The sequence below is a fragment of the Humulus lupulus genome, chromosome 8 (assembly GCF_963169125.1).
Source record: "Humulus lupulus chromosome 8, drHumLupu1.1, whole genome shotgun sequence".
NCBI lineage: Eukaryota > Viridiplantae > Streptophyta > Magnoliopsida > Rosales > Cannabaceae > Humulus > Humulus lupulus.
In genome coordinates, this window is record NC_084800.1 from 16,503,114 (window position 1) to 16,575,202 (window position 72,089).

The 72,089-nt window shown below is 36.9% G+C and overlaps 5 protein-coding genes across 5 annotated transcripts in view; 3 read left to right on the plus strand and 2 right to left on the minus strand.

Annotated features, from left to right (window-relative positions):
• Positions 1-22,583: 22,583 nt before the first annotated feature.
• On the plus strand, positions 22,584-24,704 carry LOC133794815 (uncharacterized). The gene is made up of 5 exons (XM_062232241.1): positions 22,584-23,198; positions 23,296-23,407; positions 23,494-23,575; positions 23,669-23,720; positions 23,841-24,704. Exons 1-5 carry the CDS (start codon positions 22,716-22,718, stop codon positions 23,985-23,987), a joined length of 876 nt encoding a protein of 291 aa, XP_062088225.1. The 5' UTR covers positions 22,584-22,715; the 3' UTR covers positions 23,988-24,704.
• LOC133794814 (uncharacterized) lies at positions 24,347-28,045 on the minus strand. Its single transcript, XM_062232239.1, has 6 exons — positions 27,173-28,045; positions 25,970-26,081; positions 25,688-25,859; positions 25,409-25,596; positions 25,021-25,166; positions 24,347-24,760 (listed from the first exon to the last, which is right to left on the minus strand). Exons 1-5 carry the CDS (start codon positions 27,643-27,645, stop codon positions 25,041-25,043), a joined length of 1,071 nt encoding a protein of 356 aa, XP_062088223.1. The 5' UTR covers positions 27,646-28,045; the 3' UTR covers positions 24,347-24,760; positions 25,021-25,040.
• A 23,350-nt stretch (positions 28,046-51,395) lies between these two features.
• LOC133795077 (uncharacterized) lies at positions 51,396-52,763 on the minus strand. Its single transcript, XM_062232527.1, has one exon. The coding sequence runs from the start codon at positions 52,761-52,763 to the stop codon at positions 51,396-51,398; it is 1,368 nt and encodes a 455-aa protein (XP_062088511.1).
• Positions 52,764-67,940: 15,177 nt separating this feature from the next.
• Positions 67,941-70,422, plus strand: LOC133794816 (uncharacterized). Its single transcript, XM_062232242.1, has 3 exons — positions 67,941-68,191; positions 69,735-69,956; positions 70,052-70,422. Exons 1-3 carry the CDS (start codon positions 67,991-67,993, stop codon positions 70,265-70,267), a joined length of 639 nt encoding a protein of 212 aa, XP_062088226.1. The 5' UTR covers positions 67,941-67,990; the 3' UTR covers positions 70,268-70,422.
• A 1,302-nt stretch (positions 70,423-71,724) lies between these two features.
• LOC133794817 (rho GDP-dissociation inhibitor 1-like) overlaps positions 71,725-72,089 on the plus strand; it is a 3,063-nt gene continuing 2,698 nt past the window's right edge. Inside the window, exon 1 of the mRNA XM_062232243.1 lies at positions 71,725-72,089. This exon is cut by the window's right edge and continues 598 nt beyond it. The gene's annotated coding sequence lies outside the window, so the exon portion shown is untranslated.

Genomic DNA, 72,089 nt, shown 5'->3' on the forward strand with positions numbered 1-72,089 from the left:
AAAAACTCAACAATTCACAAAGTCCAATTCAAAGCTAAGAAACTCTAAAAACTCAAAACTTTAAACTTAGATTACCTTCGATTGGGTTGTTTCTCATCAAATCCTTCGTTCAAGAAGCTTCTAATATTTCCTAGGATCGCTATGCCTCGACTCTCGCTTGATTCCAGCTCCTAGAACTCGAGATTCCTTCAAAAAGGCTTTGAACGGTAAAAATGAACTACGGGAAGAGAACAGAAGGTTTTCTAACGTACGTTCTATCTGACAAGCTACTTCAAGCTTAAGTAACCTCAAATAAAACCTAGTGCTCAGGGTCCCAAAAACACCTCCGGGGAAAATATAGTCAAAACTTCCAGAATTTCATCATGATCTCAATAACTCCCGATTTATCATCAAATTAACATTCTTACTACCCAATAATTGACCCCGTTATGACAAAACCGCTAATCCATTATATGGGACCGTCTCATGCCGAATAGCTCGAATATATCTCCATAATAATGGGATCTCATTCACAAATCACAATATGCACCCAAATACACAAATATGCCATCAACGGGCCAAATTACCAGAATATCATAATATTCAAATGTGGACCCACATGCATGCATATAACATCATATTATAATATAATTCACATAAACATGCATACTATCATTTAATGGCATAATTAAACAGTTATGGCCCTCTCGGCCTACTAATCCAGCCATTAAACTGCATTAGGGATTCGGAGCATTACATTTTGTAGCCCTGAACAGATGAATGAATATCACTTTGAGGTTATGTTAACCATACTGAGTGACTGACAAGCAAGTCACTATGGGGCTCGGTGCCCATAGCCGTGTAACGAAACCGTTACCTGGGCTTTCCTGCAATGGCTCTAATCAGATGAGTGACTGATGGGTAGTCACTAGCTTAAACAGATGAGTGATTGCTGGGTAAGTCACTAGCTTAAATAGATGAGTGACTGTTAGGTAAGTCACACAAGCGCTTTTAGTTTTCATCGAACTTGAGGTCGGTCTGGCATTAACGCTCTTCTGAGTCATTTAATGCAGATATTGATTAGATCTAATCTTTGTTGGCTTGCGTTGAACACGCTAAGGCCGTTCCTAACTTAAGAGTCAGCACTGTGTGACCAGTGCCCAGTACCACTGCCGAACTTGACTAATGAGTCACAGCTTCACAGTTGATACTGGCACCTTTGCCAATTCTGACTAATTAGTCAGTGCCTTGCACAAGTAAGCAATGTTACTAAGCATATGTCATATGTCAAATATTCAAACGTAGGGCATTCAGCAAGCTTACTTAACAGTTGCTATCACAATTATGATCATGTACAAACACAGAGACTCAAGCTCTGATCAGTCTCAAAGTCAATATTCATGGCATGCCCTAATCACATGTTTCTCGTGCATCACATGCATCACACTTAATCATCCAGCATGCCTCAATAATAACCATATGCAAATGAGCAAGATTGCTAAGCATTCAATATGCTATCAATATTCACACTTAAACATCCAACATGCATTAAGAATAACCATGCATGTCACATATGGGGTACAGTTTTCTTACCTTTGGTCCAAGCCCCAACTTCCTTAGAGTCGTTACTAAGTGAGTTTTAAACATGCATTAACTCGCTAATCGAGGTTTTATATCAACAGTGTAACTAAGCCATAAACAGAGGAAAAACTTTAGAAATGAATTCATTTCATTGAAAATCATAAAAGTTTAACACTTGGGATCCCCAAAATACAATTTAGAAGCATTTACAACATATAAACTGAACCCAGTCGACTAAACGACAAAATCTAGGTTTATTTACAAACATCTCCCAAATTCCACTGGCTGAGCCAGGCTGGCCAAACATGTACACGCCGCCTCACGCCCGCTGTACTCATGGTTGGTTGATCTTCTCTTACCCTTACATGCACCACAGAGCATCTGTGAGCCGAAGCCCAGCAAGAGAACCCACAAACAGATAACATATGCAACACATATATCAAGCATATAAAGAGGCCACCAATGGATAAACATATACGGCCTAGCCGTCCCAGGCGTTTACCATGCCCTGGGTTTGCGGACCATGCCGTGAGGATATCCCAGGTATCCTTCTAGGGACTCGCCCTGGCAACTCGCACTCCACGTGCTCAACGCTGCTCCTGGCCCCTTGTCGTTCCCGGCCTTGCACTCAACGTGCCCAATGCCATTCCTGGCCCTTTCCCGTTCTCGGTCTACACCGTTCCCAGCTCAAGCCGACCATTCACATCATAATATACATAGCATAACAAGCAAGTATAGAATTCTAGCATAATCAGATAAAGGGCTGCGCCCCGCAGTTCTAACATATTGGGCTCGGCCCTGCATATCAATTCTATTCAAACTCATTGGGCTCAGCCCTGCACACAAGCTCTATGGGAACAAGGGTTCTCTTACCTGAGTTCCGAGCTTTCTCAGCACCGATGCCCCAAGCATAGTCTTCTAACGTGAGCCTCGCCGAAACCCTAGTCACAACACATTAACAATGTCCATCCATCAAATTTCTAATCCAATAAATAACTTAGAGCCATAACCCTAACCTCCGTGTCCTTGAATTCTATCAATCTGGGTGATAAAATCCATCTCGAGCCTTACCCCTTGAGTTCCCAAGCCTAAAATGCTCTTAAAACTCAAACTGGCACAAAGGGCCGCGGCCCCACCCACAAGAGCCGCGGCTAGCCTCAAAACAGAGACTAGCACCTCACTGACCCCCACACGGGCCGCGGCGCGCATGAGCTTCTCGGCCTCCCATGGCCGCGCGCGCACACAGGCCGCGCGCGCACCCCTCCTAGGGCCGCAGCTCTCACCACCGAACCCAGATTTTCCACCATTTTTCTACACCTTTCCTTAAGCCAATTCACTCAAAACTCACCTATCTAACCCAGATATTTAACACATAAACTCCAGCTCAATAATAACTCAGTAACAACATCAAAACCCATTAGAATCCACCCCAAAACTCAACTAAACCACACAAGAACAATTCAAACTTGCTAGCATGCATACTCTAATAACCAGCTGCAACTCTAGACTTATCCACCATAATTGTAATGCCCCAAATTTCCTAATAAGGTTTAGGACCTTGATCAGGAGGCCGGGAGGGCCATAATTGCTTTATTATGCTATTTAATGATAATATGCATGCTTAGGTGTATTAAATATGCATGTGAACCCATTTGTGATTAATTGGGTGATTTTCATATTTTGGCCATTTCGGGCATTTTTGGCATATATGTGAAATGGGCGTGGTGCTTTGTTATTATTTGGTTATGCCAGGGTTACCCAGCACAAGACGATCCTAGGAGGTAAGCTAGTGGGAAAGTCACAATGGGATTTAAGCTTGACTTGGAGTAAGTCAAGGGGTATTTAGAGCATTACCGGGTTATTGGGTAATGGGAATTAATATTTAGTGATAAATTGGGAGTTAGTGAGATCAGGGGAAAATTCTGGAAGTTTTAACTGTAATATCCCGGGGGTGTTTTCGGGACCCCAAGCATTAGGTTTTATTGGAAGCTACTTAAGCTTGAAGTAACCTTTTAAGAAATAAAAAGAACATTCTGTACATTCTCTCTCCTTAAAAGTTTCCTTTTCGTCTCCCGATCGTGTTTTCAAAGATAACTTGAGTTCTAGGACTCGGATTCAAGCGAGGATCGAGGCATAGCAATCCTAACCAAAAATTAGAAGCTTATTAGCCGGAGGATTTAGTTGGAACCAACTCAATCAGAGGTAATTCAAATTTTAAGTTCTAAGTTTTTAAAGTTTTTAAGCTTGAATTAGACTTTGTGTTCTGATGAGTTTTTGGGTGATTTGAAACTTGGGTTTTGTTGGTTTTGGATGATGGGGATGTTTGGGAACTTTGATTTTTGAGTTTGGAGATGTTTGGATATGCTTTTGGGAGGTTTTAAAAGGTTGAAAACGAGGAAAAATGGCTGGTTCGAGGTACGGCCGCGGCCCTGTTCTTGGGCGCCGCGACCCAGGCTTGAAGAAACAGGTGGAGGTTCTGTTTTGCCTAAAGTTCGCGGTGCTTGTTGTCATTTTTGGGCAAATTAATGTTTTGAGCATGGGAACTTAACTCTAAGGGCCTGGGATCGATCCCACTACCTAGTTGAGTGGGATTTGTTGTCCTGGAGGCTTGGGTTGGGCTTGGAAGTATTTATTTACTCATTTTGATGAGGTTTTATATTATGGTTGTGACTAGGTTATCACTAAGGGCTTGGAATTGGGATCGTGCTTATGGCTCATTTGTTGGTAACCTGTGCTTGGACTGGAGGTAAGAAAACTGCACCCTGTGTAAATGTGACATGCATGGCTATTGTTGATGCATGTTGGTTGATTATTATATGTGACATGCATGACTATTATTGATGCATGTTGGTTGATTATTATATGTGGCATGCATGGCTATTATTGATGCATGTTGGTTTATTATTATATGTGACATGCATGGCTATTCTTGATGCATGTTGGTTTATTATTAAACGTGACATGCATGGCTATTATTGGTGCATGTTGGATTGCTGAATATTATGCATATGATGCATGAGAAACATGTGATTAGGGCATGCTTTGTATACTGAGTATGATATCATTCAGAGCTTGAGCCTCTGTGTTTATGCATGATCCTAATTGTACTAGTACCTATTTAGTAAGCATGCTGAATACCTTGTTTATGGATATTGAACATGTGATATATGTTTGGTGGCGTGGCTTACTTGTGTATGGCACTGATTAGTCAGGGATTCTGACCTAAGAGTCAGAAATGGCATGGCGTCATGAACGCCGGGCCAAATGAAGATTAGATCTAATCGATATCAGCATTGAATGGCTCTACGGCATTAATGCTGGACCAACCGGAAGGTCAATGAAAATTATAAGCGCTTGCGTGGTCTAAGACCAGATGTTCATAGCCAGGGCATATGGCCCCGGTGACTGTTTGTCACATGGCTAGGGGACGCTGTCCATAGTTACGACTCTAGAGTCGGGAGGAAGGTTATGTTGGTGACCATTCACCATGCACCTATCCTGATCGAACTTATGAGAGGACAACCTATCAGTTAAGCCCTGGTGACCCTATCGTCACATGGCTAAAGGGTGCTGTCCCCACATTTGTGACTCTTGTGTTAGTCACCTATTTGTTTGGACTGTTGGTCCTGAATAATCAATACAATTACTGTTGATATTATATCATGTTATATTTTTTTTTCTTGCTGGGCTTCGGCTCACGGGTGCTATGTGGTGCAGGTAAAGGCAAAAGAAGGCTGGTCCATCTTTAAGTTGGAGAGCTTAGGTGATGATGTGTACATATACAGCTGCTCGTCCGCCACGGCCGAGGTTTAAAGAGGAACTAGGGCTAAACCCTGTTTTGCCGCTTAGATTGGCATATTATAAATAGTTTTCTGTAATAGACTCTGAAATTATATTTTTGGGATCCCAGTGTATATATTAAACGTTCTAGTGAAACATTACATCTTATCCAAAGTTTTTAATCCCTAAATCGCTAATCATACTTAGTGACACGATTTTGGCCAAAAGACTCGATTAGCGAGTTTAGCACTGTTTACAAGGCACACCATAACGGTCCCTAGAGTTGGGGTGTTACAATAATCAAAGCTTACCTCTTGCTGAATTGAGCCATAGAACCAGCCCCCTTATTGTAACGACCCAAATTTCCTAATAAGGTTTAGGACCTTGATTAGGAGGCCGGGAGGGCCATAATTTATTTATTGTATTATTATATGATTATATGCATGATTGTGTGGGTCATATCATTATATGATGATAAAGGCATGCATGGGACTATATACTCTGCTGTGAGGGTATTATGGTAATTTGGCTCATTGAGAGCGTAATTGTGTATTTGTGTGTATATTGGTAGGCTAATGTTGAGACCACATTATTATGTGGATATATATTGTGATCTGTGACTCGAGACGATCCTAGTGAGCAAAGTGGCGAAAAGTCATGGCGGGGATTTATACCTGGCTCGGGGTGAGCTTAGGGGTATAAATGGGAATTTAGCGAATATACTGGAGTCTATTATGACATTGAGGAATAATATTGATAACTAATTAGGTATTGGGAATTAAGCGGGAAATATTAGAGACACTCGGGGAATTAGCGGGAATTGGGTAAAATGACTAAAATGCCCCTAAGTGGATTAAAGGGTTTGGATTTAATGGGGAGGGCATACTAGTCATTTGGCTTACAGAAGTTAAATAATACCAGGGCTTTATGTTAGTGGGATTTGTAGAATATTGGAGAAGTCTGAAAAAAAAGAAAGAAAAGGAAGGGAAAAGAAAGAAGGGAAAACATAGAGAGTTCTCTAAGTCGGTTTATGTTTTCTTCACCAATTTCTTGTGGATTTCTGGAGTAAAACTCAGAGGGAAGTTAGTCCAATTAAGCCACAAGGCTACTGAGCAAAGATTGAGGATTTGGCAAGGGTTAGCAGGATTAGGCCATTAATTGAGGTAAGGTTCTGTAATCTCTTCAGTTGCTGGTTTGGTTTTGTTTCTGGTTTTTAAGCTATGGTGCTTAAGTTGAATTGGATGGAACTTTAGGAATTCAGGCTTAAGACTGAGGAGAGGCAAGCCAAGAAGGTTTAGAGACAGCTTGTGTTCGAAATTCTATCAAAGGTATAAAGCCTAAACTCTAACTTTGTTGTTCAGCTGGTTTTGATTGAGTTTTGGAGCTTAGGAGTGGCTATGGTGAATTCTGAGTTTGTGGATGCATGTGCTTGAGTTCTAGATGTTTAGGGTGCTTGGGATGAGTGGAATATGGTCATGAGGTTGTTTTTGAGATTGGGAAAGAGTTGGAAGAGTTTTGGTTCGAGTTGGTTCGAGAAAATCGCAGAGGAGGAAAATTGGTGTAAATCTGTCTGTGACTAGCGCTACAGCGCTAGCCTTTGGGCGCTGTAGCGCTAGGCCAAGTTTGCTGAGGGATTTTGGCTTCTGTTTGTAGCGCTGTAGCGCCCTCCCATGAGCGCTGTAGCGCTACCCTGCCTCCTGAAGTGGATTTTAGGGTTGTTTGCAAGGGTTTTTGACCTAAGGTTTGGGGTTTGGTTCCACCACCTTATTTGGTGGAACTAGGACTTCCCGGGGGCTCGGGATTGGCCCCGGGGCTAGGTTTTGAACTTGGGGATTTATAATGACTTTGGCCATGATTGTGATTAGGTAAGCGCTAGGGCTCGAGGGAGAACGTGCTCAAGGAGTCAAGTGATCAAAGCTAGTGAATTAAAAGGTAAGAAAGCTGCACCTGATTATGTGGTTAGGTTGGGACTAAGTGTTCCCTATGCTTGTATACATTGTTATGTGAATGTGATTAACCATGTGAACATGATGGGACTAAGAGTTCCCTCCATTTGTATATCATGTCGTGTGATGGTGTTATTATGCCATGGGACATGCGATTACCGGCCTAAGGGTGTCGGAATCAATATTTGCGCACTGGGGCGCGGCTCGGCCACTGGTAGCTGAGGCAGCTTATTTATCACTGAGCTCGGTTAAGCTGGCCGGAGTCAGTGAGTATTACACTGGGGGCGGCCCTAATGAGCCGAAGACAGTGTGTTAAATAGAGGGTGCGACTAAGGGCGCCAACCCTGAATGTTATTTGATGGTTGTGACAATCTATTGGCTATGAATGTGAATATTGTGCTATGAATATAGTTGGTTGACTGTTTGGATGACAAACTGTTATTACTGATTGGATAAATGTTATGAAATATCGAATTCTTAGTTGAGCATTGTAAAATATTAGATAAGTGTTACTGATCTTGCTATGTTATTATGCTTTCTTGCTGGGCCTTGGCTCACGGGTGCTACGTGGTGCAGGTTAAGGCAAGGGTAGGCTGAATCAACCATGAGTTGGAGAGCTCTGGGGGCGAGGTGTACATCGTCAGCTGCTCGGCCGCCACGGTCGAGAGATTGTACAGGAACGGAAACCTAAAATGTATATTTTGCCATTAGAGTGGCTTGAGTTATTTGTAACTTCTAGAATTTGTTGTATCTAAGACACCTAAACCCTGTTTTGAGTCTCCATGTATTAAACCGTCATTTTTAATGAAAATAGCCTGTTTGTGACCGAAATCTTTTTATTCTTACTCTGATAATGGTATAGAGTTTACACTTTGTCTGAATGACTTGGTTAGCAAGTCTTGCACTATTTTAAAAACACAGTGTAACGGTCTTGGTTATCCAGGGCGTTACACTTATGCTCCAAGCTCCCTAAATCCCAGCTGAACTCCTTAGATCCTCAAGTTGATTCCCAAAGTTTTCCCTTTGATTTTGCCTTAAAGAGTGAAAGAGAGAGAAGAATAAAAGTTAACCTTGGCTGAGAAGAGAAGTGCAAGTCGGTTTCTCCAAGTTTCTAATTAATTCCTCTCTTTTTTTTTTTTTTTATTTGACTTAAGTCTAAAGGGTTACCTCAAGGCTCAGGGTACCAAAACGTCCCCGAGGGCAAAATGGTAAATTTCCCCAATATTCCCGCCTAGACATTCTATCCTCAAATATATCTCCAAATATTTATTTTCATGTCCCGATAATCCCATAACACCTAGTACCCAAATTACCCCTCGACTCGTCCCGAGTCGGAATCTCAACTCTGTTGCGACTCTCTGGCTAACCGTTCCCCAGGACTGTCTCGGATCGTGCTGCACAGACATTTCACATATATATAACATATATCACATTCATGCCCCTAATATCCAGACGGGGCCCACATGCACATTTAACTCACTAAACATGCATCACTATCATATATTTACGTTAATTCACCCATTAACATATTAAAGCATATTAAATCATTTATTGCCCTCCAGGCACACCAATCAAGGCCCTAAGCCCGATTAGCAAATTCAGGTCGTTACAGAGCCACAAGCACGATCCTGATTCCAAGCCTCTAGTGATAACCTAGTCACAACCACAAATGGTGATCCAATGAGTTCAAGTTCTACAAACAATCCCTTAACTAAGACCTAGCCTCCGAGACAACAAACCCCACCAATCTGGGTAGTAGGAATGATCCTGAGGCCTAAGGTTTGAGTTCCCAAGCTTAAAACATCATTTTGCCCATAAATACCCTCAAGCGCCGCGGCCTGCCTCCAAACAGAGGCAGAACCCTTCTCTGCCTGAGCCTAGCGTCGCAGCGCTCCATCTTGCGCCGCGGCCCTAATAGCCCACTAGCAACCTTCACCTACTTCATCGAGCTTAGGCCGCGACGCCCTAGAACATAGCCGTGGCCCTACCACGAACCCAGCCAAAAACCTCATTTTCTCCCTTTAAAAACCTTCCACAAACCTATCCAAACATCCCCAAATCCCAAAATCAAAGTTCCAAAACATCCCCATGATCCAAAACCAACAAAACCCAAGTCTCAAATCTATCAAAAACTCATCAAAACACAAAATCCAATTCAAGCTTAAAAGCTTTAAAAACTTAGAACTTAAAACTTGAGTTACCTCCAATTGAGCTGCTTCCAACTAAATCCTTCAACTAATAAGCTTCTAATCTTTCCTAGGATCGCTATGCCTCGATCCTCGCTTGATTTCGACTCCTAGAACTCAAGTTACCTTCAAAAATGCGATCGGGAGACGAAAATGGAACTTTGAGGCAGAGAGAACGTACAGAACGTTCTTTTCATTTCTTAAAAGGTTACTTCAAGCTTAAGTAGCCTCAAACAATTCCTAACGCTCGGGGTCCCGAAAACACTCCTGGGGGTAAAATGGTCAAAACCTCCAGAATTTACCCCTGATTTTACTAATTCCCAATTTATCACCAAATATTGATTCCCATTACCCAATAACCTGGTAATGCTCTAAATACCCCTTGACTTACTCCAAGTCAAGAATAAATCCCGTTGTGACTTTCCCACTAGCTTACCTCCTAGGATCATCTCGTGCTGAGTAACCCTAGCATAACCAAACAATAATATAGCACCACACACATATCACATATATGCCAAATATGCCCGAAATGGCCAAAATATGAAAATCACTCAATTACTCATAAATGAGTTCACATGCATATTTAATACACCTAAACATGCATATTATCATTTAATAGCATAATAAATCAATTATGGCCCTCCTGGCCTCCTAATCAAGGTCCTAAACCTTATTAGGAAATTTGGGGCATTACATTTCTTTTGCCTTTACCTGCACCACATAACACCCATGAGCCGAAGCCCAGCAAGAAAACTTAATATGCTCATGAACAAGTAATAACATGTTACTAAGTCTCAACAGGCATGCCTAGCAGTAATAACCCTACTCATGCATGCAAGAAGGTACAAATACATGTTTGTGAAGTCCTGCGCTCTGAGTAGATGACTAATAAGTCTCCCGCTCTGAGGTAGATGACTAATAAGTCATTCCTTGATCAGTTGACTAATAAGTCACTCTCTAAATAGATGATTGATAAGTCCATCTTGATCAAATGACTGATAAGTCTATCTCGGTCAGATGACTGATAAATCTATCCTGATCAGATGACTGATAAGTCCATCCCGGTCAGATGACTGATAAGCCCATCCCGGTCAGATGACTGATTAGTCTATCTCGATCAGATGACTCATAAGTCTATCTCAGTCAGATGACTAATAAGTTTATCTCATCCAGATGACTAATAAGTTTATCTCGTCCAGATGACTAATAAGTCTATCCCGGTCAGATGACTGATAAGTCTATCCCGGTTAGATGACTGATAAGTCCATCTCGTCCAGATGACTAATAAGTCTATCCCGGAGGTCCCATACCCTCCTAGCCATGTGACGTGTAGGTAACCTTAGCCTTTTGGCTCTAGCTCTAAATAACTAGCCTTTAGACTAAATAAGCACTTTTAGTTTTCATCGAACTTGAGGTCGGTCCGGCATTAATGCTCATGATGAGTCATTCAATGCAGATGTCGATTAGATCTAATCTTTTCGGCTTGCGTTAAACACGATAAAATCGTCCTTGACTCATAAGTCAATGCCATACAACCAGTGCTCAGTACTACTGCCGAACTTGACTAATGAGTCACAACTTCACAGTTAATACTGACACCATTGCTGATTCTGACTGATAAATCAGTGCCATTCACAAGTGAGCAAGATTTGCTAAGAATTTGATATGCAATCAATGTCCACATTTAACACTCAACAAGCCTCAATAGTAACCATGCATGTCACATATGGGGTGCAATTTTCTTACCATTGGTCCAAGCAAAGGTTACCAATAAATGAGCCACAAGCACAATCTTGATTCCAATCCCCTAGCGATAACCTAGTCACAACCATAATATAAAACCTCATAAAAATGTGTAATAAAAGGTTCTCGGACCAAGACCTAGCCTTTGGGACATTGAATCCTACTAAACCGGGTAGTAGGAACGATCATGAGGCCTAAGGTTTAAGTTCCCATGACCAAAACACCACTTTGGCCACAAATTCCCTCAAGCGCCGCGGCCCCACCTTCCAAGCGTCGCGGCCCTCAAGCCCATCAGCACCACCGCCCACCTATACCAAGCTCGGGCCGCAACCCCACCTCGAAACCCAGCCATAACCTCAATTTTCCTCTCTTAAAACCTTCCAAAAACCTATCCAAACATCTCTAAATCCAAAAATCAAAGTTTCCAAACATCCCCATGATCCAAAACCAACAAAACTCAAGCTTCAATTCATTCAAAAACTCATAAAAACACAAAATCCAATTCAAGCTTAAAAACTTTAAAAACTTAGAACTTAAAACTTGGATTACCTCCGATTGAGTTGTTTCCCAACTAAATCCTCCAGCTAATAAGCTTTTAATCTTCCCTAGAATCGCTATGCCTCGATCCTTGCTTGAATCTGAGTCCTAGAACTCAAGTTTCCTTCGAAAATGTGATCGGGTGTCGAAAATGGAACTTTGAGGGAGAGAGAACGTTCTGAATGTTCTTTTTATTTCTTAACATGTTACTTCAAGCTTAAGTAACCTCAAAAAAATCCTAATGCTCGGGGTCCCGAAAATGCCCCCGGGGGTAAAATAATCAAAACTCCCAGAATTTTCCCCTGATCTTACTAACTCATCAAATACTTATTTCCATTACCCAATATCCCGGTAATGTGCTAAATATCCCTTGACTTACTTCGAGTCAAGAATAAATACCGTTGTGAATTTCCCACTAGCTTACCTCCTAGGATCGTCTCGTGCTGAGTAACCCTAGCATAACCAACTAATAATGAAGCACCAAACACATATCACACATATCCCAAATATGCCCGAAATGGCCAAAATATGAAAATCACCCAATTAATCAAAAATGGGTTCACATGCATATTTAATACACCTAAACATGCATATAATCATTTAATAGCATAATAAATCAATTATGGCCCTCCCGGCCTCCTAATCAAGGTCTTAAACCTTATTAGGAAAGTTGGGTCATTACAATGGACACACTCATAAATGCTTGAGAGCGTGACTTAGTGAGAGTTATTCGAGAGACAGGAGTGTGCAGAGACACGGTCGCGTGAAAAATGTGTCCATTATTATCCAAATGGTTGGAAGGCTGACCTTGACTCAGAGGAGTCAAGGTGCCGCACAGACATTTCCACTGTCAAAATGTGAGGCAGTGACATTGAGCACCCAAATCCAATAACCAAGACCCCAGGACCATCATTCTCATGTCAAACGAATACATCAAGGTATTTCTCTTATTCTTGTAATTGAATGTTTCTGAATCCTTTAGGGTCTCGTTTAGGTCCCCAAGCAGGAGGACTAGTTCAATGGAAGTCTCAATGAATGAGCATACTTGATTCCAAAATTGCTCCCTAGCCCGTAAATCGCCATAATGGACCAATTACTTCCCGAGGGTCAGAAGCTATTCTCCCCATTATTAGATTTTGATCTTCATGATTAATGGTGACCTCAACTCCTTTCCAGCACAAGGGTAGACCGCACGATAAACCTCTACGATCAATAATTTCAGTATAGATGAAATGAAATCTGTTTGCAATTTGCTATACCTTATCGGGTTGGTTCTTTGTCTCCGATAGAAATAGTATATCTGGCTTGTAGGTTTTGATATCCGCTTGAAGTTGACGAACTGCCAGACTGCGGCCAAGTCCTCAATAGTTCAATGAGAAGATCCCCATGGCCCCTATGGAGACTTTTCTGGGCAAGTCTCCATAGCCCCAAACTGAAAAATTGGCTTAGTCGGCGTTGATAGGGTGCTTCCGTTATCTGATACTGGGTCCTCATCTTCTGCGATTGTCTCATTCCCTTCTTAACCGAGATCAAAATCCTCGCCAACCTCTACCTCTTCATTTTGTCTTTCCTTTCTCAATTCTTTGACAAGTTCTTTAAATTCCCTAGCTTTAATATCATCTGTAGTGTCTAATGTAACATGCACCTTAGGATCACAGTCCTCAAAATCTGGTTTAGCTATTGACCCTTCGAGAATCTTACGGGGCCTACCACGCGGCCTACCAATAGAAGCGGTGGAGAGTCGTTTGTGGAATCCCTTCAAGCTTGGAGTGTTAGTTTGTAAACACAATATGAGCATCATTAATGCTCAGAACAAATTCTACATAATCAATTATTGCTCACAATCAATCCAAGAACACATTTTATTTAAGGCATTAATTAAGCAATGAAGAGAACATACCTCCCATATTGGGCATCCCATCTTGAGCTGTTTCCACACTTAGAAATCTGTAAAAGTCACACACAAGATCAAGTGCAAAATGCAAGAGGAAGCTTATGGATAGCCAACCCTTACCACAATACCACTATGCACCCATTTGCCACTCCATACACCATATATATTATGCTCTCATACCTTAAGAGGTATTAGTGGGCTAATTGGGGCTCATTATAATATGAGGTGGTGAACTATAGTTTAATGGGCCAACACATAGTCATTAAGGTGCCACCATGTGCCTCTAATGCAATTAGTAAGTGTGAACCATCCCATTATGGTTATTTGTAATTAATAGGAACTTTAGTTAATGGTTGTGATTATGGAATAATGTTTATGGTTATATTAGTCCATAATGATAATTCTAACATTCTCCCACTTGGACAATATAATCAAACCACCACAATATTGTCTAACACACAGATGTCAATCAAATAAATCATACATAATATCATACTGATAGGATACAAATATTACACCTGACTTGGCCCCTCTAGATATTTAAATATCACAACAACCATTAACTATCAAACCAAACATGCATGAGGTACGACAAATTGAGACTATGCGCATTCATCTCCTTTTTGTAACTGTCACTTCGATGAACAATAATATATATAAGCATATATACGTAATAACAACAATAAGAAATGACTTCAATTATCATTATGCATGTTCAGAACAAAACACAAGCTATAAGTAATCCATACAAAATACTAGCATGTCCAATACATAAATAACAAAACTCCCACTGAGCTCAACAAGCTAGGCTCCTAACAATCCCATTCGGGCAACGTGCTCTAAAAACACACATACAGGTAAGCCTTTCGTTAGTGGGTCTACTAACATGCTAGTGGTAGGTGTGAACTCAATAGAAATGAGGGACTCCGCGACTTTCTCTTTAACAAAATAGTACTTTATATCAATATGCTTTGAGCGAGAAGTACTTCTAATGTTCTTAGAGAAAGCTACTGCTACGGAGTTGTCACAATACAATTTCAGCGGCCTCGAAATAGAGTCTACAACACTCAATGCTGAAATAAAATTCTGCAGCCATATTGCTTGACAAATAGCCTCATAACATGCCATATACTCTGCCTCCATTGTAGAGGAAGCTGTGAGCGTCTGCTTGACACTTTTCCATGAAATAGCTCCTCCAGCCATCATATAAATGTAGCCTGAATTAGATTTTTTATCATCTACTCATCCTGCATAATCGGCATCACTGAACCCAACAATATCAAGAGTGTCAGCTCATCGGTAAGTAAACATATGATCCCTAGTACCCTGAAGATACATCATGACTTTCTTAGCCGCCTTCCAATGGCTAAGTCCAGAATTACTCAAGTATCTACCTAACACGCCAACAACAAAAGCAATATCAGGGCGTGTGCATAATTGAGCATAAATTAAGCTACCAACCAGTGACGCATAAGGAACGACTTTCATTTCATCTCTCTCTTTAACATTTTGTGGACTTGGAACCTTTGAGAACTTGTCACGCTTCACTATTGGTGCCTTCCTAGGAGAACAAGCGTGCATATTGAATCTTTTCAAGATCCGATCAATGTAAGTCTTCTGAGACAAATGAAGAATACCATTAGCCCTCTCCCAAAGAATCTGAATCCCAAGAACATAGGAAGCTTCACCAAGATCCTTCATATCAAAATGGCTAAACAAAAGTTGTTTTGTCTCAAACAACATGTCAGAATTATTAGATGCAAGCTGGATGTCGACAACATACAATACTAGAAAAATAAAGTTGCTCCCACTGACCTTCATGTATATACATTGATCTACTACATTCTCCTTGAAGCCATTTGCAGTGACAATCATGTCAAACTTGAGATACCACTTCCTTGATGCTTGTTTAAGCCCATAGATAGACTTCTCGAGCTTGCAAACCATGTGTTCTTTGCCAGACATCTCAAAATTAACAGGTTGAGTCATGTAGACATCTTCAGACAAATCTCCATTCAAGAATGCAGTCCTCACATCCATTTGATTGAGTTCTAGATCAAAATGAGCCACTATTGCCATAATGATTCGCAATGAATCTTTGGTAGAAATAGGTGAAAAAGTTTCTTTGAAATCAATACCTTCTCTCTGGCTATAGCCTTTAGCTACAAGCCTAGCCTTATACCTTTCCACTTGCCCATTTGAGTCACGTTTGATCTTATACACCGATTTGCAACTAATGGGTCTGCAACCTTTGGGTAGCTCAACCAACTCCCAACTTCATTTTGTGATATAGAACTCGATTCTTCTTTCATTGCATCCATCCACATCACAAATTTAGGACTACTCATGGCTTCTTGATAAGTGACTGGCTCAGAAGTATCTCCCACATCAAACTCATGTTCCTGCAAATATATAAGGTAGTCATCAAGAATAGCAGGCCTGTGGGTTCTCTGTGATCTTTTCACCATAATTTCACCATCCCCAACATCAAGATTTTCACCTTGTTCTTGATTCTGAGGTTCATCATGAGTTTCCACTTGAATCTGTTCAATCATAGGGTCATCAATAAGAGCGGAAGCGACAGGTACAAGGATAAAAAAGCGTTCTTCCCTGAAAAAAATTTCTCTTGACCCTTAACTTGAACCAAATTCATCTTCAAAATAGACAGCTCTATCTAATTCTATAACTCTGGTGGTGTGGGATGGGCAGTAAAATCTAGAATCCCTTAATCCAATGGTGTAGCCTACAAAATAGCCACTAATGGTCTTTGGATCAAGTTTCTTAGATTGTGGATTGTAGGGCCTCACTTCTTATTTGCAACCCCAAACATGAAAATGATGCAAGCTTGGTTTCTTACTTGACCATAGCTCATAAGGCGTCTTTGGGACAGACTTGCTACGCACTTGATTCAAGATATAAGCTACAGTCTTAAATGCTTCACCCCATAAAAACTCTGGCAAACTAGAATGGATCAACATACATCGCACCATGTCAAGAAGAGTGCGATTTCTCTTTTCAGCAATTCCATTATGTTGGGGTGTTCCTGGCATTGTATATCTTGCATCAATGCCACATTCCTGTAAGTACCTAGCAAAAGGCCTGGGGTTCCTTCCATTTTCATCATAACACCCATAATACTCTCCACCTCTATCGAAATTAACTGCCTTGATCTTCTTCCCATTTTGAAGCTCAACCTTCGTCTTAAAAATCTTAAACGCATCCAAAGATTCAGATTTTCCACGAATGAGCTCTACATGGCCATACCGGGAAAAATCATCAATAAAGGTGATGAAGTATCTATAACCACCCATGGCAGGTGGAACAAATGGTCCACATATATCAGTGTGAATCAACTCCAACAATCCTGTGCACCTTTCTATTTTACTCGTTCTAATCTTGGCAGTTAATTTCTCTTTAATACAATCAACACAGGCAGTGAAATCTGAAAAATCCAGATCTTGAAGTACCCCATCTTTGATCAACCTTTCCATTCTGTCTCTAGAGATATGGCCTAAACGTTTGTGCCACAACATAGAAGATTTCAAATCTAATCTTGCACATTTAGAACCAACAACAGTATTAAGACAAGAAGTATAAGAAACAGAAACAACATCATGCAAATAAATTTTATATAAATTTCCACATAAAGTTCCATTTCCAACCAAAAGAGAGTCACGATACAAAGTAGGTTTTCCAGTTCCAAAAAGAAGACTATAAACTAGTCTATCCAAAATAGATACATAAATCAAATTCCTCCTAATAGAGGGTATGTAAGCAACGTCCTGTAACACCAAAAAATGTCATGTATTCAACTGTAATATAACTGTCCCCAAAAATTCAACTTAGACTTTTGTATCGTCTCCCATGTACACATGCAACTCCAAACTACTCGGTCTTCTTTGACTTATCACTTCCTGCAAGGAATTCGTAACATGAATTGTGGCTCCAGTATCTAACCACCAAGAATTTGAGGGCACATCAATAATATTGGATTCTAAACAAACCATCACAAGACAGTTACATTTCTTCTCTAGGTGAGCTTTGAGCTTTCGACAATCAACTTTCTTGTGCCCAAAATTCTAGCAAAAGTTGCACTTCCCTTTGAAAAACTCATTCTTATGACCATTAGAGGATGAGCCTGACTGTGCATTCCCTTTAGGACTAAGTGCTTTTTTCTTGGGAGGTTTTTGGTTACCAGAGTTATTGGAAGTGAACTTTCTCTTGTGAGGATTGTTTGGATTGTTAGGATTTGTCACCATAGAGATGCTTCTTACCCTACCTTTTCTCATGTCCTCCTCTTCCTTGGCAAGAATAGCAGACATCTCCCCAACAGTCCATTGCTCTTTCTGAGCATTGTAGCTTGATCCGATTGCATCAAACTGGGATGGAATGGTCTCCATCACCAACCATACCATGTAATCCTCACTAAGGTCCATACCCATGGCCTTAAGTTTGTGATAATAGCCCATGAACTTGTCAATATGAGCTGTGATGTCACTTGAACCATCATAAAGGGTGTGATGGAGCATGTTCAAGTGTTCGTTTTTCTTATTCTTTGAGAATTTCTTGTACTTTTCCTTAATGGCAGCAAGAAAGTCCTTTGCATTCTCGGACTTAGGAATACTATCACGAATAGATACATCCATGTGATATCTCATGAGCATCAAGCAACAACAATTGGAGTGTTCCCAGTCCTCATAGAATTTCTTATCCTTCTCAGTAGCATCATCAGCAGGCTTAGATGGTGCATCAATTCTCAAGGCCAAGTCCACTTTCATGAAAGTCAAGTTCATCATGATAGACTCAACCCACTGCTTGTGGTTGGTTGCATTCAGTGTCAAGACGGCGAAGGTTCTAGGATACCTTATTGCTAAATGAGAAACAAAAGCAATAACTATTAAATGCAGGTTATAACAAAATCATGTCATTTGTGTTGTTTTCTCATAAATGATCATAAAAAATAACAAATGATCATTATGTATGCTAGAGTTCTTAAATAAACAAAAGATAGAACTCATTCACAAGTAAGAAAAATCCATTAAGCATTACAACCAAATACTTGAATTTACTATCTAGAGGATAGAAAAATTGTGGTTCATAAAATTCAATAGACTTTCTTCACCATATTAAGCATCATTACCAAATAATTATTATCGATAAGATAATCAATTACTCATATGGACCTTAATGTAACTTTGGAGGAAAAACACAAAATTTAAATAAATAATTATTTAAATGTTGCTCATCACTAAACAATTTGCATGTTTATTCTTACGACAAGCAAGAAAATAAGCAATAATTGTTGTCAATATATAATTAGATTTATGCCACAAAAGATTGAATACAAATACAATTATGAAATAAAATTCATGGTTTAATCTTGTGCATAAACATATGAAAATATTAGGATATTAAAAATAGAGTGAAATGGTGAAAAAATGGCCCAAAATGGACCTCCCACGTGTGGCGTGCTGCCCCTTTGGCACACCCACATGGGGCCATTTTGTAATGAGCATGCCTTGGTGCTTGATCATTAGTCAAGTCTTGCACCAAGCAACCTCATGGGATAGGGTAGTGGCAGTTTTGTAATATTGCATATGTCTCCCAGACAAAAATCATATATGTTCCTGGGAAGACTTTATTTCCCTAGAAGGCTCCTTAGGGGGAGGTGACCTGGTGACTTAGGGAAGCACCATGGCCATCAGCAGATAGGGGTCAAAGCTGTGTACTCCCTTGCCCTATCAAGGCTATATATTAATGAAATAACATTTATCCATACTTGCCCCTGTGTGCTTCCTTGTTGCTTATGTGTTACTTGTTTGTTACCTTCGTTGGGCCATTGTGTGCCACTTGCCTTGTTGTGTGCTTTGTGTTGTGTGGATGTTCCTAAGAATGACTTGCTTTGTGCTTGCTCATACTTCGTTATCGCCCGTTGCATGTCCGAGATGTGTATGTGGCTAACCGCTGAGTTTGTTTGCCTGTAGGTGTGTGTTGTAGGCTGACTAACTAGCTTGAAGAGTCTGCAAGTGCCGCACGTTCCGTCTAGTTGGAATACCCAAATAGCCGGCCCGTGACACCACGCACCCCCACGCACCTAAAAAACAAGTCTGGTTTTTTTTTAATATATGTGTCCGTACAACATATCGTTCTCTCAAACACGACAACCTCTATACCCTTGGAAAACGATGTGTCGTTTTGCCTAACAGAGGCAAAAATGACTTGTCGTTTTCCGTCGTCCCTGAGCTCTTTCCAAGCGCACGAGTCGCCTTCGACCCGGTTCATTCCGTGGGTCTGACTCAACTGAAACCAGCAGCTCCGGCCACCATTTTGGCCACCGTCACTTGGGTTTTTTCCTCTCACCATTGCCGACCACCCTAGCATATCCATTCTCCTCATCTCCAAACAAAAGTGTCAAAGCAACATAAAACCCGAAATGGGTCCTCTCCATTTTGAGCTCCAACAAAAGCTCGGTTTCATAGTAATACACATGAAAGTTTTGTCTAAAACATTGTTAAACCCATCACACATTATCAAACACGATTTCCCACATTAACATAGCATTATTTCGAAAATTTTATGCAAAAATCAGATTTGAAAAAAAATGGGTTTAAGTCAAAATATTAAGCCCTAAAATCAAATGAACTAGCTCTTGATACTAATTGTTAGTTTGTAAATACAATATGAGCATCATTAATGCTCAGAACAAATTCTACACAATCAATTATTGCTCACAATCAATCCAAGAACATATTTTATTTAGGGCATTAATTAAGCAATGAAGAAAACATATCTCCCATATTGGCCACCCCATCTTGAGCCATTTCCACACTTAGAAATCTGCAAAAGTCACACAAGATCAAGTGCAAAATGCAAGAGGAAGCTTATGGATAGTCAACCCTTACCACAATACCACTATGCACCCATTTGCCACTCCATACACCATATATATTATGCTCACATACCTTAAGAGGTATTAGTGGGCTAATTGAGGCTCATTATAATATGAGGTGGTGAACTATAGTTTAATGGGTCAACACATAGTCATTAGGGTGCCACCATGTGCCTCTAATATAATTAGTAAGTGTGAACCATCCCATTATGGTTATTAGTAATTAGTAGACACTTTAGTTAATGGTTGTGATTATGGAATAATGTTTGTGATTATATTAGTCCATAATGATAATTCTAGCATGGAGTAGAGCAGTTCTTTTTCTTTGATGCCTGGCGCTGGGTCCTACGGTTCAACCCTTTGAAACGGGGTCACTTGCTCCCACCACAATAGTTTGAGCTGGAGTGTGACGGGGAACCGTTGCCTCTATGGCAGTTTCTGTTGGGTTGCTCTGAGACACTTTCAGGGGAATTGATGGCTATGGGATTAGAGAATTTTGTTTCAGGGGTGGAAGCGCGGGGAAAACAACTCCTGTGAATTTCCTCTTCTTAGATACACCATTCGAATGGTCCATGAGATCATTATTCAAAATGAAATTTCTCAGTAACTTTACAAATTTACCTTTTCTGTTTTGTGGCATACAAATTTAACTTTTGATAAATTACTAAAAACCAAATTGTCCTTTATATTTTATTGCAAAAAAAGTTGGGTACTTTTAAAAATAATAACTGTTTGATGGGTGTAAGGTCATTTGATGTCAACTTGATGGCATTAGGGTTTTATTACAAATGAACTTATATTGCATTTGCATATGTTGTTCTTCAAATTTAATGAAATAATACTGATTTTCAATCCAAAAGAAAAGAGAAGAACAAAAAAAAGTATGCTGCTAAAAGGATGGCGATAGTGAAATATGCAAAGGCCAAATTATGAACTTTAATTAGAAGATTACAGTACAAAATTAATATACACACATATTACAGAACGAGATATATATACTAGATACAAACAACGTGCAATATGCACGTTTGCTTAATTTTATTTATAGAATTTATTAATTATTTTTATTAAATTTATACTAATGTCATATAAATTTTGAAATAAATATCTTATTTTAATTAAATAATTTATTTATTTTTGTTTAAGTTTATCTTTGTTCTAGTTTTTGAATTTGGGAGTGACATCAAGAGATTATATATTATATGTTTAATATAATATTAAATATTATACGTTAATTTTAAATTTAAGTTTATTGCTAGTTTTTTTAAAAAAAAAAAAGCAATTTGTTGCTAATTCACAATAGATTATATTATATGTTTAATATGATATTATTCTAGTTTTTTTAATTTTAAATTTAATTAAATTTTATTTAAGTTATAAAACGAATGATTTTATTATTTTTAAATAATTATCATTGTAAAATATCTCAAAAATATCATATTTTAATTTGCTTAATTATTTATTATTTTAAAATAATTATCATTGTAAAATATCTTAAAAATATTATATTTTAATTTGTTTAATTATTTATTATTTTTAAATAATTATCATTGTAAAATATCTCAAAAATATCAGATTTTAATTTTTTAATTATTTATTTTATTTTATTTAAGTTTAAGTGCTTACAAACTATTGTTAAATATAAGAATATTCTGTTAAATATAAGAATATTCTGTTAAAGTTAATATTAAAAAAATAAAAAACCGTTAAAACCAAGAATTTTCGTTATTTACACACTTAGTATATAAAAGAGATATATATACTAGGTAAAAACAATGTGCAATTTGTTTAGTTTCAAAGTTGTAAACATTGTCTATAATTTTAAATATAAGAATATTCTGTTAAATATAAGAATATTATGTTAAAATTAACGAAGAAAAATCAAAAAATTTCGTTATCTAAACACTTTTTTATATAGAAGAGATACATTGAGAAAACAGAATTAAAATTAATAAATTAAAAAACAATAGGTACCAGGTAATATTTGACGTGTATTAAGTAGCTTTTGTTTTGAGTAAGGCTCCTTAGTTTGCTTCTTCATGGCGGAGAGTTCCTTCATTCCTTTCTTACTCATTGCTATTTCCTACTTTCTCCTTTACCTTATTGGTTATTAGCTTCCTCCACACTTGCTGTTTTATTCTGTTCTGTGTTTTAAAACCATTAAATTTCACAGCATAAAAATGGCTTTGGCTTTGCTATCATCATTCCCTACCATTAATACATACACGTACAGCAATATTAGAAGACTCTCACCTTCCCTATCATTCTCATCTAATGCAGTTACCACCTTACACAAATCTTTTTCTCGCAGGAACTCATGCAACAAAGCTTATGCTTTTCGCAATTGTTATAATAATAGACCATTTTTTCACCAGCCTTTAGATCATCACAGAATCTTTTCTACAAAGCGCACAGGCCTACTTCTAGTGCCATTCAATGCTAATAAGAACTCAGAACCAGAAGGAGGAGGAGGAGCAGGAGCAGGAGCAGGAGGAGAAGGTAAAGGAGGTGAACAAGACTTCAAAGCCATGGAAACAGTCCTCAGACTTTACTCCGCCATCAAGAGCAAAAACGTTCATGAATTATCCGACGTAATTAGCGATGAATGTCAATGTGTTTGCAATTTTTTCTCGAGTGGTTTTCAACCCTTTAATGGAAAAAAGGTATTCCTAATTAAATATAATTTACTAGTTTAGTTTAATTTCTTTGAAAAGCTTTCTTTGTTAAGGTGCATAATTGAAAGTTGTTTATTTGTTGCAGCAAGTGTTGGATTTTTTCTTGCGTCTGATAAAAAGCTTGGGGAACCACATTGAATTTGTTGTGACACCAACTATGCAAGATGGATTGAATGTTGGTATCAAATGGAGATTAGGTATAAAATGTTGTTGTTTTTGGTGGACAAGTAAATTTTTCAGGTCAGTACACTTAATAACTCGATCCCCTTTATGTTTTCTGCAGAGTGGAAAAATATAAATGTGCCTCTAGGAAAGGGGGTCAGCTTACATATGTGCCACGTTTATCATGGAAAGATGGTAATAAGGTACTCAATTTTTCTCAACTTGAAATTCCATAGGACGTTTTTGAATTGTTGAGGACTTGACCAAATTTGCAGTATTACTTTCTTTTTCTCCAGGAATTTAGAGATGTTCTTGGAACCACTCCTTCCTGTTGAACCTTTTAGACTGGTATGTTATACTTTTGGGAAGAAATGCATGATTTACCTTTATATTTAAGTCCAATTATAACTTTGATATGAAGAGCCTAGAATCAACTGTCTCGTTATGTTATTTTTCTTTTTCCTTCAGAGAACTATAAGATACACGACGAGTATAATGGAACACCTGAGTTCTCTCTTGATCTTCAGGAATAAACCCAAACGAGTTGCATACATTTTGCTCTCGCTCTTTATCATGGTTGCCCTTATAATATTCTTCAATTTAACTACGTTTTAGCTTATTTGAGGTGGCATTGTGGTTGTTTTTGGAGCTAGTTTGACCACTTTGGTCGATGGGCTCCTCCCCAAAGACGGAAGCAACATCTTTAAGTTTGTTAGCATATCGATGGAAATTATAAGGAAGCATTTCTTGAATAGGATTACAGTACAACACATTGTTTTTGTTTACTTTGATTGTATAATAATAATAATAATAATAATAATGGTCTTGAACAGGATTCAACCATGGCGATAGGGAACTATAAGCATAAAGTCCATTACTAGGAGAAACATGTCTATAATCTGATATATAGTCTGGAATCTAATCTAGATGGTTTTACAATCAGTCAAAAACAATCTAAGCATTCAAACATCAAATAAAAGACGCAGCTAAAAAGCTTTGGTTGTTGCCATTAAACAAAGATACAAGAAGTTGCAGTTAAAACCAACAGCTTTTGCCATCAAACAACATACATAGAATGGTCCTTCCGGTCTGTACAGAGTAAATTATCGTTCTGTCACAGTTTTGAGGTTAGGCATTTCAGAAAGCGAGAACCTCGTTGAAGCGAACCAGAAAACCTACACCAACATGGTTATGGCATAATTCCAACAAACTCCATGCCATTAACCCTTGATTCTAAACATAATATAACCAAGTACTGTAAAAAACAACATATCAGCTAACCATGTCAATGCAACCCCAAAAAGTCTAGGTTAAAAACAAAAAGAAAAAGAAGTCTTTCCTATCTTTTCTACCATCAGAAGAGACCATATGGCAAAGATCCCTTGTCCCTGCAAAAATAAATAAATAAGACAGGAATTAAGTAACTAACTTATTTGGAATTACAAAACGTTTATTTATGTACTAGATAAAGTATGCAAGTCCAATGAAATTCAGAAAACCGATCAAGTGAATCTACCCAGTATATTTTGAGGATTTTTGTATTTAATTTACAGAAGTGGTTTTTCTATCAACTCCTGCATGGTACTAGGTCACGAACAAAAAAATAGTTATCAAATTGATAATTAGATATTGCGGGATTCATACTAACCAGTCAACTGCTATCTGACATCATGAACGTTGAAATAGATGATGCCGATCTAACATCTCTGAAATACCAAGTGCTGAAATGCTTTCACATCCAAGAAGCTCGCGAAGCTTTGCGTCACATAATATCGCCATGGAATTTAGAGGATCCTGTCAAGGAAACCAAGGACACAAAATGTTCTTATCTCTAAATACATTTATGATACATAACCATAAACCCCAATAACTCTACACAAGGAGGGATTTAAGGAATATGAACCTAGTAGAGAAAATCAAAGCAATTAGTAGCAGAAAAAACAATATAGAACCCAAACAATCCCACAAAATAAGCTTATCATGTGCATACTATGATCTGAGCCTGAAGGCTATCAAGCAGCAGCTGGGTTACCTACCTCCAAATGGTTAGTCTTTATGTACTCCCAAACACGATTTAATGCCTCAGAGCGGAGCATCTCCCTGCCTCCAGTATCCAAAAACTTAGCAAGTGCTTCAGAAATTATTACACATGACGAGCCAGAGTCAGTACTTTCAGGTGCAGGTTCAACCTCCACCTTCGCTCTTTTCGCTTGACTCGACCCTTCTGCAAACCATAAATGGATTAAAATGATTCTTACATCAAAAGATATTTCCTCTACAAAATACTGGTGTTCATGTTAGTCCACAATACATACTCGTGGGTTCAAGGGCAATAATGTGTTTAGCTAGCAGCTTATTCATTTTGAACATATCAGTGCAGTCTGTCTCAAACACCACTCGCAAAGCATCATCACAAATAATTTTCCTCTTGTTGCTGGGATCCTGGAGATTGTTCTTCCTTATGTATGCCCAAAGCTGTTTCACAATCTGAAACAAGCAAAACATAATTAATGTTTAAAAAAAAGATACCAAATATTGGACTAAGATTAGATAAACAAAACTAAAACATTATATGAAATCCAATATCTGTGAATAACCTCAGTCCTCGGCATTTTTGGTTCACCAACAACAGCCTGAAGCTCAGGTGATACCCCACAAACTTTGTTCAAACCCCCTGGCCCACCTCTTCTTTTGGCACCGACAGGAGGACTGCATAACAAAATCATAATCCACAAAGACAAAATCATCACTTATAAATCAAAGTTCATCTATTTATTTTAAAGAAATTTTATTTATTAATTATAAGAAACTTATGTAACGATGTTATCATGTGCTATATATAAAACAGCTAAAGACATAGACATGTAAATACAAGAATCAAATTGAAATGATGCCAGTAATTGAATTCTTCTCATAAAAAAGTCAAAACACCATGCCCACCTCTACATGACCAATGATAAAAAAAAACCCAAGGTAAAACAAGGAACAACATGTTGAAAAGATACTGCAATTAGAGAGTAGCAATGTCAATTTTATAAAATGACATTGAAATTTTGGAAGGGAGATAACCAAGAAAAAGAAACAAACTCAACAATAAACACCATGGGTCACCCTACATGCTAAAGTACAAAAGCACAACGACAAGAAAAGATGGTGACGAGTATATTTTTCAATGAAATATTTTAACAAAACTATACCCAATACTTATTTTTAAGCATAAAATTGAAGCATACGCCATCAGAAATAAAGTGGGAAAAGATAATTTAAAAAATATTTCAAAATTTATATCTTAGCCCAATAAAGTTTCTTTCTTTTTAGAAGAGTAGCTTTCAAGCGTTGAAAAGATATGAAATACATGTCACAAACACAAACTGTGTGTATCTAAAATTTAAGCTAAGGACCCAAAGCTAGCGAATGGTTTCAGATAATAGGGCATTTCTTGTTCAAACTCTGATTTTGAAAGTCAAAGTCGGATTGACTTTCTCATCTACAGCACAAAACATTATCAGCGGTGACATAAAAAAATTTTTAATCAGACATTTTTTAAATGTGAGAACTTAGGCAAAATGGTCAAATTTTAAACAGTGGAGATCAAACAACAAAACAAATGTATGCCCAACAAGCAAAACTCCCAAAAAAAAAAGGATTAAAAAAGATTTTGTTTAAAAATAATTAATGTGAAGAAAATAAACAAAACAAATAGAAGTTATTAGGGGAGAAAGTTGATAATACAAGTATCACGACAAACCTAAAAATCCTGAAATTAAAAAGCAAAAAAGAAAAGGGTTTGGCAAAAAAACCTTTCTTTGGGTGGTTCGGAGGGGAGATTAGTGGAAGCATTCTGGACGAAAACCTCGGACTTAACAGGAGGAGGGTGATGCGTGTGAGTTTGCACGTGCTGCGGAAGGGGTTGCGGCGCCGATGGCGTCTGAGCCTGAAAAGTGTGAGCATCGATTGGACGGTGGTGGTAAGGGTGAAGGGCAAAATGGGGAGGGAATTGTTGGGGGTGGAGTGCAGCAGCGAATTGTTGTTGGGATTGAGGGTGAGAATGGAGGGCAAAATGGTCCTTTGGTAGCTGATGATATTGTTGTGGTGGCTGAGGATGTGACCGGAGGAGGAGGTTGATCTGCTCCCGGATGAACAAAGTCTTGTGGGAGAGGTCTAACCCTAGCTTCGCTTCAAGCTGTTCAACGACGCCGTTTACGGAGGTGAATGAGTTCGGTTCACGGAGCAAAGTCTCCACCCCTTTAGCTAATTCTTGGTCGGACACCATGGTTTCACCTTCATATAGTAACAGAAAAAACGGACCAAACGGTCTATCTATCTCTCTTCTTTCTTCTCTCACTCCCTGCTCTCTCTCTCTCTCTTCCTCTATCTCTGTCTCTCTCTTCCCCTCTCTGTCTCTCTCTATCTCTCTTTATAATTCTGAAATGACGAAAATGTCCCGTTTGTCAACTAGGCAATACTGCCCTTGATTTCTATCCTCACTGTTTAGACAGTCAAAGGTAAAATTGTAATTCGGTACAGGACCTCCTTCCTCCTCCCTCACCATCTGTCTCCGTACAATGATCAAATTAACCGAAATATCCTTGAAAATATTCAGGATGGAGAAAATTGTTCCGGGGTAAATATGTAACTCTAGGAAAAAAAAAAGTTGCAGAGAGGTATCTACTTTTTTTTAATATTAAAAAAAATAAAAAGATAAAGATAACCGTAAGAAAAAAATATATAAAATAAAGATAAAGATAAAGCGGTGAGCTAAATTAAATTAAAAACTGTCTTGTCCCTTACCAAAAAGGCTACAAGATAACGATGGAATATCACCTAGTGAATTACCATATTTACCCCCATCGAATAAACGGAATTTTCAGTAATATCCTTCCTTGCACCTTTGTGGGTGATTAAGTCAATGACTTGTGGTTTTTTAATTTTGACTAAGAATCAATTTGATATGGGATTGGCGGGTTTGGTCAACTACTGTGGAAAGTTGTTCTGGAAACAGCTGTTTAAAAGTCTATTGATCCAACGGCTGAGAAAGTAGCATGATCTGGATGATTTAGAACCGCTACACTTTTTTTTTGTCATAATTGCTCCACCCTCATTTTCCTTTCACGGTTTTGATGTGATTATCACCTTTTGTATATTAAGTCTAGCCTCACAAAATTGACTGTAACAACAAAATGGTGGTGGGTAAGAAAAAAAAATGGGTGTATTATATGTCTTACTGAAATACAGATTTATTATTTTAATGTTTTCAATCATTCTAAATGTTTTGTAAAATAAATTTGCTATTTACCAAATGTTATTTACCCAAAAAAATATATTTTTTCTTACTTTAGTTAATTAGTGATTTTTATGTTAGAATATCCTTGCTGTTAATTTGAATATCAACCAAATTAAATAATACACCAAATTTGAAGCATTTCTAAATCTAACAGGATATTTTGGCTATTTATAAAATCCAACTGGAAATATTGCCTAATTTAGTAAATACGTTTTGCTTTATTTGATAATTAGATATTGAAAGGAAATTTGATGAAAACCAAAAATGTAGTCAACAGAAACATTTCGAGTGATTATAAACAAAAGAAGTTTTAAAAAATCACGAGAAATGAGCCGTAGTCACATTTTTTTAATAGTTCAAAAATATCAAATATATAGTTGGCTCAACCACTTAATCACCAGTTACCAGCATTGGTAACAAGAATTGAAATAATGTTCCTTAAGGTCAAAGTTAAGGCATTTACTTTTTACAAACATTATTAAGATACGTTAAGATATAGCTTTCTTTGGAGCAAAAAAAAAACGTTACGATATAGAGTACGATATATAGCTTGCTTTGTTTGTTGATTATATTTTATTCATTTATCTATTTCTTATTTTTCGTAATATGTGATTAATCTAGCCTCGTACATCATGTCATTATTTTTATATTTATCTGCCAAGGTTTCTTTTTAAATAATAATAATGAACAATTTTTCAAACTTGTCCTATTTTTTGAAATATACTATTAGGACAAGTGAGGTAGAAGGAGTTGATCACCCTTTCGTAAGAAACATCCAAGAAGTCCAACATCATTTTTAATTATTTATTGGTGAAAACTACAATAGTCAAGATACTATATTACTATCATCATGGCATCACTATTTGTGGTTCTTTATTTATTTATTTTAAAATAAAGGGTTTTCCAAATTTTAGTTCAAGATAGTAAATTGAATTGTGCATAATATATTAGAACTTGTGTGCCAATCCATTTTGAGTTTGAAAAAACAAAAATTGGCACTTTATGTTTAGCTCTCTTTAATCATAAACTTTCCAAATAAAAAATAAAATAATTATTTATTGAGAAATTAGTGCAAATAGTCATTTTTCTTTAATTAAATTTGTACTCTGTTCTAATTTTGATAATTTTTTACAAAATTGATTCTGTCTAAAAATTCAATCAATCATCTAAATTTTCCGATTAATTATCTCAATTGTTGGATCTCATTTTACAAAAAATTATCAAAAGGTAGAATACAAAATGATTTTAAAAAATAAGTCACTTTGCAAAAAAAAAAATAATCTTTCTTTACACCGTTTAAATGAGCCTTCTCTACATGATTCCATCCTCACGAGTCTTGCCCCGTAGAACACTTGCCAAAGTTTGAGTTCATATATATTGTAACGCCCTAAACTCCAGGGACCGTTACGGTGCACATGCACATTGCAAACAATGTTAAACTCGCTAATCGAGTCATTTGGCCATAAACGTATAACTAAGTATGATTAGCGGTTTAGGGATTAAAAAATTTGGTTAAGATATAACGTTTGACTAGAACGTTTACTGTATACATTGGGATCCCAAAATATAATTTAAAGGTTTATTATAACAAAATATTTACAACCAGCGGATCTAAGCGGCAAAACAGGATTTAACCCTAGTTCCTTTCCTTCAAACCTCGGTCGTGGCGGTCGAACAGCTGCATATGTACACGTCGTCACCTAAGCTCTCCAACTCAAGGATAATCCAGTTTTCTTTTGCCTTTACCTGCACCACATAGCACCCGTGAGCCGAAGCCCAGCAAGAAAACCCAATATGCTCATGAACAGTCATATCAAGATATCAAATCATATCTGGCATGCCTAGCAAACAATGTTGGGGAATCGAGGATAAGAAATCCTGCCCTCCTGATTGGATGGCTATCAAGTCAATCCTAATCAGATGAGTGATTTAACACTAGATGTTCTGGTAAACCATTATGAGTGACCAACAAGCAAGACACTACGGGCTCAACACCCAAAACCATGCACATGATGATCAGAATGATCATACAGAGCTTATAGCTCTGAACAGATGAGTGAATATCACTTTGAGGTTCTGTTAACCATACTGAGTGACTGACAAGCAAGTCACTATGGGGTTCGGTGCCCATAGCCGTGTAACGAAACCGTTACCTGGGCTTTCCTGCAATGGCTCTAATCAGATGAGTGACTGATGGGTAAGTCACTAGCTTAAACAAATGAGTGACTGATGGGTCAGTCACTAGCTTAAACAAATGAGTGACTGATGGGTAAGTCACTCAAGCGCTTTTAGTTTTCATCGAACTTGAGGTCGGTCCGGCATTAATGCTCTTGTTGAGTCATCTAATGCAGAATGTCGATTAGATTTAATCTTTTATCGGCCCTGTGTTCATGACGCTTATGCCGTTACTGGCTCCCAGGTCGGTAACACACGACCAACGCCAAATCTAAGAGATCAGGGCCATGCACTAGTAAGCAATGCTACCAACATATATCATATGTCTAATATCCAAATACAGGGCATTCAACATGCTTACTTAACAATTACTAGCACAATTAAGATCATGCATACATGTAGAGGCTCAAGCTCTGAACAATCTCATATTCAATATTCATGGCATGCCCTAATCACATGTTTCTTGTGCATCACATGCATCATATTTACACATCCAACATGCATCAAGAATAACCATGCATGTCACATATGGGGTGCAGTTTTCTTACCTTTGGTCCAAGCACAGGTTACCAACAAACAAGCCATAATCACGATCCTGATTCCAAGCCTCTAGTGATAACCTAGTCACAACCACAAATGGTGATCCAATGAGTTCAAGTTCAAAACCAATCCCGGAACCAAAACCTAGCCTTCAAGACATCAAACCCCACCAATCCGGGTAGTAGGAATGATCCCGAGGCCTAAACCCAAGTTCCCGAGGTCAAAACGCTCGAACAGGCTCAAAACCAACCAAGGGCCGCGGCCCCCAGCCACTCCAGGAGCAAGGGTCCCGGCACCCTACACCTAGGGCTGCGACGCCCAACAAGGCCAATGTAATATCCAACATTTTCATAATACATTTATTTATTATAAATCAAAGTTTTAATACATAAAATGTACAACTTTACAAATTTAAGAAATAGTAATGGAAAAATAGTGTTTAAAATATGATTTTATGTTTTTAATGAGATTAAAGAAAGAGAAACTTGAGTAGTCAAGTATTGGACCCAAATGTCATATAATTTTAATTGGGGATTTTTATAAAATTAAGAAAGTTTGGCTAAAGGGCTTATTTGAAAAGAATTTTAGTATTTTGGGTCCAAGTGTAATTTTTAAAAATAAATAAATAAATAAATAAATAAAATAAAATAAAATAAAAGGCTTCAGCCTTTCATTTTACCCGAGCCCCTCTCTCTCTCTCCTCAGAAACTCTCTCTCTCTCTCCTCTGCGTATTACTGTTGCCGACGACGCAGGAGTACTTTCCGGCCACCATTTTTAGCCACGCGCCGGACCGTTGGATTCATAGGCCTCCGAACTATCGACCCACGCGGGAATCTAGAGCTCACTCGCCAATTAAACGCCTCAACCACTCGATTTAAGTTCGGCCACCCCACGACTTCAAAGTTGCGATTCGGCCACCTCGGGCATCCGTTTGCCGATCCGTCACCACCATCGTGCTCCTCGTGTTGTGGGCTTCAAAACCCAATAACTTGTTCCTACATCTACCATAGTTGGGTGGTGGGCCCACCACGAGTCACCGCGATCCACCGTAGACCGACGGTCGAAACTTAGTGTTCGAGGTTCCGAAGTACGTTTTGAGTCTCAGAAAATCATCGTTTGACTTATTGTGGAACCCGATCATTTTGGTATAATTTCTTTAACCTATATATTGTGATTTAATTGTGATTGATTAGAGTAATTGTTATTATGTGTATTTATGGTATATAATTATATATTATTGATATATGGAATATTTTCTGTAATTTACTGGCTGTCTGGGATTATATATATTTTTGATACAGGTTTTGATTTTGGAATTGTCCACTTTATAGCCGTTGTGCTGTCTAATTTTCTAGAAAATATTAGATATTAAATCAAGTATAAAAATACATATTTAATTGATTTTATATTAATATGGAAATTATTATGATTAAGTAATTTTAATTATTATTGTTATTATTTTGTTAAGTAAATCAAGAATACAGATTCATATATATATGAAAAGTATGATTTATAGTAAACCTATTATTTAACCATTATTATTGTATATTAATATTTGAATATTAAAATAATATCAAATATTAGTTTCCTACAGTTATTGATATTTGTAAGACCAGTGAAGTTTGGAGAAAGTATATTTATTATATCATTGGAATTGATATTATGACTAATTAATAATAATATAAATATTTATATTTATATTATTATCATTATATTGATTATTACAACTTTATGTTAAAAATATGATTTCTTTTATAAAATGACTATTTGAATATATACATCCATATACGTATTGCTATTGAAGTATTTTGTTATTAATATCGAAATAAGTTTAATTATAGACGATAATTATTATTTTTGTTGGGATTATTATTATTATTATCATAAGGGTACATTATCTTATGAGCACGGTTTAAAGCATGGTTTTATATGAAGAGTTATTTGCATTACGTTGATAATAATTTATTATTATCATTTATATAGTTTCTGGTATTATTAATACACACTATCAATGGTGTATATTTATGATTTTGATAGAATTTAATAAATGATGTGCCTTGAATAGGATTTGTATGGATTTGATTGATTGACTCTTGGTGAGGAATTTTAAAATAAGCTAAGGACCTAAGGTAAGTAAATCTCACCTTTTGTGCTTAAGTGTAAGATGCATGACTACATTGATTGTGTACATCTGATGAGTTAAGTATGGTATGATGATGATGCATATGATAAGTATGTGAAGAATGGTTATATGAACACCATAAGGGTGTTGTGTGATATGTAATTGATGAATTCTGTGATATGTGAAAGATGTCTTACTTGGTTAAGAATGATATGAATTATGTGCAAGTATGTGTTCTTATGTTGATGGATATGTGGATTACTCTATGTTCATGATTTGTTATATGTTATGATATATGAAGCGTTTAAGTTTTTAGGCTGGAAACCTTAGACCTGAGCCATAGCTCTACGTTAAGGTATAACAACGCCACCAACCCAAAGCTTCATGTATTATGACTAAAGATGTTTTGAGTTATATGAGATGTGATACAATGCCTTGATTGAATACCATCAACATCAGTCATGAACACGAACATTGGCATTTCAGCATCAGCATGTATGCATGGCATGTACAGTTATGTGATACATTATTATGTGATATAAGACCATGCATATGAATATGAGAAAAGTTATGAAATGTCTTGAAAAGTCTTATGTAAAGTTAAACATTTTAATGACACAAGGCTTAAGCAAAGTGATAATAAGATGTTTAAAAAGGGTGCCACTGTTTTGATGAAGCAATCAAGTAAGTTCAGTAAAGAAGACGGAAGTCTATAAGACTTATAGTGGCTGCCCACTAGTGTGGGCTAGGTCAGAGTTGACCATTCAGATATGTTTGCCATGTTTCCGTCTTTCTCCTCCATATGTGTAATAAGTATGGCAGCTATGGCAACGATGAAATGAGTGTTATGATGAGCCTAGCTGAGATGATGGCTAGCCGGAGGAGAACCCATGGGATTCTATATGATATGTGTAACAAGCCCTGCAGGCATTGGCTGAATCAAACAGTGTGCACAAGTGATATTGGGCCCATAAAAATGTGAAACTAAAAGAAAGAGCATAAAAGTAAAGTTTGAAAGTGCATGAGCAATAAATGAAATGCATAAGTATATAAGTCAGCATATTAGTATATGTGCACTACAAACTCACGACATTCATGTGTATGTGTATGCATGAGATTTGCTTACTGAGCGTTAGCTCATTATGTTATTTTCCAACATTTTTCCAGGTGTGGCTTTAGCTGTTGAGCAACTTGTGGAGCACGGACTCAGTAGCAATGCAATAATGGTTTAGAGTTTTCATATGGCTGCCTTAAATTTAAAGTATTCATACGTGTAATAATTTCTTCTAATAAGTTTATATAAAAGTTTTAAATTTTTCTGTATTTCTTCGTATCATTTTATTTAATTCTTTTGGTCAAGTGCCTTACATACTCGTAAACCCTAGAATTACGAGTATGTGGCAGACGTACCCTACCTTAGGGACGTTACAAATGGTATCAGAGCTTTGAGTTTGTAGATGTCGTATACTCGTTATGTTATTAGATTTTGGGATCTGAAATGCTACTGAGTTCCGCCACAAGACAAGCCACACGTTAATGGTTAGTATAATTTATCCATATTTTAGTTAATGTATGTTAATGATGTTGTATAATTGTATTAGAAACTCATTGTGTGTTTGAGTGTCCATGATATAAGTATGAGTTTGGATTAAATGAATATTCTCATGCACGGTAGAGAAATTGAAGTTTGTTATTTATCTGAATGCATGCCTTTATTATTGATGTGATAAATAATTGATGATTTATCGATGTCGATGTTTGGATTGTTAATTGATATTCTCAAGCTTTGAAAGTGATCTATCAGTTCAGTTAGTGTGTTAAGGGTTAATATGTCAGGTTAGTGTTTTGGAGATCAAAGTTTTAGGTTGTTGCTGAGAGCACACACAATAAGAGACTTTAGTGAAACAGTAGTAATATATAGATAAAAAAAAAAAAAAAATACATAATCTATTAAGGATTGGGGTTTTGGACACGTTCTACCTCGTCAATCAACTTTTGTTGTTCAACTCTAAGGGTCTCCCCAGTAGTTTGCAGTGTCTGAAATTTTTCCTTCATATCGACTGAGTAGTTAGCAAGAAGTGTAGTTAAAGTCCCATTCTCCTTAACCAACTTCTCCTTCTCTCGAGTCAATGCCTTGTTGGCATTTCTAATGGTTATCATCTCTTGTTTTTGTGTTTCTATATACCTTTTCAAGTGGTCAACCTCTTGTTCTCTTGCAAGAACCCGTTGGCCTAGGTTTGAGACCGATGCTGCCGCCTGAGTGGTAAGAACTAAGGAATCTTTTACAGCTTGTAGGTCTGACCTATGGGATAAAATTAGTTGGTCTTTAGGGGTGAGTATGCTTTGACCTATACTAATGGCCACCTTTTTATCGAGCATAGCTGAATCCTCCACCGTGACAAGGCCAGTATCAGAATAAAATTTGGGAAGCCAAACTCTGGGAAATTGAGTATTTCGTTCTGGGATGTGTACCGTAGGATACACCATTAGCTGTGGTAGGGGTGCAGAAATTTGTGGTGAAGATTCGATAGTGGGAAGATTTGGCTCAGGTAAAGCTAAAGTTAGGTCTAAGTTCAGCTGAGATGATGAGGATGCCATGGGTTGCTTAGCTTGAGTAATGGACGGAAGTAATAATGATTTGGTTTTCAAAAGCTTGAGATTGATTGTGTTTTAGTGTGTATGTGATGAATTTTATTTATAGAAAAATGTGTTGAACTGTTGGGTCATTGGATCCTTGAATTTGTTTGTTTTCAAGATAGATATCACAGATTTTATCTTGTTCAATGTGTTACGATATCCTCTCTGATGATGAAAGTCAAACTTATTAGATGTTGTCGACATGGAAATCACTTCTATTGATTTTGCGATCCTGATTTGAACATGGAAACAATTTGTAAATTGTTGAATGAATCGAGGTGATAAATGTTATTTACTGAATTACTCTGTAGTGTGAATTACTTTCGGCGATTAAATTATAGTATATTAGCTGTTTTATCCCGAAAGTAAGATAATGTATTACTTGTGTGAAGTGATGACTGAGTATTATTGGTATAGGTGTTGAAATGAGACATGTCTAACTTATTAGACATGTGAGAATTATTCGTTTTCGTAGATGAAGTGGTGGATTGGTCAGTCAAGACTTATCCCATGTTTTATTCAATGAAGGGATACTAAGCTAAGTGTGTGAATTTCCGAGTGGCCACGGTTATTTGCATTCTAGCATAGTATCAATATGCCCTTTATTATTTTATACATTTGGAAACAATTTTGATTTTTAAATGTTTTCTTAGAGAAAGAATGAGAGTCAGGCTTTTCTGAACTGGTACCTAATGAATGGCCTATCTCACTATTTCTCATTCAGGGCAAGAAGTCGGTTTTGACAACGAAAGGGTTTCACAGAGACTTGGTTTTAAAGAATAATCTTCATCGGCTATATAATTGTTTTCTAGTTATCCAATTTTTTTTTTATGCCGAAAAACTTTCTATTGAACAAACTTGTTGCTCAATTTAGCATCTATTATCAAGGTATAACCAGTCAATTGCATCTGCTTAAAAAAAAAAAAAAAAAAAAAAAAAAAAATATTTGACTGTAAGACATGAAGATCAAGGATGTTTTCATGATGATGGTCATTTTCTCTTCTTACGTTATGTGGTTTGTGTTCAAAAGTATGGATGATGAGGATTCGTTTGTATTTTCGTATACATTCATTGTAATTTATACTATTGTTATAGCTTATTTCCTTTCTATCTATATTGTAGTCCTCATGTGAGGTGTTTACACATCCTCGCCTTTTTATATATGATAAGGATTACAAGAAGTCAGGAATAAGTTTTGTTGTCGGGGTGAAAGTAAGTGTTGCGTATAAAATCTTATGCTGTGAAATGTTGTTCTGTTTATTTGTAATGGTAGTTCTTGTCTCCGATTATCAAATTTTAGTTTGAAATTTCGAGGACGAAATTATTTTAACGGGGGAAGGATTGTAATATCCAACATTTTCATAATACATTTATTTATTATAAATCAAAGTTTTAATACATAAAATGTACAACTTTACAAATTTAAGAAATAGTAATGGAAAAATAGTGTTTAAAATATGATTTTATGTTTTTAATGAGATTAAAGAAAGAGAAACTTGAGTAGTCAAGTATTGGACCCAAATGTCATATAATTTTAATTGGGGATTTTTATAAAATTAAGAAAGTTTGGCTAAAGGGCTTATTTGAAAAGAATTTTAGTATTTTGGGTCCAAGTGTAATTTTTAAAAATAAATAAATAAATAAATAAATAAAATAAAATAAAATAAAAGGCTTCAGCCTTTCATTTTACCCGAGCCCCTCTCTCTCTCTCCTCAGAAACTCTCTCTCTCTCTCCTCAGAAACTCTCTCTCTCTCTCTCTCCTCTGCGTATTACTGTTGCCGACGACGCAGGAGTACTTTCCGGCCACCATTTTTAGCCACGCGCCGGACCGTTGGATTCAGAGGCCTCCGAACTATCGACCCACGCGGGAATCTAGAGCTCACTCGCCGATTAAACGCCTCAACCACTCGATTTAAGTTCGGCCACCCCACGACTTCAAAGTTGCGATTCGGCCACCTCGGGCATCCGTTTGCCGATCCGTCACCACCATCGTGCTCCTCGTGTTGTGGGCTTCAAAACCCAATAACTTGTTCCTACATCTACCATAGTTGGGTGGTGGGCCCACCACGAGCCACCGCGATCCACCGTAGACCGACGGTCGAAACTTAGTGTTCGAGGTTCCGAAGTACGTTTTGAGTCTCAGAAAATCATCGTTTGACTTATTGTGGAACCCGATCATTTTGGTATAATTTCTTTAACCTATATATTGTGATTTAATTGTGATTGATTAGAGTAATTGTTATTATGTGTATTTATGGTATATAATTATATATTATTGATATATGGAATATTTTCTGTAATTTACTGGCTGTCTGGGATTATATATATTTTTGATACAGGTTTTGATTTTGGAATTGTCCACTTTATAGTCGTTGTGCTGTCTAATTTTCTAGAAAATATTAGATATTAAATCAAGTATAAAAATACATATTTAATTGATTTTATATTAATATGGAAATTATTATGATTAAGTAATTTTAATTATTATTGTTATTATTTTGTTAAGTAAATCAAGAATACAGATTCATATATATATGAAAAGTATGATTTATAGTAAACCTATTATTTAACCATTATTATTGTATATTAATATTTGAATATTAAAATAATATCAAATATTAGTTTCCTACAGTTATTGATATTTGTAAGACCAGTGAAGTTTGGAGAAAGTATATTTATTATATCACTGGAATTGATATTATGACTAATTAATAATAATATAAATATTTATATTTATATTATTATCATTATATTGATTATTACAACTTTATGTTAAAAATATGATTTCTTTTATAAAATGACTATTTGAATATATACATCCATATACGTATTGCTATTGAAGTATTTTGTTATTAATATCGAAATAAGTTTAATTATAGACGATAATTATTATTTTTGTTGGGATTATTATTATTATTATCATAAGGGTACATTATCTTATGAGCACGGTTTAAAGCATGGTTTTATATGAAGAGTTATTTGCATTACGTTGATAATAATTTATTATTATCATTTATATAGTTTCTGGTATTATTAATACACACTATCAATGGTGTATATTTATGATTTTGATAGAATTTAATAAATGATGTGCCTTGAATAGGATTTGTATGGATTTGATTGATTGACTCTTGGTGAGGAATTTTAAAATAAGCTAAGGACCTAAGGTAAGTAAATCTCACCTTTTGTGCTTAAGTGTAAGATGCATGACTACATTGATTGTGTACATCTGATGAGTTAAGTATGGTATGATGATGATGCATATGATAAGTATGTGAAGAATGGTTATATGAACACCATAAGGGTGTTGTGTGATATGTAATTGATGAATTCTGTGATATGTGAAAGATGTCTTACTTGGTTAAGAATGATATGAATTATGTGCAAGTATGTGTTCTTATGTTGATGGATATGTGGATTACTCTATGTTCATGATTTGTTATATGTTATGATATATGAAGCGTTTAAGTTTTTAGGCTGGAAACCTTAGACCTGAGCCATAGCTCTACGTTAAGGTATAACAACGCCACCAACCCAAAGCTTCATGTATTATGACTAAAGATGTTTTGAGTTATATGAGATGTGATACAATGCCTTGATTGAATACCATCAACATCAGTCATGAACACGAACATTGGCATTTCAGCATCAGCATGTATGCATGGCATGTACAGTTATGTGATACATTATTATGTGATATAAGACCATGCATATGAATATGAGAAAAGTTATGAAATGTCTTGAAAAGTCTTATGTAAAGTTAAACATTTTAATGACACAAGGCTTAAGCAAAGTGATAATAAGATGTTTAAAAAGGGTGCCACTGTTTTGATGAAGCAATCAAGTAAGTTCAGTAAAGAAGACGGAAGTCTATAAGACTTATAGTGGCTGCCCACTAGTGTGGGCTAGGTCAGAGTTGACCATTCAGATATGTTTGCCATGTTTCCGTCTTTCTCCTCCATATGTGTAATAAGTATGGCAGCTATGGCAACGATGAAATGAGTGTTATGATGAGCCTAGCTGAGATGATGGCTAGCCGGAGGAGAACCCATGGGATTCTATATGATATGTGTAACAAGCCCTGCAGGCATTGGCTGAATCAAACAGTGTGCACAAGTGATATTGGGCCCATAAAAATGTGAAACTAAAAGAAAGAGCATAAAAGTAAAGTTTGAAAGTGCATGAGCAATAAATGAAATGCATAAGTATATAAGTCAGCATATTAGTATATGTGCACTACAAACTCACGACATTCATGTGTATGTGTATGCATGAGATTTGCTTACTGAGCGTTAGCTCATTATGTTATTTTCCAACATTTTTCCAGGTGTGGCTTTAGCTGTTGAGCAACTTGTGGAGCACGGACTCAGTAGCAATGCAATAATGGTTTAGAGTTTTCATATGGCTGCCTTAAATTTAAAGTATTCATACGTGTAATAATTTCTTCTAATAAGTTTATATAAAAGTTTTAAATTTTTCTGTATTTCTTCGTATCATTTTATTTAATTCTTTTGGTCAAGTGCCTTACATACTCGTAAACCCTAGAATTACGAGTATGTGGCAGACGTACCCTACCTTAGGGACGTTACAAATGGTATCAGAGCTTTGAGTTTGTAGATGTCGTATACTCGTTATGTTATTAGATTTTGGGATCTGAAATGCTACTGAGTTCCGCCACAAGACAAGCCACACGTTAATGGTTAGTATAATTTATCCATATTTTAGTTAATGTATGTTAATGATGTTGTATAATTGTATTAGAAACTCATTGTGTGTTTGAGTGTCCATGATATAAGTATGAGTTTGGATTAAATGAATATTCTCATGCACGGTAGAGAAATTGAAGTTTGTTATTTATCTGAATGCATGCCTTTATTATTGATGTGATAAATAATTGATGATTTATCGATGTCGATGTTTGGATTGTTAATTGATATTCTCAAGCTTTGAAAGTGATCTATCAGTTCAGTTAGTGTGTTAAGGGTTAATATGTCAGGTTAGTGTTTTGGAGATCAAAGTTTTAGGTTGTTGCTGAGAGCACACACAATAAGAGACTTTAGTGAAACAGTAGTAATATATAGATAAAAAAAAAAAAAAAATACATAATCTATTAAGGATTGGGGTTTTGGACACGTTCTACCTCGTCAATCAACTTTTGTTGTTCAACTCTAAGGGTCTCCCCAGTAGTTTGCAGTGTCTGAAATTTTTCCTTCATATCGACTGAGTAGTTAGCAAGAAGTGTAGTTAAAGTCCCATTCTCCTTAACCAACTTCTCCTTCTCTCGAGTCAATGCCTTGTTGGCATTTCTAATGGTTATCATCTCTTGTTTTTGTGTTTCTATATACCTTTTCAAGTGGTCAACCTCTTGTTCTCTTGCAAGAACCCGTTGGCCTAGGTTTGAGACCGATGCTGCCGCCTGAGTGGTAAGAACTAAGGAATCTTTTACAGCTTGTAGGTCTGACCTATGGGATAAAATTAGTTGGTCTTTAGGGGTGAGTATGCTTTGACCTATACTAATGGCCACCTTTTTATCGAGCATAGCTGAATCCTCCACCGTGACAAGGCCAGTATCAGAATAAAATTTGGGAAGCCAAACTCTGGGAAATTGAGTATTTCGTTCTGGGATGTGTACCGTAGGATACACCATTAGCTGTGGTAGGGGTGCAGAAATTTGTGGTGAAGATTCGATAGTGGGAAGATTTGGCTCAGGTAAAGCTAAAGTTAGGTCTAAGTTCAGCTGAGATGATGAGGATGCCATGGGTTGCTTAGCTTGAGTAATGGACGGAAGTAATAATGATTTGGTTTTCAAAAGCTTGAGATTGATTGTGTTTTAGTGTGTATGTGATGAATTTTATTTATAGAAAAATGTGTTGAACTGTTGGGTCATTGGATCCTTGAATTTGTTTGTTTTCAAGATAGATATCACAGATTTTATCTTGTTCAATGTGTTACGATATCCTCTCTGATGATGAAAGTCAAACTTATTAGATGTTGTCGACATGGAAATCACTTCTATTGATTTTGCGATCCTGATTTGAACATGGAAACAATTTGTAAATTGTTGAATGAATCGAGGTGATAAATGTTATTTACTGAATTACTCTGTAGTGTGAATTACTTTCGGCGATTAAATTATAGTATATTAGCTGTTTTATCCCGAAAGTAAGATAATGTATTACTTGTGTGAAGTGATGACTGAGTATTATTGGTATAGGTGTTGAAATGAGACATGTCTAACTTATTAGACATGTGAGAATTATTCGTTTTCGTAGATGAAGTGGTGGATTGGTCAGTCAAGACTTATCCCATGTTTTATTCAATGAAGGGATACTAAGCTAAGTGTGTGAATTTCCGAGTGGCCACGGTTATTTGCATTCTAGCATAGTATCAATATGCCCTTTATTATTTTATACATTTGGAAACAATTTTGATTTTTAAATGTTTTCTTAGAGAAAGAATGAGAGTCAGGCTTTTCTGAACTGGTACCTAATGAATGGCCTATCTCACTATTTCTCATTCAGGGCAAGAAGTCGGTTTTGACAACGAAAGGGTTTCACAGAGACTTGGTTTTAAAGAATAATCTTCATCGGCTATATAATTGTTTTCTAGTTATCCAATTTTTTTTTTATGCCGAAAAACTTTCTATTGAACAAACTTGTTGCTCAATTTAGCATCTATTATCAAGGTATAACCAGTCAATTGCATCTGCTTAAAAAAAAAAAAAAAAAAAAAAAAAAAAATATTTGACTGTAAGACATGAAGATCAAGGATGTTTTCATGATGATGGTCATTTTCTCTTCTTACGTTATGTGGTTTGTGTTCAAAAGTATGGATGATGAGGATTCGTTTGTATTTTCGTATACATTCATTGTAATTTATACTATTGTTATAGCTTATTTCCTTTCTATCTATATTGTAGTCCTCATGTGAGGTGTTTACACATCCTCGCCTTTTTATATATGATAAGGATTACAAGAAGTCAGGAATAAGTTTTGTTGTCGGGGTGAAAGTAAGTGTTGCGTATAAAATCTTATGCTGTGAAATGTTGTTCTGTTTATTTGTAATGGTAGTTCTTGTCTCCGATTATCAAATTTTAGTTTGAAATTTCGAGGACGAAATTATTTTAACGGGGGAAGGATTGTAATATCCAACATTTTCATAATACATTTATTTATTATAAATCAAAGTTTTAATACATAAAATGTACAACTTTACAAATTTAAGAAATAGTAATGGAAAAATAGTGTTTAAAATATGATTTTATGTTTTTAATGAGATTAAAGAAAGAGAAACTTGAGTAGTCAAGTATTGGACCCAAATGTCATATAATTTTAATTGGGGATTTTTATAAAATTAAGAAAGTTTGGCTAAAGGGCTTATTTGAAAAGAATTTTAGTATTTTGGGTCCAAGTGTAATTTTTAAAAATAAATAAATAAATAAATAAATAAAATAAAATAAAATAAAAGGCTTCAGCCTTTCATTTTACCCGAGCCCCTCTCTCTCTCTCCTCAGAAACTCTCTCTCTCTCTCCTCAGAAACTCTCTCTCTCTCTCTCTCCTCTGCGTATTACTGTTGCCGACGACGCAGGAGTACTTTCCGGCCACCATTTTTAGCCACGCGCCGGACCGTTGGATTCAGAGGCCTCCGAACTATCGACCCACGCGGGAATCTAGAGCTCACTCGCCGATTAAACGCCTCAACCACTCGATTTAAGTTCGGCCACCCCACGACTTCAAAGTTGCGATTCGGCCACCTCGGGCATCCGTTTGCCGATCCGTCACCACCATCGTGCTCCTCGTGTTGTGGGCTTCAAAACCCAATAACTTGTTCCTACATCTACCATAGTTGGGTGGTGGGCCCACCACGAGCCACCGCGATCCACCGTAGACCGACGGTCGAAACTTAGTGTTCGAGGTTCCGAAGTACGTTTTGAGTCTCAGAAAATCATCGTTTGACTTATTGTGGAACCCGATCATTTTGGTATAATTTCTTTAACCTATATATTGTGATTTAATTGTGATTGATTAGAGTAATTGTTATTATGTGTATTTATGGTATATAATTATATATTATTGATATATGGAATATTTTCTGTAATTTACTGGCTGTCTGGGATTATATATATTTTTGATACAGGTTTTGATTTTGGAATTGTCCACTTTATAGTCGTTGTGCTGTCTAATTTTCTAGAAAATATTAGATATTAAATCAAGTATAAAAATACATATTTAATTGATTTTATATTAATATGGAAATTATTATGATTAAGTAATTTTAATTATTATTGTTATTATTTTGTTAAGTAAATCAAGAATACAGATTCATATATATATGAAAAGTATGATTTATAGTAAACCTATTATTTAACCATTATTATTGTATATTAATATTTGAATATTAAAATAATATCAAATATTAGTTTCCTACAGTTATTGATATTTGTAAGACCAGTGAAGTTTGGAGAAAGTATATTTATTATATCACTGGAATTGATATTATGACTAATTAATAATAATATAAATATTTATATTTATATTATTATCATTATATTGATTATTACAACTTTATGTTAAAAATATGATTTCTTTTATAAAATGACTATTTGAATATATACATCCATATACGTATTGCTATTGAAGTATTTTGTTATTAATATCGAAATAAGTTTAATTATAGACGATAATTATTATTTTTGTTGGGATTATTATTATTATTATCATAAGGGTACATTATCTTATGAGCACGGTTTAAAGCATGGTTTTATATGAAGAGTTATTTGCATTACGTTGATAATAATTTATTATTATCATTTATATAGTTTCTGGTATTATTAATACACACTATCAATGGTGTATATTTATGATTTTGATAGAATTTAATAAATGATGTGCCTTGAATAGGATTTGTATGGATTTGATTGATTGACTCTTGGTGAGGAATTTTAAAATAAGCTAAGGACCTAAGGTAAGTAAATCTCACCTTTTGTGCTTAAGTGTAAGATGCATGACTACATTGATTGTGTACATCTGATGAGTTAAGTATGGTATGATGATGATGCATATGATAAGTATGTGAAGAATGGTTATATGAACACCATAAGGGTGTTGTGTGATATGTAATTGATGAATTCTGTGATATGTGAAAGATGTCTTACTTGGTTAAGAATGATATGAATTATGTGCAAGTATGTGTTCTTATGTTGATGGATATGTGGATTACTCTATGTTCATGATTTGTTATATGTTATGATATATGAAGCGTTTAAGTTTTTAGGCTGGAAACCTTAGACCTGAGCCATAGCTCTACGTTAAGGTATAACAACGCCACCAACCCAAAGCTTCATGTATTATGACTAAAGATGTTTTGAGTTATATGAGATGTGATACAATGCCTTGATTGAATACCATCAACATCAGTCATGAACACGAACATTGGCATTTCAGCATCAGCATGTATGCATGGCATGTACAGTTATGTGATACATTATTATGTGATATAAGACCATGCATATGAATATGAGAAAAGTTATGAAATGTCTTGAAAAGTCTTATGTAAAGTTAAACATTTTAATGACACAAGGCTTAAGCAAAGTGATAATAAGATGTTTAAAAAGGGTGCCACTGTTTTGATGAAGCAATCAAGTAAGTTCAGTAAAGAAGACGGAAGTCTATAAGACTTATAGTGGCTGCCCACTAGTGTGGGCTAGGTCAGAGTTGACCATTCAGATATGTTTGCCATGTTTCCGTCTTTCTCCTCCATATGTGTAATAAGTATGGCAGCTATGGCAACGATGAAATGAGTGTTATGATGAGCCTAGCTGAGATGATGGCTAGCCGGAGGAGAACCCATGGGATTCTATATGATATGTGTAACAAGCCCTGCAGGCATTGGCTGAATCAAACAGTGTGCACAAGTGATATTGGGCCCATAAAAATGTGAAACTAAAAGAAAGAGCATAAAAGTAAAGTTTGAAAGTGCATGAGCAATAAATGAAATGCATAAGTATATAAGTCAGCATATTAGTATATGTGCACTACAAACTCACGACATTCATGTGTATGTGTATGCATGAGATTTGCTTACTGAGCGTTAGCTCATTATGTTATTTTCCAACATTTTTCCAGGTGTGGCTTTAGCTGTTGAGCAACTTGTGGAGCACGGACTCAGTAGCAATGCAATAATGGTTTAGAGTTTTCATATGGCTGCCTTAAATTTAAAGTATTCATACGTGTAATAATTTCTTCTAATAAGTTTATATAAAAGTTTTAAATTTTTCTGTATTTCTTCGTATCATTTTATTTAATTCTTTTGGTCAAGTGCCTTACATACTCGTAAACCCTAGAATTACGAGTATGTGGCAGACGTACCCTACCTTAGGGACGTTACAGCCAACAAGCCCCCACCAGCTTCTTCGAACTAGGGTCGTAGCGCCCAAGAACAGGGTCACGAACCCCAACCCAGAACCAGCCATAACCCCGATTTTAACCTTTTAAAACCTTCCAAAAACATATCCAAACATCTCTAAAATCAAAAATCAAAGTTCCCAAACATCCCCATGATCCAAAACCCATAAAACCCAAGCTTCAATTCAATCAAATACTCATCAAACACACAAAGTCCAATTCAAGCTTAAAAACTTTAAAAACTTAAAACTTAAAACTTGAATTACCTCCAATTGAGTTGTTTCCAACTAAATCCTCCGGCTAAAATGCTTCTAACTTCCCTAGGATCGCTATGCCTCGATCCTCGCTTGAATCCGAGTCCTAGAACTCAAGTTACCTTCGAAAACACGATCGAGAGATGAAAAGGAAACTTAGAGGAAGAGAGAACGTATAGAACGTTCTTTTTATTCTTTTAAAATGTTACTTCAAGTTTAAGTAACCTCAAATAAAACCTAGTACTCGAGCTCCCGAAAACACCCCCGGGAACATTATAGTCAAAACCTTCAGAATTTCCCCATGATCTTACTAACTCCCAATTTATCACCAAATATTAATTCTCATTACCCAATAATCTGGTAATGCTCTAATTACCCCTTGACTCAATCTAAGTCAAGAATAAATCATGTTGTGACTTTCCCACTAGCTTACCTCCTAGGATCGTCTTGTGATGAGTAACCCTAGCATAACCAAACAATAATAAAGCACTACACACATATCACATATATGCCAAATATGCCTGAAATGGCCAAAATATGATAATCACCCAATTACTCAAAAATGAGTTTACATGCAAATTTAATACACAAAAACATGCATATTATCATTTAATAACACAATAAATCAATTATGACCCTCCCGGTCTCCTAATCAAGGTCCTAAACCTTATTAGAAAATTTGGGGCATTACATATATCCTAAATAAAATACATCGTGGAAAGACCTCTTTCTAGCGTGTTAACCACATTTCATTAACCAATAGTACCTCAAGAATGAGTTATAACCCTGCTCTTCCAATCTCACTTATGTTTTTATAGTTATAATCCTGACTAGAGTCCTAATAACTCTTTCAAACCCACTTTTGAAAGTCGTTTATGCTACCTCCATGTCTTTTTTCTTTCTTTTTTTATTGATATATCTATAATAAATTGCAAACAATTTATAAATTGATTAATTAAGGGTAGGTAACCATTTGGTATCCTGTGTTTTTGTAAAGTATCATCTTAGTACCATGTGTTTACAAATAATGCTCATTTGGTACCTTGCATTTTGAAATCATACATATTTTGTACCCTGCATTTTTAAATCATTCATATTTGGTACCCTGTATTTTATAATTGTACATATTTGATATCCTAAACTCAAATTTAATTAATTCAATTACTCACAGTCATACGAGCTACAAATTATATATAACTGCTAACAGTTTTGTTATATTGACAAAATTTTATCCATTAGGATATCAAATGTCTATGTTGTCAAAATACGGAGTACCATATGAGCATTATTAAAAACATAAGGTATCAGAACGATACTTTGCAAAAACAGAAGGTCCCAAATGAGTAAATTCCCATTAATTAAACATAATATTTTTATAAAGAAAAACTATGATAGTTTTAGTTTTGAGTTTCATTTATTTTAAAATTTTGATTTTATTGATCAATTTTATAAATTGTTTTTTAAAAAATTGATATATTACTGTATTATAAACGAGGACATAAAAAAAACTTTGATTGGAAACTTGTAGAAGAGGAACGTATGGGCAATTTAAGATAACAAATGATTAACTTTAATTTTTGTTGTTATGGATATTTTTTGAATTAGTCACTAAGTATGTATTTTCAACAGAGGATGAGTTCATTTGGTTTTTATAAATTATATTATGTATTGAAACTTGAAAGATAAATATAATATAATTCTTATATATAGAAATGGGTCTTTTTTTGTAAAAAAAAAAAAGGCTAAAATGATTATTTTTCTTTTTCTATTAAAAGAATATATTAATAAATCAAATTATTAACTATTTTAATAATGGGCGCGGCCTTCTAAAGGAATTGATTTTGAAGCTAATGTTCTTTTTTTTTTTTAAATTTCCAATCAAATTCCTCCATTGAAGTACTAAAATAGAGGGTTTTACGACAATTAGTAAAAAAGATATTAATTATTCTAACAAGTAACACGCATTTTTTAAGAGGCTTCACAAGTTCACATAATTTTTTTTTTTTTTTTTTTTTTGAAAAAAGGATTTTATTAGCAAATATCCTTCAACATTACATCAAGCAAAGCAGGAGAGAAATCACCACTCTTGATAACACGATCAGCTACCAAACGGGATGCTCTTGCGAGGGCATGAGCAACACAGTTTGCAGATCGTTTAACAAATGAAATAGAAATAAGCGTATCCTTCCATAAACTCTTACAATCAGAAATAATACTCCCAATGTAAGAGTCCATTGCGACTGAACTTCGAAGAGCTTGAATCACAGTAAGGCAATCAGTCTCAATAATAACCTGATTCCATGCTTTCCTTTTAATCCAGCTCAAAGCTTCATTTACCCCAATAGCTTCAGCCATTTCAGGGGTCGTCTCCCCTTGCTTACAACATGAAATGGCCTCTGTGGCATGCCCCTGATCATTGCGTGCAACACAAGCAAAGCTAAAATTTCCTTCATCCGACAACAGAGCGGCATCAACATTAACTTTAATCACACCTTCTGCTGGCTTTGTCCACTTTTCTGCCCCATCATCTTTAGTCAAGAAAGCAGCAGTAGGAACCTCCAACTTATCCTGAGCTTTAGTCCATTGAAACAGTGTATTCTTAGCCAAATTGCACACACTCACCACTCTCGCTTGCTTAGCCTTCCACACGCTGTCATTCCGCACGCGCCACAGTGCCCAACATATCATAGCAATGACCTTCAACTGATCCCCATCATGAGACTGAAAGGCAGACGTCAGCCATGCTGCAAAAGTACCCTCCACATGAGTGTTGACTCCAATACCTGTGCGGTTCCAACTGGCCCTAGCTATAGGGCACTCCACTAAACAGTGAGATATGGACTCACGATCATTGTTGCACAGAGGGCAAGTGGCATCAATATCCACATGTTTCAGGCGCAACTGAGCTTTAGTGGGAAGACAATCTGAAGCTGCTCGCCACAGCAGATCTTTAACCTTTGGAGGCACACGCAGCTTCCAAATCTTGCTCCAAATACTCTCATGGTCGGTCTGAATCCCCATATTCTCTCCAAGTTGCAAATATTTATAAGTACTCTTTACTGAGAAACGCCCTGAGGACTCAAAAGCCCAGAACCATGTATCTTCCTGGCGACTAGCACTTAAAGGAATGCTTAAAATAAGCTGGGCATCTCTACTGTTAAACATATCCTTAATCAAATCTTCATCCCAGGCAATCCTCCGAGTGGTCATCAGAGAAGCCACTCTCTGATTAGTCAAAGAAGGGTGGATAGTACTGACTCTGGGGTTAGCTGTACATGGTAACCAGGGATCTTGTGTAATATCTATGCATGTCCCATGCCCAACCCGTCTCCTCGCACCAGCTTGAATAATCTCCTTAGCTTCAATGATGCTATGCCAAATGAAGCTGGGGTTGCTACCTAGCTTTGCAGCCAAGAAACTACCTCCAGTGAAATACCTTGCTGCATAGATCTTAGCCACTAAAGTATGGGGTCGACACAGTAAGCGCCAACCTTGTTTACTAAGAAGCGCTAGGTTGAAATCATGCAGGTTTCGGAAGCCCATACCACCTTTCGATTTGTGAGTTGAAAACTTCTCCCAACTTTTCCAATGAATACCCCTGCTGTTCTTAGAGGCAGATTTCCACCAGTACCTGGCCATCAACTGCTCCATCTCTCGACATAACCCTTCCGGTAATAAAAACACATTCATAGCATAGCTTGGTAATGATTGTGCCACTGTTTTAAGTAATAACTCCTTACCAGCTTTAGATAAGAGTTTTCCCTCCCAGCTTTGAATCTTCTTCCTCATCTTCTCCTTCAGAAAGCCCAGAATAACATTTTTATTTCTACCCAAGATATTGGGTAGCCCCAAATATGTACTACTATCCCCAGCTTCTGTCACCTTCAGAATAGAACAGATATTGGATCTAATAGTAGACTCCGTATTCATACTAAAGAAGACAGAAGATTTGCTCAGATTCACTTGTTGACCCGAAGCCAGTTGGAAATGATGTAGCAGCTCCATCACATTTCTAGCCGATTCCTCTGTAGCTTTACAGTACAAGTAGCTATCATCTGCAAAGAACATGTGTGATACAGTGGGCGCCCCTCTTGCTACCTTACAACCGTGTAATTTTCCTTTTCTCTCATATTCTGAGATAAGAGCTGAGAATCCTTCTGCACAGATAATGAACAAGTATGGTGACAAGGGATCCCCTTGTCGTAGACCCCTACTAGGAATGATCGGCCCCAACTCATGGCATCCTGTAATGACTTTATAGGAAACTGAGCTCACACATCGCATTACCAGTCTGGTCCAATGGTCACTGAACCCCATCTTTCTCAATATGGCTTGCAAAAAGCCCCATTCCACCCTGTCGTATGCTTTACTCATATCCAACTTGAGTGCCATATATCCTTCCTTGCCTGCAGCCTTTCTTTTCAGGTAGTGCATGACCTCAAAGGAGACCATTATGTTGTCTGTTATCAGCCTTCCTGGGATGAAAGCACTCTGAGTCTCAGAGATTATAAAGTGGAGCACCTTTTTTAAACGGTTGGCAACAACTTTAGAGACAATTTTGTAGATCACATTACAGAGAGCGATAGGCCTAATATCTCCCATGGATTATGGTTTTGCCTTTTTTGGAATAAGAGCAATATGTGTATCACTAAGATGAACTGGGAATTCAGTAAACATGAAGAAGTGCTGCACTAACCGAATCACATCTGAGCCCACAATGTCCCAGTATCTCTGATAAAAACCCGGATTGAATCCATCTGGCCCAGGCGACTTATCAGGGTGCATTTGGAACAATGCTTCCTTCACTTCACTATCCTCCACCGGGGCAAGTAGCTCCATGTTCATTTCTTCAGTGATGCTCTCCGGGACGCAGTCAATCACCCTCTCCCAATTAGTCTGTGAGGCCGAGAATATGTTCCTGAAGTAGTCAACTATAACTGTATCCAACCCATTATCCCAATTCACCCACACACCCTGGTCATTCTTAAGAGAAGCGAGATGATTATTTCGCTTTCTAGTGGTAGCACAAGCATGAAAGAATTTGGTATTCTGGTCACCTGCTTGTAACCAAAGTTGCTTCGAGCGTTGCCGCCAGAATATCTCCTTCTGCTCAAGAACCTCCAAAAGGCAGCTATGAACCTCCTGATAGCGGCGGATAACCTCCTCATCTCTACACCCCTTAAGTTGTCGAAGTGATCTTTTACAAGAGTTGATACGCTCTTTGAAATTGCCTGTGATATCCTTACCCCATTCAGCAAGGGCAGTACTGCAGCACCTAATCTTATCATGGAGAGAAACCGTGTGGTAGCTAAGCCAGTTAGCTTGAACAATTTGACGACACATGGGTTCTCTAACCCAGGCATTCTCAAACCGAAATCTCTTCACAAAAGGATCCCTCCTCCGATACGCAAGATCCAACCAAATGGGAGAGTGGTAAGATGTCGAGATCTCTACATTGACCAGTTTAGCGCCAGGGAAAATAGATCTCCAAGTTTGAGAAAAGAGTGCGCGATCAAGTCTCACTTCAATCCAATTGGAAGTGCCTCTACCACGCTCCCATGTATAAGGGTGGCCCACTAGTTCCAAATCATTAAGGCCACAATCAACAAGCGCATCATGAAATTCGCTAATGAGCCTACTGGGATAAGCACGACCTCCTTTTTTCTCCCATTGATAAAGAATGTTGTTAAGATCACCAATTAAACACCATGGCAACAGTGAAGCGCTAGCAAGTTGACGGAGTCTACTCCAAGTATTTTGGCGTAAATGGCGATGAGGTTCTCCATAAAATCCAGTTAAACGAAATTCTGGGTGATCCGCCAAATTTAATACCATATCAATATGATTGTTGCTATAGCTCAGGAGCCTCCCCTCCTCTTCTTTCCTCCATAACATAGCTAAACCACCGCTGTGCCCATGCGCATCGACAACAAAAATTCCTTCAAAACCCAATTGCCATTTGATCACATTCATCTTTTCTTTATTAAAAAAAGTTTCACAAAGGAAAATTACATTGGGACGCTTTTGGAAAACAATTTCCTTTAAGAATTGAACACTCCGTGGGTTCCCAAGCCCCCGGCAATTCCAACTTAACAGACTCATAATGACTGGCGGGCCCAAACACTGGTACCCGCCTCTTTCACGTTTTTTTAAATATTATCACAATCTGAAGTTTCACTCATATTGTCATTTTCTGGTGCCAAGCCCACTGCATTGTCATAATTGGAGCCCAATTCCTTGTCATAACCATGTAGTCCAGCCCGAATTTGTTCCCCATCATGGCCCAAAAATTCATCTCCAAGGCCCAACTCTTTCCGCCGCCTCTTAGGGTCCAGAATACATATGCCCTCATTACAAGAGTCGGTCACCATGTCATCTCCAGCTGGCAAAGAAAACTGAATTTTGGTTTGACTTCCTCTTCTCTCTCCATGCATTAAATGGTCTCCTTCAACGGCTAAATATGCTTTATTCACCCCACCCGTTTCCAGCCCACAATTGGCATGATTTGCACCCAAATCTGCTCCAATAATCGCAGCATTAACAGCTCCATGAACCTCGGCCAGATCTCCGCGAATTGCTCCCGTGATTACTCCCTGGGTCTCGCCTAGATCGCCCTCAATATTCCGTTCCAGATCTGTTACAATATGCCCATTTACTCCTGTATCCCGAATATTACGCCCAGTAACGCCTCTTGGCGTCAATTTGCCCGACGAACTCCCCGCCATGGTCCGCCGTACACCCCCACCTGGAATAGCCAGAGCGCCACCCTTTCTCGGCGTCGGATCTCGACCCCCTGCGGAGCCCGTAGCATTTCCTTCAGAGAACACCGATGCTATTCCGCCTGGAGCACCATGAATATTCACCGTACCACCAGACCCCTTAATCTCCATTTGATCATCCATTCGCCCCGATCGAAGCCATTGCGAGCCTATAAGATTTTTCTGTCTACGCGGAGCCGCTCTCATGAAAACTCCGTATGGCTTCTCTATTTCCTCTTCTGGCATCTCAAATAATCAGGCACAAAACTTTTCAGAGTGACCTATGATACCACATATAAAACAGAAAGTGGGTACCGATTCATACTTGAAATTAACCCAGAACCATTCACTGCTATCCTTCTTCCGGATCTTCATTCTTCTTTTCAAAGGAATGGTGATGTTCACCGTCACCCTAACTCGTAAGTATTCACGCCACACCCCAGAGAAATTGTTAATATCAGACTCCACAAACTCTCCTATATAGTTGCCGATGCTCTGAACGACAGAAAACGAACGAAATCCATGTTGTATGTCAAATAGTTGGACCCAAAGGTCCAGTCGGTTTAGAGCCACCATACGTGGGTTGTCACCTTCCCGGAGCCTATGAAAAATCAGTTGTTTCCGTTCATACGTCCAAGGGCTTCCGGCAATAACCCTTTGAATATCAATTTCGTGGTAAAATTGGAAAAGAAACAGATTCTTTCCAAGTTCCTTCACGTAAAGGCCCTTCCCTGGCTTCCACAGAAAAGCCATCATATGTTGCATTTCCAGTGTGTCAATGATCCCCGCATTGAGGAACCTGCCCACCAAACACCACCGTACATCGAAAGCCTCATCTTCCTCCACCGCCTCAATCGAGAGTCCACCCACCTCCTCATCTTCCAACAATACTCCCCCAAACTCTTCTTCCAATTCGGCCTGAGAACTGGATGAAGCCATTCAAAACGTGAACAAGCAGCACAGACCAACAAGACAAAATTAAGCTTTTCTCACAAAGAGAACAAAATTGACCCCAAAATTGTTTGGTACTCGAATCACAAGTTCACATAATTTAGGAAAACGTAATTCCAAAACTATAAATTAAGATGAAAATATACGTGAATGTGAGAATATAATTTCTTATAAAAATACATGATTGTTTGATGTTTCTTTTTTAGATACATAAGGCAAAACTCCCTACTTTTTTTACAAAAGTTGTGACAAACTCTTTAATTAAAAAATTTGGTGGCAAAACCTCATTCCATTAATAGTTTGTTATAAGTTATCTCTTTTAGGTGTTAAATGTCATGTAAACAAGTGTCAATTAAGATACACGTTACAACACTTTATAGTATCACATGTGTCAAAAAATTATTAGTTATTATTTTTTTAAATAATAAATTTAATTAATAAAAAAATAAATTCTAATTTTTTTCAATTTATTTTTTGTTTAATTTAATTATGTATTATTATTTTAAAACATTAAAATATTAGAAAAAATAATTAAAACACTAAAACAACTTAAAATAAAAAATTAAGAAGCTTTTTCAAATAAATTTAAATTTTGAAGGGAATAAATTTAAAAACTTTTTTCAAATAAATTTAAGTTTTGAAAAAAGTTTTTAAATTTATTTTTTGTATTTTAAGTTTTGTTTTAGTGTTTTAATTATTATTTTTTCTATTATTTTAATGTTTTAAAATAATAATAATACATAATTAAAAAATTTTAAGTTGTTTTTTCTATTTTAAGTTTTGTTTTAGTGTTTTAATTATGTCTTCTATTAATTTAATGTTTTAAAATAATAATAATACATAATTAAAATTAAACAAAACTTAAAATTGAAAAAATGTTTTTAAATTAATTTTTTTTATTAATTAAATTTATTATTTAAAAAAAAATTAATTATTTTTTACATGTGTTCTTATAAAGTGTTGTCACGTGTATCTTAGATGACACTTAACTTGCTTACATGACATTTAACACTTAAAAGAAGTAACTTGTAACAAAACATTAACGGAATGGAGTTTTGCCACCAAAACTTTTAATTTGAGGATTTGTCACAACTTTTATGAAAGAATAAAGGTTTTTGCCGCAAATAACTATTTCTTTTTTCTTAATTTCTAATAGATTATATTAGTATATTTATGAATATTCTAACTTTTATAAAATCATCAAATTTTCAAACGCTAAAATCCAAATTTATTTTTGTAAGAGTACTCATAATGGGTATTATACTCTATTCTTAAAAAACCTTACTTTTTTATTTTATTTTATCTCACACTTTTACATTAAATCATTCATGAGATTCTCTATAATTTTTCTACATCATTTAAATATTATAATTTTTTTTATTCAACCATATATTAACTTAAACTAATATATACAACATAAATATTGTTATATTATTTATAACATAATGTATTAGATTAAATAAATGTAACAAAGAGTGCCACATGTTGTTACATACAAATGAGAGTTACAAACATTTGGATAGTGTGTAATACAAATATGTAACATATTTGAGAGTTAGAATTTTAGTAACAAATTTGTAACTCTCAAATATTGCTCATTATTGTGTAGATTTGTTGTTACACAATATTGAGTTGAATTTCTCAAAGTCATAAGTAAAATAGTTGTTGGATACTTGGTTTTAACCCCAATAATGTGTTTGGAGGTTACAAAATCAATTGGGAGTAGTTTGGAACCATTTGGAAAATTGCACAAAATTTGTGCTGAAAAGAGGCTGTGGTCGCAGCCACTTGTGTTCCTGGCCGCGGCCTGTGGAACAGAAGCTCACGGCCACGACTAGTAATGGCTCTGGCCACGGCCAGTGATGCTGATAGCTAAAGTCAATTTTCCAATTCAACTTTGAACGGTTCCAACAACTCATGTAACTCTCAAAACTCATTTTTAATTTCATAAACATCCAATTAAACATTGCTAACAACCTTAGGGGTTGGTGGAATTTGAAATTCAAATGGTATTTCAAAACTTTATGAATAGGAGTCTATTGCTCATTTGTAAGACACAATTTTTCTATCTATTAGAGCACTTGGCTAGAAAACACCGAGAGGTTTGATAATTTCATAAAGCTATTTCGAAATTGTGAGAGTTCCCTTAATGCTTGAGTTAGGGGAAAGTAAGCTTTTGGACAAAGGTTTCAAACATTGTTCAAGTTGGTAATCCACAATACTCTTCACTTTTGTGGTGTAAGTTAGAGCGTTATTTCTTTAGTTCTTGTTGTGTCTTTCTATAATTGATTTTCATCTTACTCTTATTTTTCTATTTACTTGTATTTCTTGTTTAGAGTTGTAATCTTTTATTTCTTTTGTTACAAGCGCTATTACTTTATTTGTAACTTTTGTTTAGAGTTGTATTTCTCTATTCTCTTTTTTTACTTGTTTTTTTATTTTATTTGTAATTATCAGTCATAGAGTTATAACATTATTTGATAAATTATTATTTATTTGTATTATTTTGCTTAGACTTATAATAATTTTTATCTTTTTTGTTGAGGCAACATACTTTTTACTAACAAATATATTATTATAATAAAGCATTAGTCGAATTTGCCTATAACATTATTATAATAATAATAAATCAAATTATAATTTATATTTTAATATATTCTCTCTCTTGAACATGCATTCCATAATTTAGTCAACTTTATAATTAGTAAAAAAAAATGATAAAATAATAAAATATAATTTACATATTGAATAATATTCTATAAATGTGACCAAATTTGGTGTGGTATTGGAGCTGGAAGGTAAAATAAATCCAGAATAAAACAGTCAATGGAGGACTTCTTAGATATACTTTTAAAGAAATAGCTAATTCTATTAAGAGTGCTCTAAGTATTTATGATCATTATAACTTTAACTATTTGAGTTTGTGGCCTACTTTTTTACAAACAAATAATAATTAGAATCATAAGTTTCAGATGTACTACTACCAAATAGTGATGTTTTCTTTTTATGTTGGTATGTAAGCTGTCCTCCATTAATTTTCACGTATGACATTTAAAATCCTGATATAATCTTCTTTTTTGCCTTGCTACAATTGTGACTGAACTTTTATTTGTCTTGCAGTCCATTATTTGCTTTTGTAATTTGTAATACACTACTGTACTAAGAACAAATATTTTTACCAAAATAAAAAGGTATTAACATTCAACATTATAATGATCATTATTATTATTAATATTAATATTTCTCTAAACATAAAATATGTTTGTAGGTTTAACTGTTTATAATCTAATATATTTATTTAATATATTATATTATTATTCTTAAGCAGTTCGTACTTCATACACCACACAATATTTAATCCAATTCGATGGATTGATTTGTACATATAAATAAAGAAACGACTATCATTTAATTTTATAATATGAGTAATGAAATGTGTATCTAAAATAAGCAACTAAATATTATATATAATGATATTTTTTAAAAATTAAATATTAATTTTAATAAATATGATTATAAATTATGCTTAATATTTGGGTGAACATTTCAACCCTCTTATAATATTAATGAATATTGATAGACGTCTGTGACTGCGATTCGGTCTATGACTGCGATTCGGTTCGTTCTATACAAAGCAAATTCAAGCTCCAATTCATGTGTCTTTTTCTTTTCTTTCTATTTTTTTTTAGAGAAGCCATGTGCCATTTTAAACCAATGACATTGTGTCAAAACAGTAGTAAATTAAGATAAAAGCCTTTTTTTTTTTTTTTTTCAGGGAGTATCATTACACAGAAATTAATGCAAATACTATTGTAAAATAAATTGCACCTGTCTAGCAGGAACACATTAAATAAGATATGATTCTATTTATAATAATTTAAAAATTAAAATAGTTAAATTTAATCAATTATAGAATGAGTGATTAATATGTCTTAGCCACCTTCAACCATAATTTTAATTTAAAATTTTTATTGCTTTTATCACATCAAATATCTATTTCATCTCCAATCTCTACATCACATTTTGGACTAAATTTTACTCCAAAAAAAAATATTCTCATTTTTATCATTTTCAATCCTCAATAATTAATTTAATTAACATATAAATATTAATGTTATGTAAATATTAATATTAATAATGTTAACTAATGATTTGACTAACAATACTGAATCAAAATAAATGATAGTTAAATGAAAAATCATTGTGATAATATTTACAATGATTTCCACCGCCCTATTTGTAGGCAAATGTGGATTGAAAATTAATTACATTACTTTTCCTAATTATATGCATAAAACATGACTACTTGAGAAAACTACTTTGTCCTTCTAATATTTCAACCCACACCAAAATTAATTCTATTAATTCATTATGTGACAATTGACTTTCTCTTTTGTTTTCTAAAGCTAGTTTTTTTTTAAAAAATTATAAGCTTTATTAATAAACTTCATTCAACAATACATCCATAATAGAGGCTGGGATCTCCCCAACCTTAAATGCACGATCAGCAGGGGAACAAAATGCTCTAGCTAAAGCATGAGCAACCTTATTCGCAGACCGCTTAACAAACACAATAGAAATATCACTACGCATTTGCCACATGGTTTTACATTCAAGTACAATATCTCCAAAATAAGATGCCATAGGAGAGCTACATCGGAGAGCTTGAACTACCAAGAGGCAATCTGTTTCAATTGTAACATTTGACCAATTTTTCCTTTTGATCCAACTTAACGCCTCCCTTATGCCCATTATCTCAGCTAGTTCTGGAGAGATCGACCCCTGCTTACAACTAGTTAACGCCTCAATGGGATAACCTACCGCATTTCTGGCCATACACGTGAAACTGAATGTGCCTCTTTCAGAAAAAATAGCGGCATCAACGTTAATTTTTATGTCATTCCCATGTGGTTTCCGCCAGGTAGTTGCTCCATCTCCATTGGACAAAAAGGCCGCAAGTGGCACATCGACCTTATTTTGAGCCTGAACCCACTGGTGGAGCATCGACGTGGCCAGTATATTTACTGAAGCTGTAGATGTCTTCTTGTTATGCCACACAAGTTCATTACGTGTTCTCCATACACTCCAACACAGAGATGCAATTTTTTGCCTACTGTCCTCATCATTGTTGTTAAAGCTTTGCTCCAGCCATTTGGCAAACGACCCAAAAAAAGGACAAACAACTTTCAGCCCAGAATACCTCCAGCAATTCTGCACAAAAGGGCAGTTTATAAGGCAATGAAGAATAGATTCAGGTTCACTGGGACAATAAGGGCAATTTTTCTCAATATCAACATGCTTCAGATGTAATTGCAATCGTGTGGGGAGACATCCTTTTGCTGCACGCCAAAGCAAGTCTTTCACCTTGGGAGGACTTCGAAGCTTCCACAAATTCAACCAGGTATCCGCTTGAGCCGCTAAAGCCGCTGCCTCCTTCCTTTCCTGCAGAATACGATATATGCTCTTGGCAGAGAAGTGACCAGATTTCTCAAGGGCCCAAAACCATGTGTCGTCCGTGCTATGAATGCTCAGGGGAATACTCATAATGATATGGGCGTCCTCTAGATGGAAAATATCTAGGATCAAGTCTTTATCCCATTCCTTCTTTTCGGGGATCAAAAGAGATTGGACCAGTTTGTTCTTCAAAGAATCATAAATTCCTCTAGGTGTAAAATGGGTATCGCACGGCATCCATGGGTCAATACCCATACGAATTGAATCCCCATTTCCTACCTTTATTCGGGCACCTTCTTTAACCAGAGGAATAGTTTCAAAAATGCTTCTCCAAACATAGCTTCGGTTGCTCCCAAGCTCGGCTGACAAGAAGGAACCTTGAACGTAATATCTGGATTTGAATAGACGACCCACCAAACTTTGGGGTCTACATATAAGCCTCCACCCTTGCTTGCTTAGGAGAGCCAAATTGAAATCATGAAGGCTCCTAAACCCCATTCCACCTTTCGATTTGTGAATAGAGAGCTTATCCCAATTTTGCCAATGGATGCCTCTGTTATTCCTTGAGCCTGTTTTCCACCAGAATCTACACATAAGCTGCTCCATCTCCTTACACATACCCACAGGAATAAGAAAAACGCTCATTGCATATGATGGGAGTGATTGGGCCACAGACTTGATAAGGAGTTCTTTACCTGCTTTGGACAAAAACTTGCTTTCCCAGCTTTGTATTTTTGCCCGCATCCTTTCTTTTAGAAACCCCAAGATTGCGTTCTTTCTCCTGCCTAGGATATTTGGTAGACCCAGATACATGCTTGTGTCAGATGCTTCGTTCATATTTAGAATAGAGCAGATTTCCCTTCTGCTATCCGAATCTGTATTAGCACTAAAGAAGACAGAAGACTTGTGTAAATTGACCTGTTGACCAGAGGCCATCTGAAACAGTTTCAGTACTTCCATAACATTAGTAGCCTCCTCCATCGTAGCCCTGCAGTATAAATAAGCATCATCTGCAAAAAACATATGAGAAATCATCGGGGCTGTTCTTGCCACTTTACACCCTCTTAGTTTTCCTTGTCTCTCAAAATCTGATATAAGAGTCGATAGACCCTCAACACAGATAAGGAACAAGTATGGTGATAGAGGGTCCCCTTGATGAAGGCCTCTACTAGGGATAATGGGTCCCAACTCTTTCCCCTTCGTCGTGATCTTATATCGCACTGCACTAACACAGCTCATAATCAGAGATATCCAGTGTTCATTAAGACCCATCTTGTTTAGCATAGCTCTGAGGAAACCCCACTCCACTCTATCGTATGCTTTGCTCATATCGAGCTTGATGGCCATTACTCCTTTATGCCCTGCCGTCTTCCTTTTCATATAGTGCATCACCTCAAAGGATACTAGAATGTTGTCTGTGATTAGTCTACCTGGGATAAAAGCACTCTGAGATTGAGAGATTACATGATGCAAAATGTTCTTCAACCTGTACGCCAGCACCTTGGAGACAATCTTGTATATGACATTACACAGGGCAATTGGTCGCAAATCAGTCATTGATTCAGGTTGAGACTTTTTGGGGATCAGCACAATATTAGTCTCCATCAGGTGATCATCAAACACCCCTCTCTCAAAAAAATCCTGCACAATTTTAAACACATCAGGTTCCACTATATCCCAGTATTTCTGATAGAAACCTGGATTGAATCCATCTGGGCCTGGTGATTTATCTGGATGCATCTGAAAAAGAGTCGCTTTCACCTCATCCCTGTCAATTCTGGTCATCAGCAGAAGATTCATATCCTCTGAAATCCGTCCCTGCACGCCTTGAATGACTCTGTCCCAACTTGTGTCAGATGCGGTGAACAACTCTGCGAAATAGTTAACCATAAGATTGTCCAGACCACCGTCCCAATCAACCATCCTGCCCTCAGCATCCTTTAGAGACCTAATTTGATTCCTTCGCCTCCTTGAGTTAGCCCAAGCATGAAAGTACTTAGTGTTCTGATCACCTGCTTGAAGCCAAAGTTGTTTCGACCGTTGTCTCCAGTAAATTTCTTTTTGTGAGAGCACCTCAAACAGTTGGGCATGGACCTCCTTATACTTCAATACAGCTTCCTCATCTCGTCTTCCTTTTATCTGCCTCAGAAGTTTGTTGCACTGAGCTATTCTGTCTTTGAAACTTCCAGTGATATTTCTACCCCACTCTGAGAGCGCCGTACTGCAACACTTAATTTTCTGATATAAAGGGTGCTCTTGATACCGCAACCAAATATCCTGAATAATATGACGGCACATAGGTTCTCTGACCCAAGCGTTCTCGAACCTGAAACGCTTGGTTGTACTTCTCCTCCTGGTGAGCCCAATGTCGAGCCAAAGAGGGGTATGATCAGAGAAAGATACTTCCATGTTAATCAACCGAGCTTGAGGGAAGGTATTGTGCCAACGACCACATATGAGAGCTCTATCCAGTCTAACTTCAACCCAGTGCCGTGTACCCCGACCCTTCTCCCACGTATAAGGGTACCCCATCAATTCCATATCCATTAGATTACAATCAGAGACAGCTTCCTGAAAACCATGAACAAGCCAAGCAGGGTAGCTTCTACCACCTCTCTTATCAACTTGAGACAGTACATTATTCATATCCCCAATAACACACCAAGGTAAAGATGACTCTCCTGCTAATCGACGAATCAACGCCCAAGATTGGTGGCGCAACTGACGACGAGGCTCACCATAGAATCCAGTCAATCTAAACTTTGGATGCCCCTCCATGCATAACTCAACATCAATATGATTAGTGCTGAAACTGCGTAACTGGATCTCATGTTGGGTCTTCCACATCAACGCTAGACCCCCACTGTGCCCCTGAGCTTCCACCACCACACACCCTTCAAACCCCAACACTCTGCTAACATATTCCATCCTTTCCTTCTTACAAATCGTTTCACACAAAAATAAGACTATGGGTCTCTTGTGGAGAACTAACTCCTTAAGGAACTGAACAACCCGAGGGTTCCCAAGCCCTCGGCAATTCCAACTCAAAATGCTCATGATGAATGGCGGGACCACCCAGTGGTTCCCGCCCCAACACCGTTTTTTTGCTCTACCTTTGCTGCATGAGTACTACCTCCAGCGTAATCAGCCTCCTCCTTATCTCCCTGTCGCGATTGAGCACCTGGCACTAGACGGACTGCATGGTCATCTTTGCATGGACGAGGAGAAGTGATTTCTTTGGACACGTCATCTGGTATACTGGCTCTATTACGTTCGTGGTCAACATGGGCATATTGGTCATGGCCCAATGGTATATTTAAATCACGATCCACCATAGCATTTAGGTCTTGGCCCAAAATATCCTCCTGCGTGGGGCCCACTACCAACCCCTCTTGGACTCTTCTTCTCTTCGGGTCCACAAAACAGAAACCGTCTGGTTGACTTGCATTCTCTATCTCCATAATATCTTCTCTATTTAATACAGGATTCTTGGAAATAAAGCCCTGATCTCTCTCCACAATCTTAGAGATCCCCACAATATCATCCCTTGATTGAGCAGTTAACCCATTTTTCTCCACAGAATTCGCGTGATTAATGCCACCCGAAGATCTCTCTGTCAACATGTTGCTCCGACCAAGACTTTGTGCTGGCGGCCGCGCCACCGAGTCTCTTAGCCACCTTGCTCCTATCTGTCTGTTTGACCGCCTTTCAGGAGCCTTCAAGAACAAACCATAAGGCTTTGGGAGATCTTCAACTCTGGCTTGGAATAGCTTATGACAAAATCGTTCAGAGTGGCCCAGTATGCCACATATAAAACAAAAGGTAGGCAAACATTCGTATTTGAACGACACCCAAAAAAATTCCTCCTTTGATGTGTAAATTTTCATCCTTCTTTTCAGAGGTTTATCCATCTGAAGACGAACTCGAACCCTTAGAAACTCCTTCCAGGTGCCCGTATAATTCTTAGGACAGGACGAAACAAAGCTGCCTATGAATTGGCCACAAGCCTGGAGCACACGGTTGGACTTGAACCCAGCCCTCAAATCATAGACCTGAACCCATATCTCCATACCCTCTATCAGGATCAGACTCGGATCATCTCCCAATTTCAGACGCTCCAATAGCAGGGGCTGCTTATTGAATGTCCAAGGTGATCCTTCCAGGACCCGACTGATATCAACCTCATGAAAAAACTGGAACAAAAACCTGTTTGTCTCCAACTCTCGCACGCACATACCCATGCCCGGCCGCCAAAGAGATGCCATTACGTTGCGTACAGATTCGAAGTCAGAAACGCGGTCGGAGAGCAACCTACCCACCAGGCACCACCGCATATCCACATCATCTTCCTCCGCTATATTTCCTTCAAAGGCCACTCCTCTATCTTCCTCCTCCCCAATCTGCAGATTCCTCCAATCATTTGCTAAATCCTCCACTTCCCTGCTTGAAGACGCCATTTGATCCTGTTACACCGCGAAAAACTTGATTCACCGCCGACAACTACAACCGACCCCACAACATGTCAATTGACAAGACTTAATATTAAATTCACGTATTTTCTAAAGCTAATTTAGAGCTTCATCTTTTTTGTCTTTTCGACTAGGGTGCCATCACCATGCCTGTAATGCCCCGAATTCTCCGTTGCGTTTAACGGCGTGAACAGTAGGCCGGGAGGGCCACACTTGATCATTTATGCTATTAATTGATTAAATGCATGTTTATGTTGATTATATTATGATATGATGTGAAATGCATGCATGCGAGTCCATATTTCTTATTACAGGGGTGTGATGGTAATTTGGCCCGTTGAGGGTAAATTGATTATTTGTTCGCATGTTGGTGATATAATTTGAGACCACATTATGATGTGGGTTTGTTCGAGCCATTTGGCATGAGACGATCAAGGAATGCTTAATGTCGGTTTGGTCATAACGGGCTTAAGCTCGGGGCTCGGGGTGAGTCTCGGGGTGTTTTAATGATTAGAGTGTTACCGGGCATTAAAGGGTAATGGGAGGTGAATTATTGGTGTTTGAGAATATTGAGATTAGCGGGAATTGGGAAGCGTTAATTATGATTAACGAGATTAATGGAAAGTGCCAAAATTACCCTTGAAGAGGTTTTAGAAACTTTTAAAGACCTAGGGGTATAAAGGTCTTTTGGCTTGGATATATATGAGCTTGGAAGGCTGTAGAGTAAAATAGAACAAAAACAAAGTTAGAGTCTTTCCTTCCCGTACATTCATCTCTATAGTTTCTCTTCTTTGGAATTTTGAGCTCAAGTGTGGAACTAAGCTAGGAAATCAAGGGGCTAAGGTTGTGGAGTTAGTTCAGCCATTGGAGAGGGTTCAATACCAAGTTTGAGGTAAGCTTTGACCATTATTTTTCTGGTTTTGCCCTGTTTTAAAGATAGTTTTCAGCTTGTGTTTTGTGGAGGATTGTTGGAATTGATGGAGGTTTTAGTTGGGTTTTGTCTTGGGTTATGATGAGGGAGAGTTATGAGTGTTGTTTAGGGGTTTAATTGTGTGTTTGGAGGAGGTTTTGAACTGCTTTGAAGGACTGGTTTGGGAGGAAAATACAGGGGAAAGTTTTAGTTCGCGTGCTGTCATTTTGGCCATTCTGGGCTGGGCGCCGCGGCGCAGTTGTAGTGCGCCGCGGCCCTTGGCGTCTGGCAGGGGAGGCCCCTTCTGTCTGAAGGGCGCGCCGCGGCACAGCAGGGGAGGGCCGCGGCCCTTAAGGTCAATTTTGCCAAAAAGGTGTTTTTAGCATTGGGATTCAAACCTAAGGCCTCGGGATTGAACCTACTACCCGGTTGAGTAGTGTTTGAGGTCCCGGAGGTTAGATTTTGGTTTGGGAACATTTTATTATTCATTTTATTGATGGAATCCCATAATTTGGTTATGACCAGGTAACCGCTAAAGGACCAAAAGGTCGATCGTTCTCAGGGTCACTCTTTTATTTGTTCTAGCTCGGAACCCGGAGGTAAGAAAACTGCACCCCAAGTGTGACATGCATGGATATACATGAGGCATGTTGGTTGTGTAATATGGACATGGATTGAATATAAAATGTTGGGCATGAGTTGCTCACTTCTGCATGGCACTGACTTATTAGTCAGGTTTGGCAAAGGTGCTAGTATCAACTGTGAAGCTGTGACTGACTAGTCAGGTTCGGCAGTGGTACTGGGCACTGGTCACGTTGCACCGACTCGTCGGTCAGAATTGGCAAAGGTGTTAGGGTCAGCTGTGAAGCTGTGACTTATTAGTCAAGTTCGGCAGCGATACTGGACACTGGTCACGTAGCGCTGATTTATTAGTCAGAACGGCCATAGCGTGGATCACGCAAGCCAACAGAGATTAGATCTAATCGACCATTAGCATTGAATGGCTCAAAGAGCATTAATGCCAGATCGACCCCGAGGGTCGATGAATGAGATAAGCACTTGGAGGCTAGTGGCTTACCTAGCAGCCACTCTCCCTCTTGAATCATGTGATGTTCACTCGCTTGTTTGAAAGCTTTGTGTTAAGTGTGATTATAATGATAATCATTTGATAACGTTTATGAAAGGTATTATGTTTTCTTGCTGGGCTTTGGCTCATGGGTGCTTTGTGGTGCAGGTAAAGGGAAAGAAAAGCTCACCTAGCCTTGAGTGGAGTGCTGATGTGGTGATGTGTACATATGCGGCCGCTTGACCACCACGGCCAAGGAGTTCTCAGAGGAACTAGGGGGTTTACCCTATTTTTGCCGCTTAGGTCGGCGGGATTGTAAATCTTAAACAGTAATGACCATTTTGTACTGAGAACCACTTGTAAATGTTTGTTTAGCTCTGCAGAGCAATTTGTAATAAAAATCTCAATTTCCTTTTTATTGGTTTTATGCCTTAACCTGTTAATTACACTTAGAGCACGTGTAACATGTCTAAGTTTGGAAGAAGTATAATATACTTTTAGTTTGTTAAATGTAATTATTTGAACATTCTTTTTAAAAAAAACTTAAGATTGGTTTGGGCGGGTTAACCTGACCAAACTGCCTAAAACATTAGACATGTTAAACTTTTTTTTCTTAATTGGACGGGTTAGAGTTGAATTTTCGCAACTCGATTTTTACATTATGTTGATAAAAATATGTTATAACAAGACCAAATTGACCAATGAACACCTCTACTATTATCTACGAGGGATGAATCTAAAATAGTTGGATTATCTTATCCTTTTTTGATGTTTATTTGTTTTAGTTGAGTTTTTTATTTTATTTGTTGTTGTAAGAATAGTGTTGCATCACCTTGTCCTTCGAGCACTTTGGCTTATGCCATTTTTGTATGATTTTTCCCCTGCTTAGTTTGCATTTGGTTGGTGTTACCGATTTGATTTTGAGCACTATAACTTGATTGCTAAATTTTTAAAAGGAGAACCATTGTTCAAGGTATCTAATAGGGGGAGTTGATTTGTTTCACCTTATGTTGTTTGTGAGTTGGTGTTTGTCCTTATTATCGGATAACTTTGTTCTTGAATTGACTTCCTCTACTAGTGTATTCAACTTAATTCGACTTTATTTGTTCATCTTCTTTGCGCGCAACTCTTTGAGCTTTCCCTCATCTGTAGGACCGTGGTCCTTTTTTAACCATTTAAAATCTTGTTATTTGTTTTTCTATGTCTATTTCTTTCATATTAAATATGCATTACATATAGAACATCAGGTTTACTTTGTTGAAATAGATTCTACAAGTATTAAGACTTATGTATTTCATTATTCTAATCAATGAGTATTTGGTATTTTGTCCACAAAAAAAAAGACTCAATATATTTATATAACAATTTTCTTTTAAAAATAAAAAAATAAAATTTTAGGTAAATATTTTATCTAAAAGATATTACTATGTAATTAAAAAAAACTTTCAAAATGGGTATTTACGCTAGTTTTCATATTGAATGGGGCATATCGAGAGAATATATACACAGATGAAGGCCATAAGTGCAAATAACATGTTTTCTATTGCGATACTTCCCTATCCGAGTCCTAACAAAGGAGATTTGCGAAGAGAATGGCGCCGGTTCTGTATCTAAACCCGCCAACTCTAACCCCAACACTCTCTCACTCATCCTTTACTTCCTCCGAGTTAAATCGTTACCCACTCAGCGATACCTTTCGCCCTCAAAATGTCGCCCATAGCTGGACCATTCTTCAGCGAAAGCTCAAGTGCCATGGCCGGTTTTCTTGCCTTTTCTCAGACAATCGTCGAGAGGTACTATAATTCGTTCCCTCTTTACAATTTTTTTTCTTCTTCCAATTTCAAGTTTTCTGGCTGATTGCATTGAATATATTATGGGTTCTGTAGTTTATATGATTTGGTTATTAAAAAGCTAGACGATTGGTAAAGATTGTGGTACTGAACGTAATGGGATGGGATGTTTTCTATTTGTGCATTGTCATTGACTCAAAGATAAAGTCCAAAGTGTGTGTGTTTATTTATTTTATTTTTGCGGCCAAAAAGAAAATGAAAAACTCAAGTTTCATAGCAGTCTGAGATTGAAGAGGGGTTAATGAGTGTAAATTGTTGAAAAGTGGTTATTGCAGTCTACTTTATTTTTGGTTTTTATCCTCCTTAAGCTAATTAAATGGTTTAAGGGTGGATTTCGATGTTGCTTTCTAAAGCTTGTTCCTTTAACTGGAATTTGGCTTCTTTTTTCTTAGATTTTGACAAATGTAGTTGTCTCCCATACAAGCTATCCTATCGTTTCTGGATATGGGGTTTCGATAACATCCGGAGAAGACATGGAATTGTTTGGTTAAGATTAAACACTTAGTGGTGTATGGTATGAGGTTTGGTTATATGGAAGCAGAATTAGAGAAGGTTTAGATTAAGGGAATGTAAAGATTAAGAGAACGTGAAAATCAAGTGTTTATACTCAAATAAAGCTAAAAAATAGGGCTCACCTATAAACACAAAACCCCAATGTATTAAAAATAAATTTAACAAATATGAGTAAGATTTGACATTCTCATTCACACCAAACCAAACCCCATACCAAACACCACTTAGGCACTTATGAACAATTTTCTAGTGTAGAATTATGCACATTTCATTTGTTGTAGTCCAGTTTGGAGTAATGGCATGATATGCAAGAGTTAACCAAACTTTATCCATTTTGGTGTAATGGCATGACATACATACATGAAAAATGTTCGGCAGTAATCAATGGAGGTAAAGGTATCAGAATTCCTTGCTTCTTTTTGCATGTCGGCACCTGATTGATATTGTGTCTCAGACACTGCAATTGCACACATGGTCCTGAAAGTTTGTTGCAACGGCACTATTCCTTGCATATTGCAACTGCTTTTTGAGATGCCAAGGGTATTTGGATTAAGATATGGATTGTAAATCCGTACACAGGCAACTTAGAGTGACTTCTTTTGATAGTCATGTGATTTGTTTTCATTATCATGTGGTATAAATTGGCTATTAAAAAAATTATGATTCTAAGGCTAAGGTTCTTTTGCATGAAGTCATCCTTGGGGAGGAATATTTTTAAGAAAGACAAAGGATTACATAATATTACAAATATCCAGAAAATATGTAGAACGCCATCGCTAGACATTCTCTACTAACAAAACAGGGTAAGGCTAACCCATCGCTTTTTACCTATGGTGACCAGATTAAAGACCTTGAAACTTTGAGCTTAGTGGGGGTGTAATGATGAATATTTCATGGTATTGAATGAGTTAATTGAATGCAAGTTTCTTCCCCTGAATGAATTTAGTTTTGTGGTGTGGTACTGTGGCTGCAGGATGAAGCTAAGAAAGCATTAGAAGGTGCACTTGGTGGAAAGAAAAATGAATTTGAGAAATGGAACAAAGAAATAAAGCAGAGAGAGGAGGCTGGTGGAGGTGGTGATGCTGGGGGCGGAGGTTGGTTTGGATGGGGCAGACGGTTTGGATGGTCCAATGATGACAATTTCTGGCAAGAAGCTCAACAAGCAAGTCTTGCCGTGTTAGGTATTCTCATCATGGTAAGAAATTCCTTATTCAGTTCCTAATTTTAAGTATATTTTGATTCTTAATGAGTAGAGTACAGCTCTCTCACATTGTTATTTTCCATTTATAGTATCTTATAGTTGTTAAAGGAGATGTGATGCTCGCTGTCATATTCAATCCGTTGTTGTATGTTCTGAGAGGTACAAGAAATGGACTTACTTTCATGACATCTAGAATTTTGGGGAGGACATCACCAAATAGTTTCAATGATTCTGATATCAAATCAAATGAGGCCTACAACCGTGTCTCTGCTAAAGACAGAGTATCAAGCAAATGGGGAAACTAGTGATTATGATGTTTTTCACGGTAGTGTTTGCCAAGACAGTATCAAGCAAATGAGGAAACTATTGATGATTATGTTTTTTGTTTATACATTGTCCCCATGTTTTGTGAAGTGAAATCTGAAAATATGGATTGCACCTTGTGCATTTTGCCTTCAAATTTTGGAGTTAGTTCTTAAAATTGCCAGTGAACCAAATTATCATGTCTCATATTGTCTTTAGACTTACCCATGTGCCCCTTTCCTCTCATGTTGCCTCTTGCCTGATTTCGTTCTTGCTACAAAGACTGGAGAGAGAAAAATATTTTGTGTGTGATACTCTGTATTGTTTCTGTGTCTTAGAATGAGAGGAGAAGTCTCCTTTTATAGGCTTTATGGAGGGTTAAAATTGTGTGTGAAATCAAGTGCATTAATGCCTAAATATTATACAAATATTTGTTGAAAAATTAATCAGAATTAATCACATAATATTCTGATAATCTTAGCTTTAACCAAAACGATTTGTTGAAAAATCAATTAGAATTAATCACATGATATTATCATATTTTCATTTTTTACTAAGTGATTTGCTTAATAATTATTATTTTAGGCAACAATTTCTCAATTCACTCAACTTTTTTTTCATTTGAAATTTCACTTGGCCTTTCTTTACACAATTTGAATCTTCTGGTCGTTTTTATTATTCTGGTTACGTCTCTATAGCAATAGCCGATCTTGTTGTGAAAACAAAAATTCCACTATCAATTAAACGTAATGTTTCATGAGATGGTCCTCAAGAGTGCTCCATAAACGTTAAGTGGATGATGCTGAAGAGACTTACGTTGCAGAGCTCAATTTAAAGTCATAGCGACAGAGGGACTGGTCCAACTTCGGTTGTTTATGAACATAAGCAATGTCCTTCAAATTCTAGCTTTTCTAACAGCAGAGGAAAACTTTACTAAAATTTAATGGAGGGCCATGTTATTATTGGTTTATTTCGCTATCATGTTAGTTGATTCTTGATACAAACACATTAACATTAACAACTGAGGCGGGGTGGGGTGTTGGGCAGGGACCCCCCAGTTACTGTTATGCATACACTGGCCCTCAGTGTCTGTTGCCCTTGAGACAAACACAAACTGAAAAAAAAAAGGTTGGGTTGGAAAGACTACTTTACTTTAATCTGAATGAATAAAGGGCAAGAAATTGTATGCATGCAATTAACATCAAATCATCACAATTCTCAAATCATAGGACTTAAACTACCAAATCAAAATTTGAGGAAAAAAAAAACTACCAATAATGAGATGCGTGCTTAGCTAATCCAATCCAATGAGCTAGTTGCATAGTTTGATTTGATTACATTATTGGGTTTGTCAGTAACAGTATGTATTCATAAATTAAAACTAATAATTACAACAAAGTACATTATGGTGGAGTGAAAGCTTCGTGATATCAATGATAAGTACTCAGTTTTGAGTTCCTATTATTTGTGGATAACAAATGAAAAAAAATGATAACAGAAGCAGCAAAGTTCTTCGAAATATATGAATCATAAGAGCAATAATATGAGTAATAATCCATTAGAAAGAGTCAAAGGGCATCTTAGGTCCACTCAATCCTAGGCTAGGCTGTCTCATCTGATGCGTCTGTTTATGTGTGTCGAACTGGGGCTTGTTGAAAAGCTCTCCTCGAATCTTGGTCTTCGTGGAAGCTAGTGCAGCAAGAGTGACCATCACGATCTCACCATCTCCCTCTCTCGCTTATTTTTCTTCGGATCACCACATGACCGTTTCTCTCTCTCCCTGATCTTTGCTAACAACCAGCCAGTCAGCATTCTTTTTCATTT

Bases quoted from the DNA above. Each gene is read 5' to 3' on its own strand.
- LOC133794814 (XM_062232239.1), bottom strand. From the start codon at position 27,645: ATGGTGTCCGACCAAGAATTAGCTAAAGGGGTGGAGACTTTGCTCCGT. The intron at 25,860-25,969 runs GTTATTCACAGA...TGCTTGTTTCAG, and splicing joins CAAAAATGCCGAGGACTGAG to ATTGTGAAACAGCTTTGGGC. The intron at 25,167-25,408 runs GTAGGTAACCCA...TTTCCTTGACAG, and splicing joins TAAAGACTAACCATTTGGAG to GATCCTCTAAATTCCATGGC.
- LOC133795077 (XM_062232527.1), bottom strand. From the start codon at position 52,763: ATGAATGTGATCAAATGGCAATTGGGTTTTGAAGGAATTTTTGTTGTC.
- LOC133794815 (XM_062232241.1), top strand. From the start codon at position 22,716: ATGGCTTTGGCTTTGCTATCATCATTCCCTACCATTAATACATACACG. The intron at 23,576-23,668 runs GTACTCAATTTT...CTTTTTCTCCAG, and splicing joins CATGGAAAGATGGTAATAAG to GAATTTAGAGATGTTCTTGG. The intron at 23,721-23,840 runs GTATGTTATACT...TTTTTCCTTCAG, and splicing joins CTGTTGAACCTTTTAGACTG to AGAACTATAAGATACACGAC.
- LOC133794816 (XM_062232242.1), top strand. From the start codon at position 67,991: ATGGCGCCGGTTCTGTATCTAAACCCGCCAACTCTAACCCCAACACTC. The intron at 68,192-69,734 runs GTACTATAATTC...CTGTGGCTGCAG, and splicing joins TCTCAGACAATCGTCGAGAG to GATGAAGCTAAGAAAGCATT. The intron at 69,957-70,051 runs GTAAGAAATTCC...TTCCATTTATAG, and splicing joins TGTTAGGTATTCTCATCATG to TATCTTATAGTTGTTAAAGG.